General features: G+C 39.2%; 1 protein-coding gene across 1 annotated transcript; it reads right to left on the bottom strand.

Annotated features, from left to right (window-relative positions):
- Positions 1 to 12,277: 12,277 nt before the first annotated feature.
- LOC147887369 (uncharacterized) lies at positions 12,278 to 51,238 on the bottom strand. Its single transcript, XM_087394290.1, has 6 exons — positions 50,907 to 51,238; positions 48,634 to 50,362; positions 16,300 to 18,090; positions 15,808 to 16,198; positions 13,095 to 15,673; positions 12,278 to 12,956 (listed from the first exon to the last, which is right to left on the bottom strand). The coding sequence occupies exons 1-6, from the start codon at positions 51,188 to 51,190 to the stop codon at positions 12,909 to 12,911; spliced, it is 6,822 nt and encodes a 2,273-aa protein (XP_087250416.1). The 5' UTR covers positions 51,191 to 51,238; the 3' UTR covers positions 12,278 to 12,908.
- Positions 51,239 to 72,089: the final 20,851 nt, after the last annotated feature.

The raw sequence follows: 72,089 nt of genomic DNA, 5'->3' as shown, positions 1-72,089 counted from the left end.
ATTTATTTTAAAGACCCTCTTGAAAGTGATCACCTAAACTAGGTGGCCTTGCCCTAGATTTGATGGAGAAAGTTAGCCACAAATTCATTAAATGCTTATTCTTAGAACAAATTTTACTCTTAGTGCAACAAACATAATATCCATGAAAATCATTGCTTTCCATTTACCTTGCTTAGAAGTGACAATAAATGTGTTAAAGTTGGGCTATTTATGTTACAATTAATGTAATTTTTTCTTAAAAACATAGAAATTCCATGGTTTCCCAAGTTTTTGCCCTTACTCTCAATAAGCATCTAATTTTCTAGAAATCAACTTTTAGAAACAGATATCTGATGTATATGGCATGTGTGTGTGTGTGTGTGTGTCTGGGGGGATTTAACTTTGAAAATTTAGTTGAATTAGAAAACCCCCTCTTGTTATTGCAATTCTGTTAAACTTTTTCAAAAAATTGACCTAAAATACCCCTCCTTTCGAATGCACGTGGTGCACTAAAATTTTGTGACGTGAAGCCCCTGAGGTTGAGGGGCTTTTTAATACCCTTTGAACGCATGTGATACATAGGGTTTCTTAGTAGTACAACCCCTCATGTGTGTGTGTGTGTGTGTGTGTGTGCATGCATGAGAGAGAGAGAGAGAGAGAGAGAGAGAGAGAGAGAGAGAGAGAGAGATAGGCATACATGTAGGGGTTAGGGATGAGGCATGCATGTGCCTATAGTACATTTTTATTGATATGAATATGCATGTACATTGTGCAATATAAAACACTTATACGTGCATGTGGATGATATCTTCTTGTAGATAATCACTTGTGAATACTCAGAACCAAAAAACATTTAACTTTAGAATAGGGGTTCAAAAAAGTTTATGTTTAATCTAGACTATTCACCAAAATCTACAAGCATAACAAGTTTTAAAATTAGACAATAAAAAAGGTTGTTTAGAAGGGTAAAGGAATATAAAAGACCACTACATCTTAATTTCCTATGTACTATTTTTGCCTTGCACGAATTGAAATTGGATAGTGGTACGTTAAGTTATTAGATATAACATATTAGTTCACTAATTTCTTGGGGGGTGCTACTAAGAAATTCTATGTATCACATATGTTCAAAAGAGTATTTTAAAATCCACTCATTTAAATTTCCCACCTTATAAAATGACCCCTCTTTACTTATAAACTAACTTGATTTTTTTTAAAAGTTTAAAATCCCATATTTATAAAATCCCCTACCTACGGATTTTTATAACCTATATACACCCCTTTTGTAAATTTTTAGATAATTAAAGTATCGATACCCTATGAATGAAAATTTTCATTTTTTGAAATTAAAAACCCCTTTTGTATGTATATTTTCAGTAACTCCATAAACATATAAAACCCCTTTTGTTGATCACATGTGCTATCTTACATATTTTTTAGTCACCCCCCCAGGCTCACGCTAAATTAATAAGCTGCTCCTTTTGAGCACACATGGTACACTAAGATTATGTGGCTTGTATTTCTTGATCAATCAACAAGTTCATTTAGATAATTGGTTGCCGTGTTTTCTCTACAAGTAGATTTCTATCATTCATATTTTCAGTATCATTTTGATTTTGATGATAAAGTTCATTTCATTTGTATGCTTCAAAGAAATAGTCTCAAACAAAATTACATGAAACCATTGAAAAGTGCATTAGTTTGCAATAATTCTATAATCGACGTAGACAAAGATAAGAAATTAGCATCTTTAACTTTTATATGATGTGTGCTTTTTTTTTTTGAATTTACTACTTGGAGTTCTTAGGGATGGTATGGTATAAGTTGTACATGTATGTTTTAATTGAAGTACTTGATGGTTGCTTTAAATGTTATGGGTCACTTAATATAATTCAAGGTCTCAATAAAGAAACCAATCAAACTCTAGATTTTGAAATTTTGTTAAGTGTTTTAAGGCTTGTACATGATCACAAATTCCCCATGTGTTGAAAAACTATAAGGACATCTATTCCCACTCTAAAGCATAAGGAAATAGATTTAATTTTTTTTCCAAATTGTTGACAAAAGACTAGATACTTATTGGAATAAAATCCATCGACGATTTCCTTTTACAAAGACTAGCTTACATGAAGATTGTTTCCATGATTAGAGGAAATTATAGGCCAACTAATTTCAATTCACATGCACAATATACTATCATCATTGTCTAAAAAGTTGGTGTATCTACTAAAGGTTCGCAAATTTGGGAATTGTAGGACTTCAGTTTCTAGTTAAATACCTTGAGATTTGCTCATTACATGAATGATGACTTCCACAATGTTGGAAATAATTTAAAAAAAAAAGATTAAAGTTAAGGATTTTTTAATGTCCAAGGAAATTTTTGTGTCCTTTACCAAAACTAGTGCACTATTATGTATCTCTCATTTCCTCAAGGAATCACAACCTTATTCCAGGAAGCCGAGTCAGTAGGAATAGAGCTAAAAAGCATAGAAAAGTTATGATAGAAGCCAACGACAGATTCTATAAAAGACATGTATTGGGAAAAAATGATTATGAATGATGCTCCTAAACATATGTAGTCCATCAATATTATATGTGGCATACTCAAGTAGACTCAAGTGTGTGGACTCAAGTGTGACCGAATATCAACATAGCAATCATCGTCTTCGCTTGAAATGATTAGGACCTATAATGATTGTTTTAGATACAAGGTTCAACAAGATGGTTGTAAGTGAAATGCTGCTTAAGTTTTGTAAAGCCTAATATATGTAGTGGGTCATACGACGATACAATCTCAAACCTTTTAAATCTCAAAAAGATGTAGTGGCTCCTTCGTAGATAACTTCACAACATTAGGATTGAAAATCATAGCCAAACAAGGAAACAATATGGGTGAATATTGGCCCAATGACAAATCTAAAGTCTTCCCCAAGTTGCTTGGGCCAATACTTATAGCTTAAATTTTTTATAAATTTACCCAAAATCTAACTTTCTTATACAAGCTCAAAATTATTTATCCAAGTACTCAAATCCATTTGCACATCATGTAAATCCCTATATAAGGTTAGTTTTATCTAAGGAAAAACCTATATATGAACTCAAAGTATACTTAAACCCATTGAAGCCTTGAAAATGGTAACATGGGCTATATTCATAGCTCTCTATTTGTGGAAAGTTCCACCCAATGACATACGTTTCCAAAGGTGTGCTCCTAAAACATTTGTCCAATGGCCCACACTTCCATAGCTATGTTCACTCTTATGTTTTACCCTGATCACAAACTTCCACATACGATATAATGAATATGATAGCCCATGATATGAATCAATTTCAAGTTATTTTTTTGTGATTAATGGTAGTAGTTTGTTGATCAGTGTTAGTTATTGGTATCATAAATCCTAGAGTATTTTCTAATCACTCAATCCTAGAGTATTAGCTAATTACATGTATCCAACTCATCTTTTTCACAAACTAGAGCATTTCCTAATTACATGTATCCTAGAGTATTTCCCGATTATGTGTTTTACCCTCGTTTTACCCTGATCACAAAATGCCTACACATACGATATAATGAATATGATAGCCCATCATATTTATCAAATTCATATATTTTTTGTTGTGATTAAAGATAGTTTGTTGATGAGTATTAGGTAGTGGTATAAAAAATCGTAGAGTCTTTCCTAATTACTCAATCCTAGAGTATTTCCTTATTTCATGTATACAAGTTATCCTATTCCACAAATCACCAGATCTCTAGTTTTGTTGTATATTATTCCAATGTAAATTTTGTTGTACCTTTAATGTAGAGGGACATGCAAATAGATTCACACTACTCACAAGTTTTAATGCTTATCTATAGTTTTATCGTTAAGTTAAGAAGGTTAATCCAACATGTGTGTTTATTTAAACGATAAGAGAATACATAGAATTTCTTGCCTTGAGGTTGATCACTCCTTACCAATGTATGATAGCATGTGACTTAACAAGTAGGACATCATATAATCAACTGATGTAGAATGTATGAATGAGGTCGTGTTTATTGAGTACTCCTTCAAAGTGTGTAATCGGGTGGGGTATATAAAATACAGATTGCTAAACATGCATAAGGCACTCTATATCTACAAGGAGCCTTTTAATTATTAGGGTTTTCTAAAATACCACAAAATGATGTAAAGGGGGGACTTATGAATCTATATGGGTCCCAGAACGTAGATTATAGTCCCAAGAATATGTTAGAGATTGAGTCTCGAACTGAGCTCCCTATATTTCTTGTAAAGGTATGAAGATACCCCTTAATTAGAAAATTTGAAAAATGCACTAACTAATTGGATGTAGACAAGAAGTGAAATAATGTGCAAGGGGTTGAAAGTTTCCTTTCACTAGGAGGAACTCTTTCATAAGAGGATCGCTTCTTGATGTTTTCTCAGTGTCTCAAAATAAATCAATCAACTTAAGAACATCAGCAATGTTCAACATATTGTTTGAAATAGGATCAAGCTGTGGATTGTATATATGTTTCCTACTTTTTCCAAAACACACTAACAATGTTTACATTACATTTTGCTTCTTTTAGACTATAAGTAGGCTTGCCTTCCCTTTACCAATTAGGTTATTGACAAGATGTGTGCTTATATAGCCCTTGGCATAGAGTCTCTCTCTGTCTCTGTCTCTCTCTCTCTCTCTCTCTCTCTCGTATATACATGCACACATGCACACGCACATGCACACGTGCACATGCATGCATGCACACACACACACACACGTGCACATGCATGCATATGCATGTATATGCATTAAAACCCTATCAAATATGAATTTTCTTATCTTTAAAGATCTTAATTAAATAGTTAAAAAATTTATGCATGTAAACTTTATATGAAAGTTGACATTTAAAATTGTGGAATGTATAGTTTGGTGGGGCTACCTGTTTTTTGAACAACCCTCATTGCATACTTTCGTCTGACTCTTGAAGATATATTTCCATTTTTTATGACATAATACATGCTTGAAGAGCTTAGTAGTAAGAATTCATCAATGACAATTTAACTAGGTGGGGTTCCTATTGGCATAGATGCTCTATCTATGTTGTTATTTAAGCATGAGAGTTAATCTTATCCATAAATCACATCTTACATATGCATTTGAATTCATTGTAGGCAATTTTATCACATTTAATACATGAATATAAATCTAGATTTAACTCTCATGCATAGCTCTTACTTTATATGATGGCTTCATTACAATCATAAAATTAATAGAAGTACAAAGGTTTACATATGTCGAATATATCATTTTGAAACCCATGTAAATGTAAACCCCATTAAAATAAACCAAAGGCTTGCATTTTCAACAGTACTCAAAGCAACCCCTTTGAGCATTGGCAAGACATGTGTTCTTCCCATTGTGACCATTTGGGAAAATGAAGGATTTTCCTAAGGACTCAAAAGAGTCCTAGAGTAGTATTTCCTAATCATTAAGGATTTGAGGTGTACCAATCTCCTTTGTGTGGGGCAATGCCACTGTTGAAGTCGACAAAAGCCTTTATGGGTGGGGAGCCCTCCAGCTCATCTAATCCAAGGGATACATTCAAATTTCAGCTAGAGCACTCCCAACCATTACGTCAAGGGGTAGATCTAAGGGGTGCCATCTTGAAGGATAAAGAGATCAAATATCAATCTTAATCAACACGAAGACGCAATGGATGACATCAAAACAAGAGGTGGGTCAATATAAGACCTTGATTAAGACAAATATCCAAGGGTGGAGATGAGGGGAAAAAGCACTCTGATTGGGGCACAGACTGCCTAGGGGATCAAGGGAGGAGGTGAGTGCAAAAGGTACACAAATCCAGGCCATCCAAACAGGCACTTTAAATCCGAGCCATTAATCTTACTACGTCGATCTCCACCATCCAAAATGCACTTGCATCCTAGCCCTCCAAACAAGCACCTCAACCTTAGTCATGGATCTTGGATTGAATCAAAGGTCCACATTGTAAGTCGCCTTCTCCCACTTAATGAGAGCTCCCAAAGTCAAATCTTGGTTGTTGGAGCCCACCAAAGTCCAACCACCAAAGGCATCCTAGGCCTTTAATCCATCCACAATCCACCAGCTCCATCCAAAAGGCCAAGATTGATTAATTTGAAAAATAAATGTATCCATGTCAGTTGAGTAAATGCTAGGGAGCCCTTGGCCCATGGGTTACCATAGTAGGTTCACTTGTACTTAAGTTAATCCAATCCTTACGAGGACCTTTTGAGAAACAAAATTAGTACCTACACATTTATCTCTCACATATCTAGTCTACATAACAATAAGACAACATGGTATCTCCACATATTTGTATCAGAGGCATAGTTCAATGATGGATCACGAGTTAACTAAGAGTTGTGGCTTGTTGCATGTAGCAGCTGGAGACTAGCAAAACCTACTTTCATGCTACACTTACTTTGAGATTTGAGGTTCCTACAATCTACTTATTCAAGGGTCTACGCAACAAAGAAAAAGTAGTTAGAACAAGGTCTAGTGTTGCACATCCAGGCTTGCGATGCACAAGGAAACTACTTATAGGGATACCAAGTTCAAGAGATATACAAGAAAGTAAGATTGTTGTACTTATAGAAGGTCACACATTCTTTCAAAGAGCCAATGCAGGTATGAAGAAAAGTGCGAGTGAACATCTCAGTCTGAGAGGTCCATAAACACTTAGTGCAGGATCTCTCATTCTTGCCCTATATGTGGAATGAACCTAAAAGCATCATGACACCAAGGAAGCATTGATATACTTAATGGTATCCTAGTAGGCTCACACACCTTAAAATGAACACAAAGCCTTGGATAGTATGGCCTCTCTCTCTCTCTCTCTCTCTCTCTCTCTCTCTCTCTCTCCATTTAATGTAATGTTGATGGTTTCTTGAAAACCAAATTGTAGAAATTTGATTGCAAAGTGGGATGCTAAGTCCATTCCTCCTTGCTTGCCTGGCAATCTAGGGCATTAACAAACCATTACACATGCTCATTTTGCTTCATCTACTAGCACACAATATTTTAGCAATACTAGGGGTCACTCTTGATAAATTCCATATAGCATGAGTGAGAAAGCATGTATTATATATACATTTTCTCATAGAATTGATTAAATCCCTCTTGCATGAATACATCCTTTAATGTTAAAATTTACACACAAGCGTGCATAAATCTAAAAAAATAAATTAAACTAGTTTTCTATTTATAAATACCCTCACATATGGAAAAAACATGTAATTCCCCCTATTGTAAAATAACCCTCCGTGCACTACCATGCTATGTTACTTTTTTTTAAAAATTCCCCAAGAAGCAATCACACATGAGTACATGCAACCATCCTTACTAGTCATTCGTGAGAAGTCCACATTAATGCATCTAGAAGATTGGATGCCACCAAAAAAGTGGTTGTCATATGCTTATGGCCTTTCCATAGACGAGGGAACATAGGCTCACTGTGGTAGATCATACAATTGTCACGCACATGCTTCAAAGGCTTAGATAGGACATTTATTTTCTATATATTCTGATAAGGTTTGTTTGATCCATAACATACACAAGGTGGTACATCTAGAAGCACACCAATTTAATTCATATACCACTATTCTATCAAAGCCAAGGACATACCTCTTTTCACGTGTAAACATTCTACCTCTTGGAATCTAGATTAAAGTATAATAGAAGTCATTAGAGCCTTGTTTTGCACTTTCTTTTCTTAATGATCAAAAAAAAAAAAAAAGTCTTTTCGATTCATCGTTTATGCATTGACTTATAACTTGTCTTGTAGCCCATCCTCTCTCTCTCTCTCTCTCTCTGTCTCTCTCTCTCTCTCTCTGGGTGGTTGAATCTGACACATACCTAGGGGCCCTTTTCTCTGGCATGATCTTCATGATGAAACCAACATTACAGCCTCAACTAAGTTGGGGTAGGCCGCATTGGGCCACTTGAACATCAACGATTTCACTCTCATGTCCAAGACCCTCAAACCAAGACTCTTCTCTTTGACTCTTTGTTGGAACTAGCAAGTATGTATGGAAACCCTTATTGAGAGCCATACCTATCAAAGACAGAATTGAATCGAGTTGAGAGGCTTTAAGTTCTCATGCTTTCACGAATGATTCATAGTAAGCCTTCAGTTTCACATCATATTGTCCTACCTAAATTTGAGGCATCACCACTAAGCTCAATGCAACATTTCAAGTCATCCCGTATCTATATTGCATTCGACAATATGGGTCTTGCACTATAGGGTGACATAAGCGTCCTTGGTTGAGTTTATCCTCCTCCATGGCATTGGTGGCAGATCAGGATGCCTAGAGGTGTTCGTAGCATGTACATGCAAATGATTTTAGAGCCTAAGGCTCCACATAGACAGGCTACCTTCCTTCCAGTACATCGTTAAGGCCCCTCTATCCCTCTCATATCACGAGGAGAACCAGGTCATCCGTCGAGACGATCTAAGAATTGGTTACACCTCGTGATCTCCATGTGAAGTGCAGCTTCTACTGAGACCACTGCCTATGGATTTTAGTCGACTGCTTCACCGATTTGCCAAGATACACTTGGATCCACCTTCTCGACTGGTTGAGAAAATCAATAGGGTAGTTTTGCATGTCATCACATCGACTCCATATCGAGAATAGCCATTGGAGGGCACACCGAGAGAGAGGGTCGCATCTGCATCTTATGTGACCACTAGGAGATCGAGTCAAAGAAGCACTTTGCCTCGGGGGTTCACCTCCAAAAATTTTAGTGTACCACGTGCTTCAAAAGGAGAGGTAATTTAATCCCAAAATTTAAGAAAATTAACATAAATTCAAATTTAGAAAAAAAGCTATTAGTTTATAAGTAAATAGGGCTGGTTTTATTGGGGAAAACATTTCGTTGAGGGATTTTTAAAATACTCCTTGAATGCACGTGATACATAAGATTTCAACCCCCGAGCACTTTGCTTGCCTCTTCAGGGATGGTTTCAGACCCTTATTCAATCACTTCACCTACCGAGGCTAGAGATGCTTGGCGGCCTTGATCCATTAGGCTATCTAACATAGGAAGCGATTTCTGGGACACATACGTGAGATCAAGATACATAGCCATACTCCACTCACATTAGGAAAAAAGGCAGCTCATTTTGGGGCCTTTTAGAAGAGAGAGAAAATAGGCTCTCAACCAATCAGGAGTGGGCCAACGTAACGTTGAAAATTCAACAAAAGAAGATGAAAATAAGAAAAAGAAATAGTACTATATGTTCGTAGAAGCATGTCACATTAATGAGGTGATCTGATTTGAATCTTTAAAAAATTTATTTTCTGTGTAGAATTTGGTGATTCTGACATCGCAGACGCGTCCGGAACGGCCCAAAACCCCAAGAACGGCACTAGAAACGCTGGAATCGGACATCCGAGGCCCGGAAACGGCCAAAAAAGGCCGAAAAACGCGATTTGCAGCAAAATGCGATTTGGCACTTTTGAAATTACATCTGGAGTTTCAAAAGTGCCAAATCGCATGTTGCTGCAAATCGCGTTTTTCGACCTTTTTTGGCCGTTTCCGGGCCTCCGGATGTCCGATTCCAGCGTTTCCAGTGCTGTTCTTGGGGTTTTGTGCCGTTCCGGACGCGTCTGCGGTGTCAGAATCACCAAATTCTGCACGAAAAAGTGTTGCTCTTATATGAACATTGAATGTAAAGCATGTGAAAGAATATATTTATTCCTTTTCACACTGACATTTCTCATGCAAGTATCCATATTTTCTTGCTTTTGTAGAGAGAGAAAAGAGAAAATAGTGAATTTCTTACAGGGCCCCAAAATGAGCTCCCTTTTTTCCTAATGTAGAATCGTCACTGAGTTTTTCCAACTAGATTAGCTAGACCATGGAGTTGGTAAGTATGAGGACCTGATCTAAATATACATAATGCTCATCAGTGGATTGAGTCACAGATCACATATCGGACCTCCATGCTCATTAGACCAGAGAATGATCTACAAGAGTGAGAGTGGTCTTGTTCACCACAAGATATAGCTAGGAGACCACAAAGGGCCACATATGTCGACAGCCGCTAGCGCTCCATCATAAGTTTTATGCCACCACAACAGAACCTCACATCGACAACCTTCTCTTACAGTTGATGCCCATACTAGCTCCCATCCTCTCCGTGATCTCAAAGAGTTTTTCCCCCCTATGTGTCAATGCCATATGAACATGATTATGGGCTTTCTTTTTGTATTCGTCATGGATATTGATGCTCACTTAGTGGCTCTATGCCTTAGTTGGTTGTAAGCGAAAGCGAGAATGTCGGCTTGAGTAACGTAAACATTGGTGAGAATCCAATGCCCCAAAGACCTAAGGGTTCTTCCACAAGGTCTCGCTACTCTTCTTCGTAGTCGTTTTTGAAGGCGAAGCCTCGCTATCTCTTGATTCATTTATTTGCCCATTTGGGTAAAGAAAGAAAGGAACCCTGATCACTTGTCCATATTTTGAGTATCATAGACCCTTTGGTCTTCCAAAGACTTTAATAAACTCTCTCTCCCCCCCCCCTCTCTCTCTCTCTCTCTCCGCCCCCCCTCCCATAATAAACTTTCTATCGTATATCATTTATGATTTATATATCATAAATGAGATGCTAAACCCAATATGAAGTATATGTCATGTATGTTTAGACTAGGGGTTTCACCCCCTATATCACATGCATACAATAGAATGGTTTTAAGTAGCACTTATGTATGTATATTCTTATAACTCTAGAAGAAAATACAACCCCTTCTATTGAACAAACGTGCTGTCTTATATTTATTTTAATGAGCACCCTACACCTTTAAAAATGAGAAGTTAGCCAGAAGAGTTAGTTAAACTCCTAACTATTAGTGCACATGCTGCTCTCGTATTAATTAGGAGTTTCTTAGTGAAACATGTGGCTTGATGCACAAAGGGATCTAATATGAGAGGACCTAAAATTCAAAGCCCTACAACTCAAGTAGACCATGTCCGAAAAATGTGATAAACATGTGCGTTCAACAGAAGGGCATTTTAAAATCATGCTTTTAATTTACAAAGGGACACCATAAAAAATATTTCACAAATTTGTATAGATTAAATGGCTTTTAATCATACAATATTTACAAAAGGATATCACAAAAAATAGTTTGAATTAAAGTTACAGATTTGTATAAAAGGAGAAAAATAAACCTTGAATGCATATATCATATAGGGATTACAAATAGTGACTCCCTGAAGCTCTACAATAGGTAACTATGAAATATAGTAGTGACATCTCAAAAGGTCGTTAAGATTACCAATTTTGATATGACTAAGCTTTATACTTTCCACCACTCTTTGGTTGTGCCTCTCTCTCTCTCTCTCTCTCTCTCTCTCCCCTTCCTGTAGCCACCATCTAAAGATATATCATTTACATCAAGAATGAAGAGTTGGTTAAAGTTAGAGAAGGGTCAGTTAAATCTCCTATCCATTGTGGTGGGGTATGTCTGAGCGCATCTGCTCTTACAATGCGCATCCGCTCTTACAATGTATCTTAATACCTGAGAGCTGAAACACAAACACGAGAAGTTCTAGAAAGTTGAAGAAAGTCTTTATGGTTCTAGAGATTCATTTGAAAAGTAAGCAAGAGAACCCCAGAAGTGACATCCTCCCCTTTCAAAAAGTGCATGCTTAGCCATCCCATTTTTTCAACATTCAAAAGATGGGGGCCATGGTTAGCTAGCTTGCCACTGGCAAAATGCCCAAGGCGTAAATTTTAAATAATGCTATGCTTTTGTTGTGATAGAATAGCTGAAACTTTTGAGCTCCATTTCAAGGGTTGTACGAGTTCCATCCTAGAATTGATAGATTGAGAGTTCCATCCTAGAGTTGACAGATCAATCACCATGTTTTGGTGACCAACGAGTTTTGGTTTTTATTACAAGATCTACAAGCGACTCGGATCCATTAGAAAGAGATCATGCAAAAGAATGTTTTAATTAATGCGTAGAGCTATTGGAAATTTAGGAGCTCCATTCATTTTCAGAAAAAAAAACAACCATGGAAGACAACAGTTGGTCAATCAAACCTTAACCACCTCGAATGAACGACGTAAATCCAAAATACGACTGTGTGAGGATTGAACCCAGTGTACAGATTACATCCATCAATGAAAGACTACTTTAACAACTTGAGATGCATCGATGAGATTTCCTGGGCCACAAACATCACATGCAAGATGTAGCAGTTACACCAGCGAATTCTGGCGATTGTATTTCAATACTAACTGAAGAAATTTCGACAAGAGAAGATCAAATGTTTATTGAGATTTCCTGGGCCACAAACATCATATGCAAGATGTAGCAGTCACAGCAGTGAATTCTGGCGATTGTATTTCAATCCTCACAGAAGAAATTCACACGTAGAGAATGATTCTTTCTACCAGCTCACAACAAGAGAAGATCAAATGTTTATTGGGCTGCCTTCCGCAAGCATCAGCATTCGACCAAGCATGCAGGTATGCCAAAGTCTGTAAAGAGAGTAATTTCTTTGTATGGAAGGCAAGTCTAGTTTAGTATAGATGAGAGAACTTCTTCGAGTTTCATGCATGAATTATTGAGGAAGCTCTACAGCAATTACTATTATCGAATGCAGGAAACAAGAAATCTGTTTGTGAGACGTGAGGATGAGGATCTTGGCTTTCCGTTCACATTACGCACATCCTTCACGACACAGCATCACGTAGAAGTGTGTGTCGAATGAGCTTTCAAACAAAAACGACAGGCTTCATATATTATACTATGTCCTTGGAAAGTAAGAGATTCTGAATCATCATCAGTCAAACCCAACAAGATTCTAGCTTCATACCTCGGTTGCTGCCCTCGCTTTCACAAATTTTGAACGTCCCGCAGCAGTCAGGATCTCGTCAATCATCATCAGTTCCCGCTCAATGCTTGGCTTGCCACCGCGCTTGCTTGGCTGCCCTGTACAGATTGCAGATTTAGTGGGTTTGTGTTCGAAATGACTGTTTGCCTGCTGCTACTCGTGTCTTGTAAGAATTGGCTTGGTGCATGTCTCACGCCATCTATTGCAGCGGATGTCGTGGTAGAAAAGCACATTACGTCTTCTCTCTGGGTGGCGACAATTGCTGTGGGTGCCGAATGCACGGCCATGCCCACGATAGGACTCCCTAAATTTGTGACGAAGCATTCTGTAGAAACGGCAGCTCCTGGAGGAGGCACTGTGATTGCACTGCCAATATCATGCTCACACGAACTCTGTGCTACCGTTGCCGTGCCCCGATCTATGGCTCCAAGTATTGAAATCCCACCTGCTTGTCCGTCGTCATCACGGACAGGAATGACGTTTACGTTTGTATTCGAATGTGACGTATTGAGATAATTTCCAAACGTTACAGAAGTTGCAACTGACGAACTAGCGCCTGGAAGTGTCGTTTCCTTTTCCTGTACGTGAGAATTCACCTGACTCTCGGTCATAGTACAAGGAGGAGCTGCTGTCAAATCGTCTAACGACTCAATTAGAGTCGTCTCCATGTATACTTGATCTTGCTTGCTGGAAGTCAACATCGGGTGTCTATTGACATCGTCTGGTCTCCCTGGTTGCCCATCTGTGACTGTGTCACCCCCTTTCTGCAGGTAGACTCTTCCATTCACGATTAAGATTTTCCTCCCTGCCGTCGAAGGCTTTAAACCTTGGCACAGACTTGCTCTATGGATAAATTTCGGATTGTCAGCTTCAACTGATGTGGAAGTCGCTGTAGTCTTTATCACAGTCTCTGAGTTAGTCCCCGGAAGGGAGGTTGTAACCGCAAATTTTCCTGGGAACCAAGGGAAATGCTTTTTGGAGGAATCAAATATGACTGGCAGCTGATCAGACTGTTGAACTCCTTTCATGCCTGAATCGTGTGGGAGAATATCTACTGTTTCTGCAGCCGAGGAGCAAAATTGATGACTAAGCAAGTTGGCGGGGTGCAGACCTTGAAGTGGAGAGTACAAATCTTGCACTGTCACTGTGGACTGCAGGCTTGAACAACCTCCACTATGAAGGTCTTCCTGCAAGGGATCTCGATTGTATGGATGTCCCACCTTTATTGATGAGGACAAGGGCATAGAAACAAACTGGCCAGATTCTTGACAGTCCATTTCTGCTGGATTCATGTTTGTACTACATATTCCAATAGATGTTTTTGGGGAGTTAGCCTTTGGAAGTTTTGACCTGGATGGTTCAACAGAATTTGCTGGAACAGGAGAATGTGAAGAAGAAGAGACAGCTGTAGGACTTTCTGTACCGATTGGACCATATGTGCGAGTCTCAATTCTGGAGGCATTAGCCAAAATCAAATCTTCTGAAAAGTAATATCGACTTCTGCTTTCCTCTTGAAGCTGCTCAACAGCAGCTCTGATAGCCTGTACGGTGGCACTCTGCTTACCTGTTGTGCTCCCCTCTCCCCAACACTGAGGTGCCGGGTCACGCGTGTTGAAATCGTTGCTACTGCACTTTCTATGTAAACTGCTAGCCCTGGACATTTCTTCGTTCCTTGCTTGCAAAGAATTCTTTTTTTTTTTCTGGTGTTCCAGTGTTCTACTTCTTTTCGGCTCCCTAAACTCCTGCTCACCTACCACATCTAGAAAGTTTGGCCCTGTCATGTTCATTGGAAAGTAAACAGAATCTACAATTTTAGGGCCACTTGGGTAAACTGTGGGCAGAACCATATTTGTGTTTTTGACAGGCCCAGTTCGCCCATAAGATCCAGATGTCTTATCATGCAGGTTAATCTTTGAGCCATTGTGCCAGGAAAAAGTATTGCTGGTGGGAGGAAGAAAGGTTTCAGCACCTGTAAACTGTGAAAAAGGCAGGGTAGAAGAAAATTGCTCACCTGCTATAAAAGTAGTGTTGGTGGAGTTACGATGCAGCGACGAATGATGCCCAACCAAAGAAGGCGTCCTGCAGCTTGATGGCAGCAAGCGAGAATTAAAATTCACTTCCTGCATGGAACTTGTAGTTGGTAACGGACTTTCAGAGGGGGCCTTTGGATCATCTTCATCATCAATAATGATTATGTCTGCTGGTTGCTGTTTCCTTTCCTTGGGTCTTGCATCTGACAGCCATGATGGGAGTGTTTTGGCATTCGCTGAACTGGAGTGCTTCGGATTTGAATTAGCTGACAATAGGCCATATGAGTGACTGCCATCAGTCGCATTGTCCTCTTGCACAGCCCATGAATATCCCCTGCACCTTTGACTGTTACAAAGACTGGAATTTGAGACAGGATACCCACACTGAGAACAAATGCTTGTGCCAGTTAAGAAAGATGACTGCCTCTTCAGTTTCTCATGTTGCCAGCTGAGGTATTTGGTGCCAAAAGATGAAGAGGAACTCCTGTTCACCAATGAAGAGCTAGGTCTAGAGACTGATGGGACTGAAAAAGCACCATAGCAATCTTGTGCAAACGTATTCACGGAGGGATTTCCAGCCAGTGGGATAGGGCTTATTTGCCGTGTACTGAAAGCAGCCTTCCTGTTATTACTTGTCATAGGACCATCAGAAGCAAGCATTTGAATTGGAGCCTGTGAAAATGGATTGGAGGACATATCTGCTTGCCTACTCCCAAATACAGGTTGACCTGTTGTGCGACATTCCAGGAAGGGTGTATATGGTGCATATCGGTCTAACCTCTTGTCTGCATCAACCATTCAATATTTAGTAAAGTCTCTAATTATGAAACGTTCTAAATTTCCTGTAATACTGTAATTCTCAATGCCTTCAGAAGTTAAACCAACTACATTGATACTTCTTCCCCAATCAAGAAAATACCTGTTTGCCTTGGCACCTTCCGCGGTCGGCTTGTGTCTGATTGCAATAATGGGTTGCAGTTTTGAGTTGCATGCACCATAGGCTGTGAGAAACTTGAGTAGCTTGTACTAGCCTGGGAATGGATTTGATTGCCAACGCCTTGAGTTTGCATTTGATCAACTCCGGGTGTAAGAACCATAGTTTTGCCCATCAGTCGCAAAACAGGTTTCCCAACACCATTGAATATCGTTGGCTCAGTAGCCAATTCCCTGGTTGTAGTGGATAGCGTTGTTAATAACTTAGACTGATCTACACTGTGCCCTAGCATTCCCAGGGGTGCTAGGGAAACAGCCATTTGATCTTTTATCGCTGCTTGCATCCACCCTGGTAAGCTTGGAGGAAAACCTGCAGGCTGCATTCAACATATATGAATCTTATATAAGTCCTGGTAGGAAGGTAAGCTTGTAAGTATGAATTGCACAGCCTTTTCTAATATATTTTCTAAATACTGACCTGACTTGTTTGGGCTCCAGAGTTTGATCTGAATTCAAGATTTGTCTCTGAAGCGTGTCCTGTAGCTCGTGTATCATGGACTGGCATCTTTCTGGAAGTAGTCTCTTTAGAACCAGACATGGACACTGGGTGACTCTGCTGATCTAGCTGATGTGAAACTGGATCAGAAATTGCGAAGAGACGCTTATCATGTATTCTTGCATCAATGTCATCAAACTTAGCACGTGCTGTCTGTGCCGTGGCTTGTAAATCCTTTGCAAATTGTGAGAGCCTTTCCCTAACATCATACTTCAATGGATTTATGGGTGAATACTGCTTTGGAAGCCCTGCTGCAGTCAGCACATTCTCAGCATTTGCGAGTTCCTGGTTGCTACCGCCAGCTGCTTTGGGAATAGGAAATGAGCTGTTCAACTCCACGATTGGGAATTGTCTGGTTACATCGCATGCATTGGAGCGCTTGTGAATTGGAATAAGAGGCCTTAAGTTCCCCATGCCAGCATTTGGCAAGGTCTTCTGCTGAGGTTTCCTTGGCCACCGATTGACCTCTGTCATCCACAAAGAGAGAGGAAACCCCCCTTGCTGATGCCCAAACACACCATTGTAGTCTGTTACTGATCCGGAAAACTTAAAAGCCTCTTCTTCTTGACCTGCATTGACTCCATATAAGCTGGCCTGATTCTCTTTTATTAAAGGTCTTTCATTCACAACAACATCAGGATTAGGAGTTGTCAGTGATACTTGTTTGGTTTTTTGAAGCTCCGGACTTCTTTTAGCTGATGTTACTGGATTCTCTCCTCTGATAGGTGAAACGACATGATTCAAGGACCTAGACTGAAAGCTACAGTCCAAAGAATGTAAAGGAGAATTTAGTAAAGAAGTCGAACGCCGTTGTGGTGAATTTGCATCAAAACTGACAGGCCCAACTATACTTCTCCCTTTTTTATTAGGATCGTCTTTAGAAGTCAGGGACACTGCAGTTATTGGGATTAAGGACCCTTCTTCCAGTCTGTTTCGATCTATGCTTGGAGATTTTACATTTTCTCCAGAAACAGGCTCCGCTGTGGAAGCACCAGCTTGTTGGTCAGACTTCTCCGATGATCTGCCATCCAAGTCTTTACCAACTTGACAGCTAACAGTGAATTCTAATGAAGTATCCTTTGCATGAGCCTTATCAACAATCTTATCTTTCTGGTTGACTCCATAAGCTGTGCTTGATACATTCTGAACCGTGGTCAGGAAAAATTTATTACTAGGAGAAGTGGCTTGCAGAGATACTTTCTGAGGCAGTTGGTAGATTGCCCTTGGACTTGACATAGGTTCCTTTCCGATGGGAGAAACTTTCTTTGCTGGGATTTGAAATGGAGCATTTGTTTCAGATGGTGTCACAACTGATGGATCAGCAACAGATTTTCCAGCGACATTTGGGTTAAGACAATTCCATTCTTCAGGTTCTCCTTCCAAATAGTTGAAGCTCTCCCAATGTTGATTATTTGGACTGCGTTCTTCTCGAGTATCATGAAGTACTATCAATGGGGTAGAATCCATTACTTCAGAATCCTGTTGTTCATTTTGAGCTATAGGCTCTGTCACTGACATAGGACCATCGCTTTTTCTGTAGGGAATATCTGCATCCCTAGGCACTGTTGGGGTGCTCCAAGTTGGCGTACTACTGGATGATGTCTTTTGCTGAGAGGAAAATGGTGAGCGGTTGAAATCCAGGGAAATCCTCTCAAACCCTAGGGGTTGTATGTGCGACTGACCAGGTCTTTCATTGAAAATAAGTCCACTATCCTGCCAAAACAAGTATTGCATACGAATACTACGTCAAGTATTTGACAGAAAGCATTCACATTTTCTCATTATCTATATTGCACGATGTGAACATGAGCAACTCAACTACGAATACAAATAATACCAGAAATATGCCCATCTACAATAATACAAGAAACATTATGATTTAAAACAAGAAATACAAGCATGTTAGGCCCTACAGGCCAATTAATTTGCTTACAGGTCTCCTTGCAAACGTTTTTGTATTGACAGAAGATGCTAGAGCTTTTAATCAAAAAAGTGTTCTTACAATTGTTAGAAGAATGTATAGCCTCTTCTTGAAGTAAATGATTTCACATAAAGCTGGCATCCCTTGAGTGTGTCTCTTCTCATCAATGTACTGGGCTTTTGCAAACATTACTACCAAAATGGCACGGGCATCAACTATCTAAGCCCTTGCGAAATATTGTTTTTCAGTTTACTAGAGTTAATTTGTCCACTATAATGCGTATTGATTATTTAGTTTCTCTCTGTACACATTCTTTAGAATTTCCGAGAGAGAGACAACCAAGGAGTGCATCAAATCCGCACGAGAAATATACAAGGAAACAACATGTTGAAACTTGGCATTCACCAGTTTGTAAGGTATGGAAACAAAATTACTGATTTGCAGAGGATAATACTTGGAAGAGAGGACGAGGGAGATCCATCATCATATTTTTCTTGTCATAGCAAGCATGTCAATGATGAGAGGCATCTTCTTAGCCACTGTATGCATGCTTGTCCTTTTAGTTCCATCAATGCTCAAGGGAGCTGCAAATGCTCATGTAGAATGAAAGGATTGTCTCTAATTTTCTAGAGAAAAGAATTTTCTGCTAGAAAAGTTTGGAAAAATGATATAGATCAGCTATCCATAGGACCGCTTCACCAATCAGAAAGGACATCTGGCTTTCTGTTTCTCGGGATCACAGCTCACTGCCAAGAGTATCCCGGAATCAAGCGCCAACAACCAGGGTGGAGGACTATATAACTAGCGGATCCCTTGGTTCATGCAAATGTAGAAAGTACATACATGCTATTTCCTAGACCCCTCCGTAACCTACTCCCAAATGGCTGGCATGGTATAGATGATGTCATGCAATATGTTCACAAGTATGCTGGAAGCCGATGACTGGGGCTGAAGCATGCTACCCATATACTCCAAGCGATGTATTGCCATAGCCACAAGCTGAAGATAAAGACAGCTTCGATCTTCCCCTTCTGCCTCTGAAGAGTTGTTATTAGCAAACAAGCAATATAAGTAATGCAATATGCTATGTCGAAGTTGTCTTATAATGGTGAGACATTTCTTCTAGTTATACCCTCTAAAAGACAATGCATGGAGTACAACAAGATTGTCGTCTCCCATTTCTGAGTTCACACACAAATAAATGGGAGCAGCTAATCCAAAAGGGCGACTACTTATAACTCCCTATTCTCTAAAACCCAAACAGATTGACTAGGTGTATAGTTGAGTGGGACAGCAAATGAGCATGGGCCCTAATGCAGCTATGCCCAATGCTTACAATAGTGTGAAGGAAAGAAGAAGACCCAAGAAAACAAGAAAGAAATATTTATTTGCTGAATGAAGGCCTAAAAGATCTCTGGCATCATGAAAGGCCATCCCTTTAGAGAAATATGATGTGCATCATGTTTAGTACAAAATCCATGGCCCCTACTCCTCACAAAATCTTATGTGACTAGAACGTTGTATAGAAATTACAAAGAGACTAGAACGTCACACTAGGGCGCGTGTATTTCTTTGCATTCCCTACAAACTAAGAGTCCTTCCCTTCCCTGTAAAGTGCATACTTCCTTAGCCTCAGTAACTTTCAAAATCACTCCTATCCAAATGCTTGTACCTTTCACCTCTCTCTGATGGAGAAGATCAATTTTTCCTTTCGATAATTTCTATAAATGCATTTTCCATGGGACTACCTTATCACAGGCTCTTGTGGTGGCTAGTATGGCATACCTAACATTCTCAAAAGGCTTAAAGAAATCTTCTTTGACATAGAAATGATCACTTACTACCATTTGACTTGCAATGTTGTTTCTTAGAATACGTCACAAACCCCATCAGTCTTAATAAGGTTAGAACAAAGCCAATTCATCCTTCTTTTAAAAAAAAACTTAGAAAATTTCGCAAACCCCGTCAGTCTTAGCAAGGTTACTAAATAATGCCAGTTCATCCTTAGTTGCAATATCCAATACTTGGGAACATTCACTAACATCCTTGTTTCCATACTGCCAAGCATGTACGCATTCTAGAGAGAAAATATTCACATTTCTTTGGTATGTAGATTTGCATACTATGCAAGAATGGTTCTTGATAGGAGAGATATTTGATTAAGATCTTCGAAATACCGAAGGGTCTATGAGATTGAAAGAATGAAATATAATAAGAAAAACTTGAAGGGTGGGGCCACTAATCAAGCATCCATCCCCAAGACAAATACTAATATTTGAAATCCAAGGGAGAAAAAGATAGATATAAAATGTGACGTCACTATGAAGGCCCTTTGTATGCTTTATGAGCCCACTAAATTCACTGCTCAGCTTAGAATGGATGGAAGGGTCTCAATTGATAGAGGCTTTGGCAAAGGTCAGTATCATTGGGACATAATACCCTTAATCGAGCAAGGGAACAATGAATGCCTAGTGCATCCAACAACACTATCTGAGATTAAGAGTAGTGTTCAAAGGATGCCAAGTGCATGTTTATGTTGCCTCAAACTATGTAGGATCATTTATACGTGATGAGTGAGACAAGCACTATGAGCCTTCCAAGGACCCAATTGACAATCTAAGTGTCTTAGGAGCATATAGATGACCTACCATTGGCATACTCCAACCATTAGGAGAGAATTGGGGTTTGGCCCTCCTTAGTGAAAGATTAATTTTCATAACCCAATCCTATGTGGAGGGGTCATAATGGAGGTTAAGGTGGTTTCGGTAGATTGTACAAGGTTTCAGAAACCATTATGATGGAGAGGCAAAACGTTGCAATAGGTTATATAGAACGTGGCAGAGAGAATTTGTACTATTGGCTAATTGGGCCAGTGGTAAGAGGGAGGGTCCTTGGCAAAAGGTCATGAGTTCAAGTCTTGCTGCGTGCCAAAATGGGCATTCACATTTTAGTGGGTGTGTCCCTTCCCTAAATGACGCCTATAGTTTGCATGGACACGTGATAAGCATGCATGCGACACAGCCTTCCTGTCCTCGGCAGCTTGCCCCAGCGCCGTGCCAACCTTTTTGACTTTTGGGGGTGCCTTGAATGCACCTCCTTCCTCCCTTTTTCAAACTTGGGACACATGGTAGGTTTCTAACTTTATCTCATGATCTTTACAGTGTCCTATTTATGTGGCCTTCTTTGGAAGCTTCTTGTTGCTCTATTGCTTGTGTCATAGGTCGATCCCCATACCTAGTCACCTCGTGGAGAAATTGGGATCTATATTGTGGATCCTTGTCGTCAGTGATTTGCTTGGTGTTCACGAAGCACAATCGAACAAACAAAGGTAGCAGCCTCTAATCTCATAGTATATGGGGCAATGCAGTTCATTACTTGATTTCGATCAGGCCCACCTCATGCATATATCATGCAGGTACATCTTGCACATAATGTTAGCCCTTAGTGGTTTGTAAGGATGGATCATTGAGCATGCCTCTATCTCATTCCTATGAAAAGAGTTAGAGTTGCCTTATGGTAATCCTGGGTATGTATGGAAGGCGGATTTACAAGTAACTCAATGCAAGATGGAATCTCTCCTTAGGTAGATGAAGGAAGTGATCGTTTTAAAAGAAAGCCAGGTAGTGGGGAGGTGATCCATAGACATACTATGCATGTTCCCATGAGAGAGAGAGAGAGGATATGATTTTATTGAAGTCGTCTTGAGACCCTTAAGGATCTATGGGACTAGTGATCACTGTCAACAAATAGTGTGATCTTTTACGTCCGATTAAATAAAATACTATAGACTATTTAGTTAGTACTTGTTGGGCTAGTTTGTGTGCTAGCGTGCTTTGTTTCATTGTTCCAAAACTTCTTTCAGATAGTTTCCTAGCTTTGTAGGTGGCTGCTCCAATAGATCTTTCATGCTGCCTCTGTTGTCATCACATCTTTTTCTAATGTGTGCATAGGCCCAGCATCTTAGGGGTACATGTTGCTCATTTTTTCACCTCTCCTATGGGGAAGATTTTGCACATTCTTTCTTATCTTGGGACCTTGCGTCTTGCCCACCTTCCCTTCTCCACTTCTAGATCATGTAAATTGGTTCTCATTTTGCATATTAGATGCCTTTTCAACATGGATATGTCTTCCCCAAGGTATTTTTGAATCCCATAGCTATCCATTGGATTAATTTTCTGCTTATAGAACTGCATTTTTGCCCTTGGGTCTTGCCATAGTTTGAGCCATAGTTTATGTAGCATCTTCTGTGTCACTAGCTATTTGATCTCACATGCATCCTTTGGTATATCAGCAACTGTTATACCTCATAATCCCATCCATTCATCCCTTCTCGCTGCCATCTAGTGGTTTGCATCTTTCAATGCCTTGTGAGATATCGTGTTGGCATCCACCTTCTCAACGTTGTTGAGATAAACCAAGAATTGGCATAACGCTTCCCACTCAAGAGGTATCATGCATGTCTCAGCTAGTAGGATCGTGTAGGGTATCAGACGTTTAACTCACAATTCCAATATGAGGAATCTTTTATGTAAAGTTTCTATTCTGTTCCAACAGGTCCTCGAGAGCCCAAGAGCCCATGTGGGACACCCACAAAGTATCACTGTTTGTACAAGCATTGTGTATAGAAATTTTCTCATTTCCCAATTCCAAGGGTGGGATTTCCTACACGTATTTTGGAAGCTATATAAATCTTTCAAACTTCCCAAGATTCTTTTTTGTACACATGCACTCCACTTGTAGTTGTTAGTAAATTCCATCCCTAGATATTTATATGAGTTGGCTATTTCCCAAGGCTCCCCTTTTTCTATGTTGGCTTCCATAGTGAGTGTCTATAGAAGCTTCCAATGCATTTATATGCGCTTGTAATTTCTACTTACTCTTTGTGAAGAAGACTACATGGTCTGCATAAATCAGCAGTAGAACACATCTTGCACTTTGAATACCTTCTCTGCTGAGTATTCTCATCCATTCTTCTAGGTCACCAATAAAAATACCAAAAAGAGTTGGTGAGAAGGGACATCCCTAATTGACTCTTACGTCACTGCTTATGACCAATTTCCCTTTTGAGCACAATCCATCACAGGTGGTTGTGCAAGCTCAGCTAATACTCTCTCATATAGACTATATGTAGCCTCTCTAAGTGTGTGAGGGACTTTGAGTTTTTCCAGTCTTTCCCATAATTTCTTGCATAGAATTGTGTTGAAGGCTTTCTTGAAATTGAGAGAGAGAGAGAGAAAGAAAGAAAGAAAGAAAGTTTATTAAAGTCTTCCGGAGACCGTGAAGGTCTATGAGACTAAAGATAACTGATACAATGAGCATAACGGTGGCGGTCTCAAAATGGGCCAGCCAACCGTTTCTACAAAAAAGAGGTTATGAAGGACGGTGTGTCTAGTCCTGATACAAAAAATATGTGTCTACCTCCAGATGATACAAAAAAGAAGGGGGGGGCACCCAAAAGAGAGAAAGAGAGAGAGAGGGAGAGAGTTTATTAGGTTATCAAAGTACAATGAAGAATCAAACACAAGATCATGAAGGACCCGATGAGATAGTGGTAGCATAAAGTCAAAGATAGAGTGTTGTCGACCATCCGTGGATGTCACGTGGTGTGGGTCTCCTAGCAAAGCAAGAGGTTGTAAACACACGTGGTGGCAAGGACCAGAAATGAGTTCTTAAGATAGAACCTACAGAAGAGGCTTGAAAAGTTGAAAAAAGCTATACTACTTGCTGAGCAAATATAGGTTGTAATTATACAGCAGTATCAGAAAACGTATCTAGGGGACGTCCCAATGCTGAAAACATTTCTAGCTCAGGAAGGCCTGCAAAATCGGAGAAGAGAGACAAGGTTGAAAGGAGCTTCCATTTTGGATTCAGAAAAAAAATTATGAAGTGTGAAGGATTAGCATAAAATACCTATTAAAGATAAGGGTATTTCAATTATCCTTTGAAATACACATGCTTCCTTGGTTGAATCTGGAGGGTGGTGTCCTAAATCAAATCAAGAGGGCTGGCCCGACAAAGCTCATCAACATCATATATGTAGCAGCTACAGCTGTGGTCACAGGGTTTTTTCTGGCTGTAAATTGCTTCCAAAATCTGTACCGATCCATGCATAATTGGCATGTAGAGTGCAAAGACACTAAACCTGCTTGGAAAATGGCAACAGCAAGGGAAAAATCTCCCAAAAAAATGAATCCAAAGACAATGGTATGGACAAAGAAGAGGAGAGCCATGAAGAAAAGCAGATGAGCAGCTTTAGATGACCCAAAAAAACTGTTTGGAAAGCTTTATGCAAAGGAATTACAGAAAGGTAAGCAAGTTTGAAGGGCAAGGTAGAGATTTTTTAAAGACGTTTATGAGAAATTTGGAGTAGAAGAGATAAAAACAAAATTTCCTCATTAAAGCAAAAGAGAAATCATAATGAAAGAGGACATCAAGAATTGGCTGGGGAAATTAGTCAATCGGAAAACACGGGTACATAGGATAAATTGGAATTTGGCAGAGATGTCAGAATCGAGAGGGAGAAACGAAATAATACTCTCATAAAGATAACAAAGAAGGCAATACACAACGGTCTCCCATGGAAGTGGCAAACTAACTGAAGAACTATGATGCAAAAAATTACCAAAAACTCGTGTGGTGAGAACATGCCAAATTTTATTGCAGAGTTCCAGGACTGAGAATAGACAGACATATTAAATTAATCATCATCATGCAGGCTTCTGTAGTAGTGGAAGAGGCAAACCATAGAAAGTATGGATTCCAGTCTATTACATTCATCGTAAGTGCCTTTCCATCTACTAATTTACTATGAAGAAACTATCAAAAGAACAAATAACTACATTGTAAATTATGTATTACTGTGAAGAAATATATCCTGATGTCCCCTGAAAATTGTGCCTTTACACATATGGAAACCACAGAACAAAATTGCACACTTAAGCTTCCTCTTTATTCCAGCTTATGCTGTTCCTCTATATCCTCGCCCTCATCCTTCCTTCCAGTACTACCATGCCATTTCCTTACATGACTGCCTTCATTTTTGCCCACATTCACTCCTACTATCACCAGCTTGTGCTTCGTTCCCTTTTCTTTTTTGTTCCTGTTTCTCCTTCACACTACCTCCTTTCCTCTTTTTTTGCTTTTTGTACACATGTCCATGAACATGCACACATGTCTATGTGGCCATGCTCCTAACAGAAGCGTCAAAAGAGTGGCCATCTGGACGTTGCATTAACAACAAGAGAAAGAAGGTAAACTAATATAGGCCCCCTTTGTTAACTCAATCGCAGTAACTTCTGATCAGACATGCCAAATTGTATGGTTGCAGTACATTTTGGTCAATGTTATCTCACAATTTTTCCTAGTTATCCCAAAGAAAGGTTCTACTTATTCTTTTTTTGAGTACTACCAGTACAAAAGAGTACATATTACAATCCTTGTCTGAATCCTTTCCTTGAAAAATATCTTCTAGCATCTTTTCCAATATACTTCTTCGAGTTGTTTAGGCCAATAGATAAAAGATTGCAAACCCCATGCTAGCCTTCTTTCAAGTACATGCATCCTTTGAAGAATCCTAACATTGCACCAAGTAGGCCTCTTGACTATCTTTCAAGCTTCAGTCTTTAGACAGCCGCTGTTTTTCAAAATCACCCTCTCCAAAAAATGCTTAGAAATTTGCAAAAATCACCTGCAAACCTTGTTTTAACTTACTCTAGGACAAGGCTGCTGACAGTCGTACTTAAAAATAAGAAAAATGACAGTGCTACTTGACCTCAGAATCTCTCTCTGTGTTCAAAAAGAATGGGCAAGTTTTGAAGGCCATCATCTGTTTGTAGGTTATCTCACAGATGAGCTATTTACCGAGAGAGAGAGAGAGAGAGGAAAAGAGAGAGAGAGAGAGAGAGATTGTTTGTCGGTCTTGAGACAGAAAGTCCTCAATAAGAAACCTTTTCCCTATCAGGTCCTCCACTCTTTCCACAATAACTACATTTCTATTGTGTACTTGTCTCAGACTTTTGCCTCCCTCCTCTAATGCATTGCCTTTCTACAGGGAAAGAATTGTGTTTTGCAAGCTGTTGGCTATCCTCTACTTTCTTTTTGTTTTTAGATGATTTGCTTTGAGCTTATTCATGCTTCCATCTCCAAGCCAGTTGGAAAAGATATTGGATTCCAGCCAATACAAATCATTCATACGTGTGTATCTTGTCAAATACCAGAAACATCAATGCAGTAGATGTTAAACGATTCCATGAAGTATCATTTGAAAATATGTCCACTCTGCAGGTATATCAATGTGGGCTATGCATGGCTAGCAAGCTGTCCATGATCACACTAATGTCCAAAACCTCAACGTACAGGGGTGTGCGTGTGTGTGTGTGTGTGAGAGCGAGAGAGAGAGAGAGAGAGAGAGAGAGAGAGCAGGATCTATCTTGCTTGATGCAGGCTTTATCTTTATATGGATTAGTGGCTGGTCTTTATGTAAATTTTCAGAAATCTAAGTTACTGCCATTGCATTCAAAAGAGTGGCATACTCTTTTATGGCCAGGGAAAATGGTTCCACCCAATCATTGGTGGTCGCCAAGATGCTGACTGGATATTAACAAAACTGAAAAAAAAGCTTGAATATTGGAAGCGGGCAACATGGCCTTTACATGTCACGTTACGAATTGTTCAATATATTCTGGTGGCTTTTATCAGTTCTGCTTGCCTCTGATAATGTTCAGGAAGGCAGAACTTTCTTCTTTTATGTCCACTGTTCTGGAAACTTTTTGGCGTTCAAAACATGGCAAGAAAAGTTTGAGAATACTCTCGTTACAGCATCTCTATTCTCCAAAAATACATGGGGTGTTGAATATCCTTAACGTTCACATTGTGGATATTCTTGCCCGCAAGGGGAAAATGATGCTACAGTTCTTACAGGGCTCTTAGGCTTAGACTGCTATGATACACCATTATCTTTTGCAGCTCACCACTCCTGCTTTTGGATATTGGCAGCCTACACAATGGGACTTTATTTTGGGTTGTGTTGATGGCAGGATCAAAGGCTTGCCTTTGGTCTGTCATATGTTATTGGATTGGAAGCATGTCCTCTCTCATTTGGAATGGCATGGTCAGGATTCTTTGCAGGGAAACTCTCTCAAAGCAGAGAGCATACATTGGTCCAAGGCTTCTGCCCCTCTGTTGGCAGTGCAGGAACCAAGACACTCATATTTCCTTAGCTTGAAAGGGATCCACTCAGTTGCAAATGTCATTCATAATGATAGAATTCCCCTTTCTTTTCCTTTCGCTGCTGCAAAATTTGGTCTTGGTATGCATTATAGATTCATGTGGCAAACTATTACTCGAATGCTCCAGCCTTTTCAGTTCATTCCGCCATTAGAGCTTGAGGACTGTCTTCAAGACTAGACTGTTTCTCTCCATGGTCATCCTGTCGCCCTTTGAGGCTGTCACATATTACTGTCTCTTCTTTATATAAAGTGCTTTTGCCTCCTCCATGGGCTTCTCAGAAGGCGAATCAGCCTTGGCGAATGAATCGCACTGAAAAGTGGTGGCGGAGGAGATTGAGACAGATTTGGAATTCAAAAATTCCACTCCGACAACAGGTCTTCTTGTGGCGAGCCTTGTTGGGAGTTCTTCCATCTGGGCAACTTTTGGCACACAAGAATATTGCTCCGGCTGTTTGGCTCCACGGGATTCTGTGCCTCATCTTCTTTGGCATTGCTCTCATACTCGTGATTTTGTAAGCTTCCTGGGGCAGCGTTTGCGAACTCGATTTCCAACTGCTACCTTTGGAAAGTTCTTATGGGTCTTCGGGATACACCCACCTAGACAGGATTTTGATTTAATTTTTGTTTGGGTTCGCTACAGGGCACTCTAGACTCTATACAAACTAAGTACATAGATCATGATGTGTATCTATCTTATATTGAGATCTTCTCATGATGTATTTTCCCGCATCCCATCTTGGGATATTGATTTTGTAATATAAAGCAGCAAAATTGTCAACAAAAAAAAAAAGTGAGAGAGAGAGAGAGAAAGATTTAATAACGTCTGTAAAAGGCCAAAAAGCTTTCCAGTGCAATTGCATGTAAATATGTGAACTAGCTAGAATAGAAAATGATGATATAATGAAGAAAGGATATCTTATAAGGTGATGAAATGCAATGATTATGCCATTAATTACGATTTTAATGCGAATGACATCCAAAAGCTAAGATATTTCCAATGAATCGGAAAGCTCTCAATTCACATTTATCACAGCACTCACATTTTGCAGATATCATAACTATGTCTACATCATCCTTTCAAAACCCCATTCCTTTATATGTGATCAATTTATTCAAGGACCAAAAAATTAGGTTGATGGGCTTTAACGAGTCTATTTTTTCCTATATACTTACGATAGATTTCCAAATTCTACCTGGGTGGGTTCATTGAAAATAAGAAAACACAATGTCTATGGGAAGGGATTTATATTCTCCTCTCGTGACTGGGCAATGTCATGCCTATGGGGTTTTAGTAGAGAACCCTTTATGTGTGTGTTGAAGGCATAACATTAAAATCCCTACTTACATTTGGATCCCGGATCCCTTCTTCTTGTGAAATTTGGGTATAGTGACCCCCTTAAAGAGCGCTTTTGGAAAGCACGTTCTAGGGATAGATACTTTTGGATGCACATTGTAAGGCCTATCTTGTGCTTACTGGATTTATGGAATTTAGGTGCCTACCTTCTTTTGTATGGAAGTGTTTAGAAGCATGCGAACAATTTTGTATGCTTATTTGCCATATTTTCTTCGCATGCCTTCGGATGCCTCACTATATGGAAATATCCAATATCACCCTATCTACATATGGTTTTTCAAACTTTTTTGCACAAGTAACTCTTTAATTTATCCATTGCAGCTATCAAGACCCTTCTTACATAAGTTAATAATCATTTTTCCTACTCAAACTCTACTAATCTCACACTGACTTGCAGTGTTCACAATGGCGACCAAAAGTGAACCACCACCAGCCCGGTCTCCTCAAAAAGTATACAAGAGACATTGTATTCTTTCTTAGATGTACCGGCTTTGAATGATATGTAAGGGAGCCTTGAATAGCCAAAGCTAGCATTCTACCAACAATCTACCAAAATATGCATGTGTCTCCTAAAATGTCGATGAGTCTTAGAGCTACATGAACTCTATGAATTTGAAGTATCATACTTACTTTACAATGTGAAATGTGCCTAAGAGAATTTTAATATATACATCTTTTTCTAGCTTGCCTACATGTTAATGTGTCAAAGGGTATGTAAGTATTTCTTATTAGCAATCGATTTATCTAATGATATGACATTGAACCCTTCCACCCTATTGCATATACGTGATCATTTTTTATACTAATGTTTTACAAGAATTGCAAAGAAAAGACAAATTATGATAGAAACTAGGGTACAAGAATCTTTAATAACAAGGAACTAACAAAAGTAAACATATTTTTATAAGAAACAACTCCCAAACCAAGACTTCTAGATTCCACTTGACGATAATTGTTGAAGACCCCTCTTGTTGTGAAGGAAGCACTATAAACTCACAGCCTAGAAAAGTGGCTCTGATACCACATGTTGCAAATCATGGAGGATAGAGAGAAGAATACACGAGATCACACATGGGAAGAACTTGGATGACACTAAATCCAAGGATGCATCTCTTACAGCTCATTCTTGCAATATACTCCATCTGTAATAAGCTCTTTAGCATCACATTATTGCGATGTCACATCAAGATGGCACTAGCCCATAGAAAGGAGCATTTTCGTTGTTCTACCTCAAATACCTCTCATCCACAAAGATTTGGAAACACCGATTCGAGGCCTTTTTGAGACCCTAAATCTCCCAAATTATTCTTTATATACTGACTCTTCATAACATACATCCAATTGTAAATTTGGTCCTAAATAGCATGTAGTTTTACTTTTAACCCACCAACTCAAGAGATACATCATCCTCAACCATTGGAGACCCACCTTGCATACCAACTTGTCCTTTAGATCTTGAAAAGCTTATAATTATGTACCCAAATTAGAATATTTGATGATTGCCTCATAATAATCTTAGGCATGTTTCATTAACCATGTTTCTCTTAAATATCAGTTTACTGACGACACTTGCTTTATGAAAATCAATTATACAACCTTGTTCAATACATCTTGTCTTTGAGGGTGTATGGAGCAGTCCATGGAGCTAAAGTTTCCCAATCTATGATAGTGTATTATAATGCAAATATTTTTCCACTCCCAAGTTTTGGGTTGGCTTTTAAAATCAAATGTTTAAATAGAAACAAAAAATAGAACTCTAACTTTCAAGAATCCTCGTTACAAAGAAGTTTCCTTTCCACCTATAATCTCAAAGCTTCATCCATTTCCATAATTCTTGTTTCAAAATTAGTTAGTGCCTCTTTCTATTGCTTGATCTAGACCAACCTCATTATCAAATATTTCTAGTATCTTTTACATTCACTTCATCTCCAGAATGTTAGAACATACAAGCCTGAATGCTAATATTACTTCTTGCATCATTGACAAATCAAAATATTGTTGACAAGCCTTTCCTATTGCAATTATGCACAAAGATGCTCACCTTCAATATTTCACTACATGATAAGGAAACACTAGTCCAACATAAAGAATCTGACCTTTACATTTTACATGTATGAGAGCCAAAATAGAAGCAATAAGAAAGACGTTTGAAACAAAACAAGAAAATAGCCAAAATTGTAAGGTGAAAAGATTTGATGCACCTTCTCAAAGGGGCGGTGGGATTGGATTTGGGGGGAGGTTTCATCTTTTAAAAAGATATGACTATCACATGCATTCCACAAAACAATGTTTTTAAATCATGTTCTTAACATAAATATATTTACATAGAGTGTTGGGAGAAGTCCAAAAAGCAGAAAAGTGAGAGATCTATGTAGTAAAAGGGTGTCTTTTTAATCATACAATACTCACAAATAAAGAAGTTATGAATAGGCCTTGAACACACAATACATAGGGTTTGCTTGTACAAACTATGTGTGTGTGTGTGTGTGTGTGTGTGTGCGTATTGGTGCCATTATGATTGTGATTATGAACTTTTCATTCTTTTTGTACCCATCATGGGTCTTAGCTGCTTCACAACTCATAACATTGTATCAGGTTTTTCTAGTCTCATAGACCCTTTGGTCTTTTGAAGACTTTTAATATACTCTCTCTCTCTCTCTCTCTCTCTCTCCCCCCCACTCCGGTTCCCGTACACATATGTTTACACATACTTATGCTTACCTATATTGTCTTTATAAGAACTAAGGAAAATCTTAAAGTAGCTCTTGCCCCAATAAAACATGTTTCAACAAGACAATGGGTGCAGCCATAACTTTAAATAGCTTTTAGTTGTAAAAGTTCAACATGCTGAAATCTAGGATCCATAGGCAAGCAAATAAGGTTTTGGATGTTGCCTTGTAAAGATTTCCATCTAGGATTTGTAGTGATTCTTTGCTAAAGGTTCAACTCTTTGAAATATACTTCCATCATAGCCTATTTTAGCTCTAGGTCAACATTTGTACATGAGAATGAAAACTCCTGGAGGAAGTTTCATTTTGAGTTATGTTGATTGAATCAAGAATGGCATATGCTATAGGAATCCTCCTAAGTGGAGCATCATACCATATATAAGGGCCTTCTCCACTACCAAGTTTGCACAAGTGAAAGCGGCATTAATCTTTGTAGCTCTTCAAAGCAATCTTAAAACCATTACTAAATAAGGCTATGCAAGGTGTGATAGGGGAAAAGTAAATGCATCATAGCATTTACATTAGGTTAAAATATTGTAGTTCTTTATATCTATATCCAAAGGCAAGGAAACCATTGAAAAGTATCATACCTAAGTGTATAATCATCTATAAATATCTTAAATGTTCACAGATGGATTTAGATAAATACATTTTGTTTATGGAGACTCAAAATTCTCAAGAATCCATTAGGGGGAATTTAGAACTTTAGAAAGCATGATTATCTTCTAACATCAACTACATGTCAACCTTGACAATCACAACCCTAGTTTAGTTAAAAGGATGGGGGGCATCAGTCTTCTAATAGGCTCTGTAGTTTTCATCAAGTTAACTTTGATGGGAATTACAATTATCATGATCAAGGGGGTGGACAACATTTCATTTCTCATGTTTATCTTTGTGTCTTAGGGAATGTATAAGTTTTGGTGATTTCCTAAGTACATATGTGCACATTATAATTGGGCCTTTGCTCGAAAGGAAAGTCCGAACAAGAAAGCTGCCATTTAAAACTCTTATCTATTGATTGATTTATAAAATTCACTAAAAACCATTTTGTGTTCTTGAAGAACTATTGATTACTTATCTCCATAATGCAACTGAAATGAAAAGATGCCAATACAAAGACTTGGAATTGTATACATGTACATTATGTACATCCAACCAAAGCACACTTTACTCTACCAAACCACCAGGTTGGAAAGCTAGCATGAATCCTTTTTCCCCGAGGAGTTCACTAAGCAATATGTAAGACACGACATGAGTTCAACAAAAGGGGTTCTATTTCCTTTTGGAATCATAGATAATGTACTTTACAACCCCTTATGTTGTATGCATTGATGTAGAGTATTTTACATAGTGAATGCCTTGGGCTTTGTTTAAAGGCAGAGGCTCCACTTGAAGTTTGAATGTAATCATTCGCATGCTCCCAACAATAGCCATGTATGTGTTGCCCATGTTGCAACCCTTAGCTAATCATTGTCAAAGTGTTGCAATTCAAATACATGCCTTATGTCTATATACAAGGGATACAACAATGCAATCATGGAGACCTCTAGGGATAAATGGGATGCCTCTAACATCTACCAACCTTTGTTGGAAATAAAACTAACCTCTTCCTTTTGCATAGCATACATGGAATTAAACTAGAAAAAAAGAATATCTCCCACTCTTGGAGTATTATTAAGATATTAAAAACTTGAGCTAATGAATGTGAGTAGATTCTTTCTTATGAGGATTTTGTTAGCAATCACAACCATCCTTTTTCCTAAGAAGGTATAAATTACCTCACTATGAAAAATCTAGTACAATTGTTTCATGACAACTAACTCACTGGAATGCATGAAGATAAAGTCTTCAAGCACTCCACTTATAACACAAAGGATATGGATTTAAAATTTCAAAGATAGAAAAGTTTGTCATGCTCAAGCTTAAAAAGATTTTATTGATTATCCCAGTACATGTATGAAGGTGAGCATGTGGCTTAGCAACTAGAGATGTATTAATATAGTTTCTTTTCCCCTAGATATGGCATAATGTAATATCCAAATGTATCACTAGGCATGGAGCCTAGAGTGTTGTGTAAGGAAATAGAGATAGGAAGTCTAAAAATAGTGATGTGTTCAATGAATCTCGGTAATTCTAAATATAGCAATGCCTTTTCATGACTTTAGTAGCATATCTATGATATTAGAAACATCGTCATTTTGCAAGCTTTAGCTAGCCGATGGCAGATTGAATATGCAAGAGATGCTCAGCTCCCTCAAGGTCAAGTTTACTTCTGAAACTTAGTGCAAAGGAAAATGCTTTTTTCCATCACAATATCTCGAGAAGCAAGGGGGCCAGAGGGGGGGGGGGGTCAAATTTTCTACTATGAGGTTACTTTAGGAACCATGTGTAAGTAGGAGTGCTTTTTTTTTTTTTCAAAAAATAAGTAGGAGTGCTTTTAACATTTGAGTGTGAATGTCTTCCAATACACTTAACTTCTTGCCCACAGTTGTAATACTATTAATGACACTACGAGTTGTGCATATATCATGTCAGAGACTAGAGGGTTTCATATGCTCTACACATAGTCTATATTAATCAAGTATTTTAATACTTCTAGTCTTCTTATATCCCGATGCTTTTAATAGATCCCTATGCTACATTCATGTACTAATGAATCAACCAACTAAGATTCAATGGGCACATTACTTCAAGGCATGACACCACTATATTTCTTCATTTGGGAAATAGAGTTTTATTATCGTTTGTGCAACATAATAGTAACTTCACATCAAAAGAGCCAACAATCATCATCGTTGTCAAGGTTTGTCTTAATGTAGTCAATTTCAAGAGTATTGATGCAACACTCCATACTAAATATTGCATAATCCCTTTTAAGGTATCATTCTTATTAAGATTGCATATATAAGCTTGCCCAAGAGAGCAGTGCACATTTTGTCGCTACCGAGTATTGACCTTGATCGTCATGGGAATGATCCACAATTGGTATTGTAACTATTTCTTCATTTTGATTACTCTCTGCTCTTGATGTCATCCTTATGATCAATCCCCTATTACACAGTGCACTTCTCCTACTCGTTGTTGTATTCTCCTCCTTGGACGAGCATCAACTCCCACTTATACTTTTCTTACCTTTACTCCTCATCTTTTGATAAAGAAAACCATTTAAAAGCTAAACACAATGATAATCAAATATCATAGCAATATTAGCTTAGATTTTTTTTTAAAATCTTTAATCCAAGGAAAAATGCATTAGATGTGGGGTACCTTCATTGCTTGATTAAGTTTCATGCTTAAAAAACCTTTCCAAATGTAAATACAAACTGATATGAACATTTGACAAGCAATATGAAAGTTAAACTTTACTCTCTTTGTTTCCATTATTGATAACATCGTATGTATAATTTGTATATTACTTGTTATTCTCTATAATATGTCATAATCGTCTTATTATTTTCCCTTATGTCATTATCTCTAGGATATTCTAGCTCTCAAGGGGTCACTCAAAAATACGTTAAGTATAGCACATGGGTTCAACAGAAGGAGTCTTTAAAATCTTTTTTGATATTTTTTAAAACATATACAAGGGTACCATTTAAAGGGGGTATTCATCGATTGAATATAAAAAGGGTGTCCTTTTTTCATGAAAACTTTACAGATATGAAATAAGGCATTGAATCCACGTGATATAGAGGATTTACATAGAGTGGACTCCCAAAGTACTAGCTCGCAATATGGGTTTCATGGAATCACATAGCACTACTGAAGCATCGCTATATACATGAGTAAGAAATAACCTAGCTTTTCATTGGTTTAACCTCCCCTTTATGTAATCTGTTGTATATAAAAAGCTTGTAAAGAGAATGCTAAGATTAGCTATTTGTTTTGGTAAGGGATGTGCAACAGTGTAATTTCCAATTACGTAAAGGGTTGTTAGAGATGGAATTTGCAACCAAGCATTAGAATGGTTCATGGGCTTGGAGTCTCAATGGTTAGGACTTTTTCTCCCTTTGAGAGCGCTTGGGTTCAATCCTCAATAACACCCAACATATCTTCAAAATATGTGAGTACTTGTAGAGCATTACGCCCATACTTTGTTGTCCACCTTGACTTTCGATATATATATCGATATCTTTAAGAGAGAGGGCTCACAAAACGAAATGGGCACAAAGACCCAAACAGAGGCAACCTCCTAGCCCAGAAAGGAGGAACAGACAGTGATCTGAAGCAAACCGGCGAAGTGCTGAAAACCACCACGATAATGGAGCCAACAACAATTATGTGAAGCCCAAGGTCGATCCTCAAATGAGGAAAAAGGCCTCACTCTTTCTCTGTATCACGATAAATACCCCCTTCCATCCATGTGAGCAACAAAGCCAATCGCGAAAATCAACAAGATACTGCACACGAGGCTGAAGATGGATACCTGCAACCAAAGGAGGAAGTTGCTGCAAGCAACGATGCAGACCCAGACAAAGATCATGCAACATCTACGAGCAAGGAGCCATATGCCTCTACCAACAATGCAAGAGATGACAATCCTGACGAAGACTTGGATGGAATTGGCAACGACGTTTTGGCAGATAAACAAGACGGAGAGGACCTAGACCGAGATTTTAACCATAATGTTCATCAGACTAACAATGATCAACCACACGATATTGCAGGGCAAGCTGAAGATTCTGTCAACAATCTAAAATCCGAGATGAAGATGTTGATACACGTGATGAAGGCAACGACGAAGCAAATCAAGCACAATATGCCATCAGCGTTCAAAGAAGTGAAGCAACCAACCTCAGCGGAGATCACACAAATGATGCAATTGATGATGGTTTGGAGTACAACGAGCTGGGCGACATGCATAACAATGCTGAGGCCAGTGAAGAAGGGATTGACAAGACGATCGCTGTGCAGACGATGGGACTACAGAACAAGACAAGAATGCAAATCACGTTAAGACCAAGAAATCGACGATGCAAATGAGGATTCCAACAAAGACCAAGCTAACGATCTTGACGACAACATTGAAGATGACGATTCAGGCGAAGTGGCAGATGACCCACATGCAAACCGACGTGATGAACATATAGGAATGTAAGACCGATAAGGTCTTGATCTCACACACACTTCCGTAGTGATCTCAAGAGATACAACGGTTGATAACCATCACGAACAACTATGTAAAGATTCACTCATGAATTCAATACACACATTTGATTACGTCAATGCGACTCTGTGTAATTTCTATATGGTATCAGAGCTGGCATGGGTCCAACCCAGCCACGCTATCCTGGCCTCCTTTCTCTACTTGGTGAAGGAGAGCAAGAAGAACACACGATCCTGAGCAGACCCTCAATGACAGGGTATACTCCCAGTGCAGATAACTTAGACCCTGCAGATCCATGAAGAGATCGACAAAAGTGGCAACCTGCACCCAAAGCTTGCAGACGTTCGAAAGGGCAAGAACCCTACAAATGAAGCCGATGGCAAAGACCCGGCTGAACGTGACCACATCAACAAAGAAACCGAACTCCTGGCCACAAATGGAGATGCAGACATTGTAGTTCTGCAAGCCCTCCAAGAAGGGCAAGATGACTATGATCACGAAGGCCTCCTCCCGCCGCAAAGAGGAGAAGACGGGCAAAAAGCCCCATTCGAAGGAGCACTCCTGCCAATGCAAGGAGTAGCATCACACAAAGACCTGCAAGCCCCTGGCGCAGGCCCACTCCTACCAAGCGAAGGACATGCAGATAATAATCTGCACGCGGAAACAAATCTGCCCCAATCCCACACGATTGATGAACGATCTGCTATATTGCAACAGGAAAAGATGGCAAAGTTCAACGACCAAACTTCGGTAATTCGTTTCCAATTGCATCGATGAAGTTATTTGCTGATCTTTGTAATGCAAACGTGATCCCCTTCCACTTGCGTATCCTACGATTGGCGCTGCATACGATGCCCAGACCCATTCCGAGGGTCAAGAAGAAGACTTCTCGACTTTTATGCATCGCTATCAACACCCCATTTCATTCAGGGGAACGTTCATTCATCACCCTGGCCAAGGAGAACAACAACAGTTTGATTATGCTAATCAAATGCAAATTAAAAGATACGAATCAACAGGAGATTGCAGAGATGGCGATGATGCAGATCATGTTGAAGACCACGATGAAGATCAGAATGGCCATGCCCGAGACCAAGATTACCAACACAAAGGCAGTGATAAACTGCAAAATGATGCTGACTCAGATTAAGAAGACGACAATCCTGTTGATGATGGACTAAAGGAGAACTAAAAACCTGCAATATACTTTTTCATTCTCTTGAGGGGGAATGAAATGCATCAAGTTCATGAAAAAGTGAATGATACTACAACAGCTTCAGGGAAGACAATGATCGGATTCAAAATGAAGACTAAGCTCATGATGCTGTTAATAATTCAAGAAACATTAGATCCTGGATGATTGCACATTGCATTGCATACTTGTACAAATCTATAGCATATAGATTAGATGCGAAGCACCACAACAATTGGGGGTGCATCTCAATTTATGTCTGAAATAAATCCACTCACCTTCAAGACCTTACCAGTCTTAAGGGGGAGTATAGGAATGTAAGACCGATAAGGTCTTGATCTCACACACACTTCCGTAGTGATCTCAAGAGGCACAACGGTTGATAACTGTCATGAACAACTATGTAAAGATTCACTCATGAATTCAATACACACATTTGATTATGTCAATGCAACTCTGTGTAATTTTTATAGAACAAGCACAAGTAATTGATGCATGGCCGATTCGTCATGACGGAGAATGAAACTAAGACTCCAACGTTGTAGATTCTCAACCAAATCGTGGTGTACAAGTTGAAAATGGTACATTCGTAAGTGACGACGAAAGTGATCAACATGCAGGCTATAGAGACATTAATGCAGAGGGCAATGAATCATGAGTAACAGGCAGCGATGAAAATGCCAAAGAGAGAGCAATTGATGATGATGGAACAGACAAAGCAAACCATGAACCCGATCTGGATGAAGCACAAGAACACGATGACAAATCCAAAGTAGATCAAGCTTTCCCCTTTCTCCATTTTCCTTGCTTGAGGGGGCGGATTTGTGGACACGCTCGAGAAATGAAGACCATGGACGATCCGAGAGTGACAGGAAGGAAACATAAGACAAAGCTAATTCTAATATCACTCATCCAAGCAACTTTGGATCCTAGACAGAATTTGCATTGCATGATTGTATATATTATAGCATATAGATTAATATGCGAAGCACCACAACAATAGGGTGCATTTCTTTTCTTGCAGAATAACACACGCATCCTCACTCTATTACTCAATAAGACTTTTAGTTTTAAGGAGTGTAAGAATGTAAGACTCTTAAAGCTTATTTACATATACGAAGCATGTCATGTGAAGGGGTACAATTCCTCGTAACTGTCATATTGGAATTAAGACCTGATTAAGGTCTTGCATTAGTATTAATCTAAACGGTAATGCGAGGAGGCACAACTCCTTGTAACCGTCACCTACGAACCTATGTAATTAACAAACTCATCGATCAAATAACAAGTTCTATTCTACGCATGAGCACGACTTTGAATTCCACATGGTATCAGGCTTGGCATGGACCCGAACCAGCCATGCGTTTCAGCAACAATTTGGCCTCGTGATTCTCCTCAACGTAGGACATACTGCAAATAAAAAGGTTCTGCAAAGAGGCGACCACCCGCTCACAATAGGAGTCAATAAGGACAAAAATCTGCCCACAATTTGTGGAAACAATAACCCGCAACAGCCCCACGATGGGCAAAATGATGCAGAAGACATCAGGCAGCCCCTGCCGGAAAAAGGAGGCAAAGATGGAGCGGGCAACGATCTCCAGACCATCACCGAAGGGCAAAGACAAGAAGAAGGGCACAAAGACCGTATCGTAGGCTTCCTCCAGTCGAGTCATAGAGAAGATAACAAGGGCTAGGACCCGGAAGACCTGGCTTAGCGCAAAGACCATGCGTCAAACAATGAAGCTGCAAAAGCTGGCGACCTCCCGCCTCAAATAGGAGATGACAAGGGCGAAAACAATTTCCCGAATGTCAAGCATGAAGGCGAAATCCTGCCTACAATCAAAGTCATGGATGGTGACTTCTTTCCTAAATTTCTTTTAGTGTCTGCCTGTGATAACCCGGTGTATTCTCCTACTATTCTAAGGCATGCAGATCCCAGGGTGCATCAAAAGGCCAATCGAAAAAACTCTCTTTTTCTCTGTCTCACGATCAAGACAATCTTTCACCCAGGAGAGACATGACATGAGGCAAATGGCAATCCAAGAATGCAAGACGCTGATCAGGATGCTGAAGGAGACTTTGGCGATCAACATGTAGATAACGATGAACCTACAAAAGGTGATTCTGACGACCCTGAAGGCCACGACAAATCTGTTGCAGGTCATGAAGAAGAATGTGACCAAGAAGATGATCTACAAGAGGCAGATCCTGAATCTGACGAAGACCAAGAAGATGATCTACAAGAGGCAGATCTTGAATCTGACGAAGACCAAGATGATCATGACGCTGACCAAGATTACAACAATGATGAAGATGGTGAAGATTCTAACGGAGATCCAGACCGTGACCACCATGAAGATCCAGATGAGAGAAAAGCTCTAGAAAATGACGTTGATGATGCTGAAGCCGGTAGTGAAGATGGAGCTGATTACGTGCAGAATTCTAAGGATGCATCAGACGAGGACCTTGATGATCAATCATACCAAGATGACGATGATCATGACAAAGGTGATCAAGAAGACCCTAAAGAACTTTTTATTGCAGCTAAAAATGAAGACCATCCCTTCCTCCATTTCTCTCGCTTGAGGGGGAGAACCTGTGATCAACAAGCTCAAGAAATGCATACTAATGAAGTACCGTATGTAACTTGATCAAAGATGAAGACAAAGCTAATTCTGATGTTGATCATTCAATCCGAATTAGATCCTGGATAGATTATTGCATTGCATATTGTAAGTAAAAACTATAGCATATAGGTTAGCAATGCGAAGCATCACAACAAATCGGGGATGCATCTCAATTCAATAAAATCCATACTCTATTACTCTTAAAGACAGTCTTAAGGGGAGTATTGGAATTAAGACCTGATTAAGGTCATGCATTAGTAATAATCTAAACGGTGATGCGAGGAGGCACAACTCCTTGTAACCGTCACCTACGAACCTATGTAATCAACAGACTCATCGATCAAACAACAAGTTCTATTCTACGCATGAGCACGACTCTGAATTCCACACGTCACAATGTATTATAAAGTGTATCGAGACATTGTATTCTACTATGTGCACGACTCTGTGTATTTCTACAGGCTTCTGGATCGATTTTGGCCAATACCACTCTAACTGGTGTTACTGCTGTTACCTGTAAATGTCTCTGAGGAGAGCTCGAGTAGTGATGATGGGAAAAGGAGTTAATGCATAGGGAAATGTGCGTTAGCAATGTATGGAAACGTGTTCTCAATGCTCCCTTCACGTTCATATCAAATTTACGTACATGAAGCAGATTTGCATGCTTTCGATTTTTGCAATGCCTCGCTGCGGAAGCCGAGGAGTCGAAATGCTGTTGTCTATTCAAAGTTAGACCCAAGTAGACAATTATCCAGACTGTAGAAGCTGCAATAGTAAAGTCGTTCGCTTGGTTGATAATAAATTCAAATTTTCTTATACAAGACAGAGAAATCTTCTCGTCTCATAGAGGCGACGGCTTTCACTTTACCACATTCAGTTTCGTTAGTCCTACACTGTTATTGCAATCCATTCGTCCATCTTCCATACTTTGATTACATACTCTACTCACTAAATGAGTAGGGCGTCCATCCACCTTCCAGTAAGGCTCGCGCTTACTTGATATGCGGCAGAAACGGTAAGAAAGTTAGCATTACGGCGTGTAATAAAATTGGTCGGCATTCCGCATGCGGTTATTGCTGGAATGCGACGCGCAGAGTTAACAGAGCTATGTCAGCCATTTTCAGACAACGCTCCATGTGCCCAGAATCTTCCAACTCTTCAAATTTTCGGAGAGAGAGAGGGGGGGGGGGACGGGGGCCGCGAGAAGGGGGGCTGGGAGTGACCGAGGGAGAGAACACGAAAGATGGTGTTGCCTAGGCGGGGAAAAGCAATCAAAGAGAAGGAAACGACGGAAGGACCTAGGGAAGTCGCCCGAATGCACACAAACCCATAGCGTCCAGCCTGGCCATACAACACCGTATTCCCACGTGAAGTTACGAACTAGTTCGAGACCAACTATAGAACTGAGATTAGAGATACAGTTTCTTGAAGTTCCAGGTTACCGCAATGTCCATAGTTCATCTTTCTTTCCACTGCCGTAGCCTGTCATCATTGGCAGCGATCTTGTCCTCAGTTCCTGCATCGCATATGCTGGTACTTCAATTTAATATAATGCTTGCTTCGACTACCACCAAGCCCTCTCGTGATGATGATACATCAGATTCTAGAGGTTCGGGAGCAATTGAAGGATTCCTAGACCCTTATGTGACGTTAGTATACTTTACTATTTCACTTATAGTACTACCTGTTATACATAAATAAAATGTATTTTAAGAAGAAATTTGGATCTTTTAAGAGCTCATTCCATTGTGTTCAAGTTTCTCTGAGGCTCGTTGCTCCCTCCGCTTGCTCTACCCTCATGTTGGGATCCTGTATTTTGCTTTTGTTAGACACATCTACCATTTTCACCTTCTCCAATTTGCTCATTGCTCGTGGAGTTTTTGGGAGGCTTAACAGAGATATTGGAACCATTTCAAGCTCCTTTACAAGCGATAGAGAAGGGTGTGAGATAGCATGGGAATGCCCTCCTAAATAGTATATCTTCACCTTGTGATGTCCATTCTTTGAGCTTAGAATTATATTAATGGTTATCTTCTTCTCAAGGGCTTCCAAATAGGTCCCCATCTTATCTAGTTTCTATCAGGTCTCAACCTTAAAAAATACGCAACAAAAGTTTGATTACTGTAACATTCCCACAATCCAATTAAACCCAATCCAATTAAACCCTTACTTTTTATATTTCGAATTGTTTCCCTTCACAGGGGTTAAATTTCCAAGCATGTTTAACATGCCGTTAAGAGATTTAGCATAACTAGACCCCCTTGAATCAGAATCAAAATGCACAATTCCATTAAAATCCTTAACTAGTGCTTCTTAATAGTGGGAATGGGTCCCAATCCTCCTAAACTCCCTTAGCCAAACGCAAAAGCTGCCTCATGGCTGATAATTATATCCTAAGAAGAGAACACAGTTTGTTAAATTTGACTTTGAAAAAGTGTGTATTGTAGTCTTATTATCTTTTACGAATAATCTTACTCCTATTAAGGGTGTAAAATGGCGACATGTGAAATGTCGAATCGATATAGAGCAAATAGTATACTCGTGGAATGAAACTCAGCACTCTTTTTCTCGAGAAGTGTCATAACTCATCCTCATGCTCAACAAGTTTCATGCCATAAGCATGCCTAGTCTTCCAACATCAAGCTTTTGTGTGTGATTCTATAGGTTTTTGAAACGAAGCATACATTTTTCCACAGCTAGTAAACCTTTGTTGGATACAAGAACAACTTGCATGCTGGAAAAAAGTCTCAATGAGAAAATCTAAAGGGTTTTGGTATTAATAGATAGTCTGACAAACTAAGTACATGTTAGCACAATTTAACCACTAGCCTTAGCTTGTTTGTAAGAAAACCAAAGGATCTACCACGTTAGTCTTTATCTATGTAGAAAAATGCTTCTTTTATACATTTCATATTTATTATGTAACCATAACATATAGAGCTAGATATTGCAATGATATGTTGTAGACTCCTTGTAGCAATAGTACTTGCACATGTTTATGTCAGATACATATGTAGCCCATGTGAAATTGGGCACAAATTAAAGTAGTGGATTAAATTACAGATGTCATGCTAGATCTTTTTCAAAAAAAATTTCCTTTCCGTTGAATCTTTCTTTCAAAATCTCACATCTAAAGTAGAAAATATTTTAAAACTTGACAGTTTATGATCATTTTGCACATCTAGTGATCGATCTTTGCCTCTGTATTCATCTCGTTTAATTCATACTTAGTCGACGAAGAAATCTTTAAATGTATTTATGATCAACGGGCTCAGACATCACCACATGGTACACCTACATAAGAGGGCTTGCAAATATGGTAGAGCATTTTCGAGCTGAAAACTAGGAAGGGACGAGGGAACATTGCTGAGTGGGATGCTATATCAAATAATTCGGCTGCACAGGTGGAACTATGAGGTTTGATTTCGTGGACGAGAGGTTTTTCGGCTCTGATTTGAGCCAAAATCATCGATGTTAAGAGAAGCTCTTCTAGAGCCCAGTTTGCACGTGAATCTCTTGGACAATTTGACATTGAATATATATACAAAGAGTTATAATATATATATATATATATATACATACATACACGAGAGTCAACATCTTCTTATTTTGCAAGCACACAATTCAATATTTTTTATTAAGTCCAAAAGGGAAAGAAAAAGTACACAAAAGAGGTCTTGAGAGAGCGTCAAAATGTTGGTGGGACATTGATGTATATAGGCACATATGGGCATGGGTGGATGATAAATTTATGACTTAGGGGTAACCCTAATTTGTCGAAAAAGGAGGGGGGGAGGGGGGGTGTTTAATAGTCTAGTTGGGGATTTGCGAATCATGGAGGGGTGCCAAAGGGGGGGTGGGGATGTGACAGTTGCAAGGTTATTAAAGGCTGACGGGGGGGGTGGTTAAGAAACTGACACTCGACAGCGTATTAGGGCAAAGCTGATAGGCCAACTTTTGGTGGGACCAGACTCGTCAGCCCTATAAAACACGCCGGCCCAGCCATGTCTGAAAAGTCGATGGTCCCCCGAATTAATCGTATTTCAATACCAACGACGGGCCCCGCGTGGGGGTGGCGGCTCGGGCCCATCCTTGCCACATCTAAAGTAGAAAATATTTGAAAACTTGACAGTTTATGATCATTTTACACATCTAGTGATCGATCTTTGCCTCTGTATTCATTTCGTTTTATTCATACTTTAAGGAATCTAAGAGCAGAAGTAGTCGACGAAGAAATCTTTAAATGTTTTTATGATCAAAGGGCTCAGACATCACCACACGGTACACCTACATAAGAGGGCTTGCAAATATGGTAGAGCATTTTCAAGCTGAAAACTAGGAAGGGACGAGGGAACATTGATGAGTGGGATGCTATATCAAATAATTCGACCGCACAGGTGGAACTATGAGGTTTGATTTCGCGGACAGGAGGTTTTCGGCTCTGATTTGAGCCAAAATCATCGATGTTAAGAGAAGCTCTTCTAGAGCCCAGTTTGCACGTGAATCTCTTGGACAATTTGACATTGAATATATATACAAAGAGTTATAATATATATATATATATATATATATATATTCATACATACACGAGAGTCAATATCTTCTTATTTTGCAAGCACACAATTCAATATTTTTGATTAAGTCCAAAAGGAAAGAAAAAGTACACGAAAGAGGTCTTGAGAGAGCGTCAAAATGTTGGTGGGACATTGATGTATATAGGCACATATGGGCATGGGTGGATGATAAATTTATGACTTGGGGGTAACCCTAATTTGTCGAAAAAGGAGGGGGGGAGGGGGGGTGTTTAATAGTCTAGTTGGGGATTTGCGAATCATGGAGGGGTGCCAAAGGGGGGGGTGGGGACGTGACAGTTGCAAGATTATTAAAGGCTGACGGGGGGGGGGTTAAGAAACTGACACTCGACAACGTATTAGGGCAAAGCTGATAGGCCAACTTTTGGTGGGACCAGACTCGTCAGCCCTATAAAACACGCCGGCCGAGCCCTGTCCGAAAAGTCGATGGTCCCCCCAATTAATCGTATTTCAATACCAACGGCGGGCCCCGCGTGGGGGTGGCGGCTCGGGCCCGTCCTTGCCACGTGGGCCTGGGAAAGCGGAGCATTAACCGATGCCCTCGGGCTGGCGGAAAGTGACCCGCTTATGGTCCCCCCCCCCCGAGTGACCGGGCGCACCGACGGGTGTCGGTGACATGGATGGGGAACAGGCCAGGGCCACCCGCATCGGGACCGACGGAGCCGGTTTGGCGGGGGCCGCCAGCTGACAAATGTAGCAGAGGCGTTTAGCGGCGCGCAACACCATAGTCAAGTCATTTCGCCAAGTTAACCGATGCCCACTCACGACAGCTGCGGCGTACCTGCCAAAATTAGCCGTATCCTTGTACGTAGCTCCATTACTCTTTTTACCTCTCTCCGTGCAGTTGACGCGTCTGCCTTTCTCATCTGTCCATCCTTTTCAACTCATCTCCTTCAAGCTTCCATGGCTATGGCGCTCTCTCTCTCTCCCAGAGCTGAGAGCTTTCCCCTCCGGAGCTTCTTCCAATGCATTTTCTTCCGTTCTGTCCCCCCTCGGCCTCCGCACCCTCCCCGTTCCATCATTGATTCCATTGCCAATCACAATTTGCCCGGCCTTCCTTGGTCCATTATCCTCCATTTCACCATCCATTTTCTATCGTTAATTAGCCTCCCTCCAGTGCTCCACATACGTCTCCTCGGGCTTCATCTCTAGCTGTGTGATCTTTCGACGTTCCGTCAATGACTCGCCCGTACAGCGTTTCACGTGACGTTCCTACGGGCAAACGAAATTACCCAGTGGAAAGCGCGCGCTGCGAAGCTCCACGTTTCCACGTATGCAGGCAACTAAACAGGTTGTCAGACCTCTGCGCGAATCGAGTTATGGGAACTCATTCGCGCTGTACGACGAGAACGATATACTATTGAAATGAGGTTGTGGGTTCAGGTCTGATGGATCTGCCGTATTGTGAAAGCATCACTATCAAGAGCTCGGTCTATATGGTCTTCAGTATTCATGCACCCAAAGTGCAGCAACGGAGAAGCGTGTGAAAGAAGATTTAAGCTTGCAGAAACATTGATATCCACCCTCAAAGTGGAGCCAAGGCAGCCATGCTGATCAAGCGATCTAGGGAGATTGGCGCAGTTTCATCGAATACACTTGTGTTCAGAAAACCACTATAGTTTAACAGTGCTTCTATCAGCGTGCATAGTTGGCATTAGCGTGCATGCTTGGTTGGACGTGAGAATTAACTTTCAGATGACCGCTACAGCTTTCAGTGCTTCCATCAGCGTGAATGCTTCGTTGGACATGAGAATTAACTTGCAGTGCTTCCATCACTGTGAGTGCTTCGTGACATGAGAATTAGCTTTACTGCAGCTGTCAGCCTCAGCAGTCCGATGATTGCGACACCCAATATGTTCTCGGTTCGTCGTTTCCAAAATAAACAGTATCTCCGATACTTTTGAGTGGCAATTAATAATTAACAATCGCTCCATAAATATCATATATAACAGATGATTTATACTTAATAACGAGTACATGAACAAGCTATTAGCAGCTACTCATTCATCATAATGAGCGTAAGGTACATAGATGAAGTACAAGCCATGATCAGGCCTAAATCCTGCATTGGAGCCTGTGAACGTCTGCTCAAAACCCAACAGGCTACGTCTATGGAGGACATCAGGGACGTCCTGGACCCTATATAAGCACCTGAAATCGAGGACTTCTAATTTTAAAGGTTCAATCGAGCCTAATTTTTAAGGTTCAATCGAGCCCCTATCATAAGCACCTGAAATCTTTTGTAAGCTACAACAGGAGGATTTCCAATTATAGCATTACCTTCTACAGTGTTACTAGGCCTGTGTAATACGATATTAGAACCGATAGCTAGAGCAAGGTCTTTTAGATTTCGTGGTGACGGTATTGTATTTGCCCTCCAGAGCAAAGCCCCAAATGCAAGTACGCTGATTTCAAAGCCCTTACCCACCATCTATCATACCATGGCCATTTCAAGTCTCATATGCTATTAGACTAATTTAGTACGTACAAAAAATATGGCCTCCCAACCAGACAAGCAAATCTTCCTCAACCAAAAACTCAGTGTCCGTCGGTAACCAGTTTCTGCCCTTGGTTATTTGGGAAGCCACGTGCTAATATTCCATTGTATAAATGTGGTTATATTGTTTTTGTCTTTAGAGGATTTGCAATCCTGATCAAGAACATCAGCTAGAATATACAAAGATTGTACTTGGAATACGTTCATGTAGTACTTTCATTGTATCATTATCTAAGATAATCTACAGCATCTGAGCCAGCTGGTCTGCATAATGACTACCCACATATAGGTTCTCTACAATGTCCTACGTTAAACATGAATGTATTCCGTCCAAGGAATGATACAAATGAAGGTCTCCCCTTCCCAAGCAATGTCATAGCAATAATAGATCTAGGTGAGCAAATCAGCCACATGAGCAGTACAGATCTGACGTCAGTCACATATATACTCACGGCAACTTACTGCACAAGCTATGAGAAGCAGCATACATGTTAGATATCCTACTACCTTGTATCTTTCACCTAACTTTGCATGACATCTCTCTATCCAGAGCTAATACCTATTAAAAACGAAGTTTCTTGCTTAAGGTTGTGTAAATCTCCAAGCGTCTTTAAACTCATTGCTGTAAAGATACACTTGTTTCAGCACTTACCTTCCTGTGATGCTCTACTGTCAGGTTTCCAAGTCCATAGCTGATGGACTAGGTGAAAGCTGAAGTACTTGTTTTGTTCAAAAAACAGTTTATGGGCCTATGAGAATCATGCACCAGCTTCATGTTAGGTTCAGAAGTTCTTCTTAACATGATGCCACTTGGAGGTAAAGCAACAGACTGCTTTTGTTTTTGTACTCTACATAGGTTTTCACAGTAAGTAAGACGAGAAGTCTTAATACACTGCTAAAACATCCACAAACATGGGACAGTAGAAGGAAACTCATTTACTAAAACCCTTGAATCAACATCTTCCAAAAATAAGCAACTCAGAATACGAGCACATCAGAGAGCTTACCTCTTGGCTCATTGGTCTATCCGTCAATCCAGCTTGTATCGGCAACATTGCAGCATTCAATTTGCCTTCCCGAACAAACCTGAGAGCTTCTGCACAATCTCTTCTTCTTTTGTGAATTCTTCTCCTGTGTTGCATCTCCTCACTGAACTGCCCACTTTTAGATGTTAAACTTGCAGAGTTCCGTCTCTTTTTGTGAAGTGTATTATTGTGATGTGCTGTGCCTGTTCCTTTTGCATGAATGTCATATTCTGGATCATGAAGCTCATCCAGGACACATGGTGGTGCAATAAGGCAAAGTTCAGCAATAGATCGTTTTTTTCTTACTTTAGCCCTTTGCCACTTAGGTTTCATTTTCTCTTTGTCAGAGGCTGCAAGGCAGTGGTCTATGTGAGCATTCAAGGCAGTATTGGAGGAAGACTGAAATAAGAGGCAAACTGGGCATTTCTGTTGGGCCATGGTATCCACAACTGGAATCGAATCATCATTCTCATCAAGTGCTCTCCATGTGTCGCATCTGTCATGTCCTGAGGCTTTATCTTGACATTGAGTTTCCAAACTTGTTACATCAAAAGTCTGTGCCTGTTCACATGCTCCACCTATCTCTTTGGACAATGGAGAAATAATGTTACCATGCCTCTCCAATCTTTCCTTCCTTTCAGCCTCCATTTCAGATACCACAGGTTCCATGTGTACATCAGTTGCTTGTTGATTGGAATTCTCTCCTTTCTCGTTGGACATATTGCAAATCCTTTTATCTGCCGTATCAACCTGGCATAACCCTGTGCCTTCTTTGAGCTTTAGCTCCACAGGTATGCCGTGGTGCATGTGTTGTAGGATATTATGCTGCTGATAACCCCTAGAATCTTTTTCTGGACTGTTGTCTTTCCCCTCTACTTCCGGCAAAGCAAGCACCTGTTCTTCCACATCAGTTCTCCATATTTTGTGCCCACCAAGAACTTCCTCATGCTCTTGTTGCTGTGGAGAGTACACGAATTCTTTTACATGGCCTGCATCTTCTTTCCGAGGGGTCTTAGCAAAATACCTATTCTCCAAAGCATCCTTTAAGGTGGCAAGCCGTCTTCCTGTGGCATTATCTCCTTCATGAGACTCACTACACTGACCAATTTTCTCCACGCTATGCAGTACTACTGCAAGAGCTTCATTAACCTTTCCTGTTGACTGCATGCTGTCCTGGGTCTCTGTATGTCTCCAGCATTGGCAACCTTTGATCAGGCTTTTCCTTATATCTTCTATAGAACGGTGTACCTGCTTCTTGACCGTAGATCCTATATCAAGATCTGATTTCCCTGGCCAGCCTGTGCGTCCAGCTTTTCTGGTCGGTTTTTCCAGATAAGCTGATCTGGTTGGACATTCCATTGACTCATTGCTTTCAATGGGCGTGCCTTGTTTATCAAGGCAGCACTGAGTTTGCAGACTATTGCCTGCCGATGGTTTCAATTTTTCACCATCTAGATGAGTTTCAGATTTGCTCAAATCTATTTGTACCTGCAGGTGCTGTCCCTCTAAGCATATTCCTTGGATAGCCTCCTGTGCTATTCCTGCTAGATCTGGATGCCTGTAGCTTTGAGTACCTGAAGTTACAAATCCAGGTGGAAACAGCGGAGGGAGGAGCGGATCTTTTCCCTCTACGATACACTCGTTGAGTGATCTCAACGAAAATGGCCAGCATTTCCGTATATCGATTTCCCGCATTGCAGCAACGTAGCCTCTGGAACATGAGAAAACAGCAACTTTGTTACGAGATTCTAAATGTAGAATTATCGGGAAAAAAACATTCGTTCCAGAAATAACGGCCGATGCCATAAACCCTTGGTTACGGTGCTGTATCGTAAACATTGCAAATTCAATAACTTGTCTCAGCCTAAAAGACGAGATCCCATTCTACCAAATGTCCCCCAGGTCTTAAACAGGTTGTTGTGAACCAGTTCTAATCCGATCAATCAACATACGCAGCGCAGTCGCAGACTGCACAAGGTTCTATAAACGCACCATGAGAACTCTATAAACGTAGAAACCTTTCTTTACATCTTTCATTGTGCATTTGCGAACGGTACGGTAAATCCTGTAAGCTGGAGTCGTAGTTCGTAGTTATTGAGCCCATTAATTCCCTGGTATACGAAAGCGTTACTCTGATTCAAAGAAATAGCTGGTCGCAAGGAATCTGATGGTTTCACGTAGCAGGCTGTGGATGTACCCGCTTTCATCAAGTAATTTACCAGCATAATCAGGTAAAGTTCGTAAAAGGCACCTACCGTAGACTGAATCCAGGAGACTCTTCCAGATCAAGTGTTGCAGTCGCTGCCGGATTACCAAATGCATGGTTAGTACTCGTAAAATCCGATGCACCGCAATAGACATCCTTGGAGGAACATGTCGCAGCAGCTTTATGAGTTTCTCGTCCGAGTTCCTTGATTTCCGAAGTCTGCGGCTGAATTTTGGTCCCGAATGTTTCCTGCATCTCCTCCAGGCTATGCTGCTGTGCTTTGAGGCTTTGGTCGAACAAAACATGGTCGCTGGAGATAAGGTCGGATGCCATCCCAAACCAGAGAGCTTGCAGCTGGCTCCGGACGGCCGATACCCCGATGAAAAGTCCAGCGCAGTCCTGGGTGGGTTCGTCGTCTGGCACCCAACTGGGGGCTTACGGCAGAACCAAAGCGGCTTCAGCGCGACCCAACAAGCCGGTGGGTTCCCTAAGAGGCGCTGCTGCTGCTGCACTGGAGCCTGTAAGAGCGGAACCAGGAAGCAAACAAGGCGTACTACGACGGGGTCAAGCATCAAGGGGGCGACTTCGAGTCAGCAAGGAGGAGCCTCGTACTGGGTCAGGGACGGCCGCGGCGCAGAAATGGGCGATCTCGTGAATCCAGAAGCGGGGTGGAGCTTGAGGGTACGTGGGAGGGGGGGAAATGACGCGAGGGGTGCGGGGAAACCGATGAAGAAGGAGGAGGAGGAGGAAGAGAGGAGAAGGTGGAGGTAGCCATAGCCACAGCTGCCGGAGATCGAAGAAGGATCAAGGATCATCAAGCAGAGGTATGTGAGACTGTGAGTTGTAGAGTGGGGGAGCAGACGCTAGATTGTGAGCATGGGATGACGGCAATGAAGGATTTTGTGAAGGGAAAAGGGAGCACCTGAGGCAAGATCTTTGACGGCGTATGAACTGGGCGACGGAAATGATGATGATGGTGGCGATGATAGATTATCGATTAGATCATCCCCCGTCGGCCGGGAAAAAATCATTAATCCGTTTTGCCCTAGTCAAAGATTAGGGTTTCTGTTGTATATAATCCCTCGCCGGTAAACCGGCATCCCCGAATCCCACGCTGCCCGTCCCCCCGTGGCGCGTCTCCCGTCCGCCAATCGTCGTCCACCACGTGGGTTCTGCTAGTAGGATTCCTCCACATGGCACACGCGCCGCCCGTGCATGATGCCTGCCCTAATGCCCGTTTTCCGTACGCCGCGAAACCGGGCCGCCGGCGGGCAGCGGCTCGATAAAACCAACAAAAAAGGGATGAAAATCGAAAAGAAAAACAAAAGGCCAGGGCGTAAACACCCAAAATGCAAAATCCCAAAAACCAAAGCAAAAAAGTTTGATTTTAATTTAAAAAAACAAAGCAGTTAGTGCGCTTTTGCCCATATTATTATTTTTCTATGCCCCCGCCCCGTACGCCCATTTTAGGGTTCGCGAAAAAGATTCCCGCCCGCCCGGGGTTTTCTTAATGTCTAGTTATCCAAATCCAACTTTATTTCCAAAAAAAAAAAAAAAACAAGGCTATTTTTCTTCCACCAGAATAGACCGTGTGACCGGGACCGCTGAGCAACAACTAGTCCGTTCGTTTGCCTCCCTGTATTTAAAGTATTTGTGGATATTATTTTCCGTGGCCTTAAATATAATAAACAACGCGTGTTAAAGAAAAGAAAATCGTGGTCCTTAGTCCTGTACCAGATCCCGGGCGGATTCTAGTGCTCTTGTGCCACTTCTCTGTCCGCGTGCGGGCAGGAGGTCGCCCGCTCGAATCCTACTATTCCCAATTGTATGTATATCCCCTTGGTCATCGTTTCATGATCTCTATCCCTTTCCCTTCCCTCCACACGCTCACCCTCTCCCCCTTTTCGCTTATACTATCTCTCTACTTTTTCGAACTTCCGCCCTTCCTACCCTTTGCTTTGTTGTAAGCACTTGGCCTTCCTTCATTATAAGCTCCCTTTCCTTCCCTCTGCTTCATTGTAAGAACTAGCCTTCCTTCATTATACGCTCTATTGTTGTTTCCTTCCTTGCCCTTGGAACTTCTCTCGACTTCTCCATAGAATGATGTGACATGCCTTTCTCTCATGAAGTTGAAAATCCCTAAAATAAGCTCTTGCAGTACATGGCATATTTAAAGGCAAGTGTGTGTGCTTCCCTAGCAAGGTTCCTTCCATAACTTTCATGAAATGCGCCTTTTTAAATCGATCTGTAAACATTATGCATCACATACCCTCTCTAACCTTCTCCCCTAGTCAAACGTTTATTACTCACATACTATTTTTCAATCGCACATTCTATAAACTTTAAGTAGGCTTTAGTGACGACCATGATAATTGGAACACTACTCATGGGATAATAAGATTAAGAGAGCATCTTCATACTAAAGTAATCATGTTGGAATTTTATGAATTCATTACTTAGTGGATGGTCGAAATTTTCAACCTTTAGACGTCTACATACATTAGTGCTATAATATATTTTTTGGCCCTATACCTTAACTCTTTAAGTATGAAACAAAACTCTTTAAGCAATGTAAAAGTGTACCATTGTATACAACCATAATTATTGCATAGGAGTCATATAATTTATATCTTGCTAAAGCGTGTTACTATAACAAACACTTGAACTCACTTCTATAACAACTATACATGCTCAACCTAAATCATGGAATGATGATCAAACTTTGTATGATATGAAAGTCAAACCTCTGAGGTGATGTTTTGAGAGTGTTTTGAATCCCCATTGATTCGACAAATTCAATAAATAATTGTTGTAGGTGGCATAGTGATTGATATGATGCAACCTTATCATGTATTCTCCAAACATTTTCTTAGCAAGTTGTTTTCTATCACCATCTATGCAATCTTGAGAAAAAGGATTCCTAAAGTGATCTACATGAATGGCATCACATTTTGTTCGAACAATTACATAAAAGTAACCCTTTTCTCTTTCTAAACTTAAAAAACAAACCTTTTGGTTTTGGAATTTGTTCTCTATTCAATGCATTACTAAACTTAGGACATATCCTTCGATAGAGAAAGCACATACTATTTATGGACTTTACTACACTAGGCCATAAAGCTATTTAGGTCAATTTATTAAGCAAGGTGGATTGGATCATGGACCCATAGCTTATGTGTAATGCATGTACCATATGCTTTCCACAAAACAAGATTAATTTGAAGATTCACAAAAAGGTCTTGTCTCTACCACAAAAGTAGCAAAATAAGAGTTTAAGTTTTCCTTCGATCATTTACATATTCCATATAAAAGTTCAAGCTAAAAGTGCTTATGGAGACATTGATCGTATCTAGACAATTATTTAAAATTTTATCATGTATCTAAATGAGTGTGTTGGTGCAAGCCATGATAATTGCAACTAGGGTATCATAGAGGTTAAAATTCATTTTAAGTGGACCATGATAGAAGTCCTTTCAAAGTCCACCCTAGTCTCTTGTTTATTTATGTGTATTCCATGAAAAGAGATATTCAATCCTCATATGTCATATCGTTGTTGTGACCTAGTCAATTTGAAATGCTTTTGTGTTATTCAAATCCTATCATGTTAGTGATCATGATATGTGTCATTAAATTGATTGGATGGCAATGAATTTAACATATCTTATTTGCATCCATAGATGAACATTCCTTTTTTACTTTGTAAGGACATACACATTGACTAGCGTCTTTACCAAAATGACCTATGCGATAGTGGTCATTCTTTCGTTTCACTTAGCACAACAAACTCATTACTGTGAATTCTATTATCATTATGATCAAATTGATTAGAAAATCATAAGGGTCAGTGTAAATTATGAACTTTGAAATTAATTTAAGTAGCCGAAGTCCTCTTTTTTTATAGGAAGACTTAAAGTCAACCAAACGGCATAAGACATTGCATGGAAATTTTATTACTAGTTATCATTGGCATATTATTTAATCACACAAACTATATTGGTACATTAAACAAGAAAGTTGGATTGTGTATTTCATATATTGGTTTTCAAGGTCTCTTGCGATAAAACAAGTTATATTCTAAATTTGTGGATTGTTTTAAACAATCACTTGCTAAAATTTAAAAACATATGCACATTGTTATACTTTTCACACTAAAACATAAACTCTAGCCTCAGGGGGGTCACTTTGTATAAATCCTCTATATCACGTGCATTCAAGGCCTATATTTTAAATCCCTTATCTCTAAATTTTTTCATTAATAAAATGTACCCCTTTTCTATACTTTTCTAAAAATATTTTAAATAGTCCCTTATGTATATTTATTTCTATAAATTTTAGAAATAAAAAATATCCTTCTATTGAACTCACGTGATAGGGTTACATATGATGAGTGACCCCCCCGAGACTCTAGCTTGATGATACAAGCTACTAGCAGCATAATCAAATAAATATCTAAGCATACACACGTGCACACGTGTGCACACACACATATCACACACACACACACACATGTTTAATACTTAACTACAGTGGGCTATTGTTCGAATAAAAAAGTTTCACAATGAAAAAGGAACTTTCAGTAAGAGACAATATATTGATCTCCAAACCATAGAAATTACATCACATGAGCAGGTACAACTGCATGTCAAAAGGCCAAAAGTACAAGTGCATGTAAATAAGCACCCATAAGGGTCACTAACAAATATGTAAGATAGAACATGATTCATTTAAAGGGATATTCCATTAGGTTTTCCACACATTTCATACATTTTATATAATTATATGTACGGAAGGGATTTTAGATTGAAACTTTTAAAAAAAACCTAAAGGCAAACCAAGTATCGGGGTAAAGTGTGTATGGATCAGCTTAGAGTTGCATATAATATTGATCCACTACTATTGTAGGAAAAAACATTGATTTCTTTTCACGTCGAATATTTTGCTCGTGGTTGTTAAAGTTTGGTATTTACCTTTACTCGAGGATTCTTAAAGTCAAATTACATTTGAAAGCTTCATTTCATTATTAAAATTACTCTTTAAATAACTAAATACTTTAAATTCCACATTTTTAAAGCTAAAATCTACAAACATTTTAAACCATTAAAAGAAAGTGTTGTAACTTGCGGGTCATTTTTGGAAAATACTTAAGGAGCATTCAAGAACTTAAGTAATTTTGGGCAATCCCTTTAAGAATTTCAGATAGACCTTTATGGGGATTTGTGGGGGTTTTATAGAGAACCCTAGAAGGCATAATGGGCAGGCCCTTACAAGTCCTCACTCCTTAGGAAATGGAATCCTATGGAAGATTAGAAGAGAGGGAGAGAAGAAGGAGATTCCTCAAAACAAGAGAGACACAAGAAAATAGGGACTTACCTCTTTAAATCTATGTGGAGGAGACTTGTCATTCTATTTAAAAACTTGACTAGACGCAGTGTGGAGAGGGTATTGGAGGGGGTGCTGGGATGGATGAAGAGAAGATTTTAGGAAAATGAAGAGGCTTGGAGAGGATGTTTTTCAAAAAGCTTTGGAGAAAAAAGTGCCATAGCATCATAAGGGTTTAGAGGAAAGAATGTGTCATGGCATTGCAGGCATATTCCTTCATAGGTAAATACTTTCACAAAATCCATCACTATTTTCATCACAAGTCCTACAATGACATTAGAAAAATAAAAACAAAACTATTTCAATAAATATTTGATGGGTTTTTTAATGCTAAGACAATTGCTTTTTGACAGCACATTTTATGGTTCTTTTCATGCTTTGCACATCAAGTTTTTATGGCTCTTTCTACAACACCTATAATGCTAGGCTTTAAAAAATATTTCAAGAAAGGGATATGTGGGACTAGGGGTAAAATGATTGCAATTATGGTGGTGGATGAAGGCTATTACAGCTCTACTCCTTGTAATATTTTATCCCAAGTAGACTCCATTAGCCTAGTCTAAACACTTACTCTATAGAAACATTGATGGCTTATAATTAGGTTGTACACCCTACATCTCAACCATAATATAGAGATTGAATGAGGTTAAGGGACTTTCCTTAATGAACTTTCAATGGAGACAAGTCATACTATCTACCTTAAGTCCGTAATGGCATAGGTGCCTACCATGCCATGGCCCATCTTGATAGGGTGGCAAGTAAGAGGTATCGATGAACATGAACTTCATATAATGTGACCCTCTTCACATTTTTAGAGTATTGTGTCTCTAATAAATCACCATAATTAGTACAATAAAGGTACAATCATGGTGAAGATATATATGCATAAGTAAAATGTAAGCACATAGATATTAGGAGACACATGCATATTAAGAAGCAATGTAAGACTTGGGGAATGTATGCATGTTCCACATTATAATCAAAGAAGTGAATATCACTCCATAGGATCTGAGCTCCTGTATCAATGACTCCATGTAAACATCCATATCCCACTACAAGGCATAGGCCCTTTTCCGACGGTTACGCACCGACATCTAGCACGCGAGGGGTGCTAATCATCGGTATGCAAAGCGGGCTTAAAAAGTGTCACTATATAGTGACACTTTTATAAAAGTCGCTATATAGGGACGTTTATAAAAGAGTCGCTATATAGTGACACTTGCCAGACAAAAATTCTTTTCATACATGTTTGATCCTTTGAAAGAATAAAAGTACAAGAGCATGTACATCAAGTTTGAAGCTCATATATTCATGTCCACGTTTGAGACTTGGCTCTAAGCCAAGTCTAGTGTGCCAAACAAGTCTATCTCCAAGTCTATACTGAGTTGATCTCCTATATCATCATCGTACTCTAGCATCGTACGTTCACCATAGACTTGATCATCTTCTTCAATAAAGTCTGGTGATTCTTGATGATCGTCATCTTCTTCCTCAATATCGTGATCTCCATCTTTCTCCCATATGATGTCATTATGCACATCTTCCTCTTGGCTCATATTGTGATCTTCATCTTCTTCTCTAAATCCATCTGGATCAATTGGATCCGGCATTGGTAGTGGCATCTCCATATCCACATCTCTATCTTCAAAAATTTACTTACTTGGTGGTGCAACTTGGATCACGTATCACCATCTCGGATCAGAACGATCCGGATGAAAAACCACCTATATTGAAGATGGGTGCCAAATACGATCAATTATATGAAACTATGCTTAAGTACATGTACCAATTGATATTTTAAAATGAGAGATTCAATTAATTAAATCATTAGTATGCACCTGCTCATAATGCTCGGGAAGAACAAAGACCGTCATAAATAGTTATAAACCATTTTACATCAAGAATGAAAATACTAAATCGTCTGAAATAAATTTCATAGATTTTGTGTATGGTCCCACAATAATCCAACTGCGAGGAGAGAAGATTGGTATTCAAAGCACTTGCTCGGCTATCTTGTGTGAAGTTAGCCATGACTCCATAATCATACGTGACTATCTTTCGATGTATTCTACACAAAAATGTCATTGGTATGTCTAGGAGCTCTAGAAATATCAAAGACCCGCACTCCTATCCATAAGATCTGTAACTCCTCTATCAAAGGTACCAGGTACATAGCCTCATACTCGGACATCAGTTGCATTGCCCCTAAAAATAGAATCCATCATGTCCACGATACCCTCATTATCATCTAGCACATCCGAGAGACTATACGTGTGAAGGTATACGCACACCACCCTCCTCACCCTGTCTCAAGGTTTCGTGTGAATATAAGATCTTGTCTCAAGATTTTGTGTCGTGTACGCATGCAATATTAATCACGAACTCAAATAGCATTGACTTTCTGAGGATCCATTACCATGTATACCACCAACGGTGGATACTGGTTTGGGCTCCTCCCCATACATCCTCAAGTGGTGCATGACAATACGGCACTGATGTCGTACTTCTCACTTGAAATGAGTGTAATGACAATACAATCTCTCCGTAAGCCACTCTGCACCCCCGAGCATTGGCGCATCATCTGACAAGCTTTCACTCGTCCCTTCCATCTGCACACCTCCAAAGTCACAACACAAAATGCAAGGAAATCCATTAAGATCCAAAAAATAGCCACCCATGAGCTCCTTCCCTCTCTTCTTAGATCAAGTGCCCTGAACTGTCGCTATATAGTGACGCTTTGCAATGTTTTGTCGCTATATAGCGACACTTTTAGGGTATAAGTATATAATAGCGATACTTTTAAGATATAAGTGTCGCTATATAGCGACACTTAGGGTTAAAGGTTGCTATATAGCGACACTTAGGGTTAAAGGTCGTTATATAGCGACTCTTTTAGAGTATGAGTGTCGCTATATAGTGACACTTTTAGGGTAAAGTGTCATAATATAGCGACACTGGGAGACTAAAACCCGAAACGCCGCACGACGTCGTCTTTCATAACTCTATTGTGATAAAAGCAAAAATCTCTCCTCCCATGCTTTCCTCCTCTATTCGGCGACCTTGCTTTCCTCCTCTATTTCCCACACTCCTCACCCCTCCCATTGACACTTGTGCTCCCTCTCCACCCTTCTTCCTCTCTACTTGTGTGAAAGGAAGTTTTTCAAGAAGGTGTGTCTCTTTAAGCAATGTAGGTTCATTTTTTGTGAGATTTCATTTTGTGAGAGTTGAAGCATGTTTCTCCTTGCATTGCTAAGCCTATGTGCTAATTTTCATGCTTGATTCTCAGAGATTAAGGACAAAAAATGAGATTTGCTCCTCTTTTTGGTATTTCTCTTCCTCCTTTTTCCCTTCCTTTTGTGCTTTCTCCTTGTTTGTAGGCTTATGCTTGTCCCCTCAATACAATCCCTTTGGAAAGTTGCTTCTCCAAACTCCTCTTTCCTCTACCTAGTTATCTTAAAAATGGTATGTTTCCTCTCTTTAATAGGGCCAGTCCACGAAACACCAAGCAGGACTTTCCCAAGTAACAAAGTGCTTCTTCTTTTTTCCTTTTTTTGTTTCCGTTATTTGCATTGGTCTGCAACTAGCGCTTTAAGTGCTAGCTACAGTGATGGGCGTAGGAACCCTTTCTTCCCCTCTCTTCTCTTATTCCCTCTTCTTTCCCTCTTTTCCTCTTTTCCTCCCTCTTTCCTCCCTCTTTTCCTCCCTCTCTTATTTCCTCTTCTTCCTCTCTTTTCTTATTTTCCCCTCTCTTTTTTCATTCTCTTTTCCCCTCTTCCTTCCTCTTTCTTCTCTTCTTTTCTCCTCTCTTATTTCCTCTCTTTCATCCTCTTTTCTATTCTTTTCATAAGCATATGCATTTGCCTATGCTTATGCTTATGCCTGAGCATATGCTCATATGCTCATGCTTTTCCCCTCTCGTTTTTCTTCTCTTTTTCCCTCTTCTTTCTCTTCTTTTTCCCTCTCTTATTTCCTCTCTTTCATCATCTTTTCTCCTCTTTTCATAAGCATATGCATTTGCCTATGCTTATGCATGAGCATATGCTCATATGCTCATGCAAATGCATAAGCATATTCTTTCTCTTTTTTTCTCTCTTTCCTTCTTTTCCCCTCTCTTTTTTCCTTCTCTTTTCCTCTCTTTCTTTCTCTTCTTTCTCTGCTTTTCCCCTCTCTTATTTTCTCTCTTTCATCCTCTTTTCTCTTCTTTTCATAAGCATATTCATTTGTCTATGTATCTCTCTTATAAGCTTATGCTTATGCATGAGCATATCATAAGCATAAGCATATGCTTTCTCTCTTTTTCTCTTTTTTTCCCCACTTTTCTTCTTTTCTCCTCTATTTTCTTATTTTCCCCTCTTCTTTTTCCTTCTCTTATGCTTATGCTCTTTTCCCCTCTTCTTTTCCCCTCTCTTTTCTCATTCTTTTTCCCCCTCTTCCTTCCTCTTCCTTCTCTTCTTTTCCATTCTCTTATTTCCTCTCATTCATTCTCTTTTCTCTTCTTTTCATAAGCATATGCATTTGCCTATGTTTATGCTCATATGCTCATATCTCTTCTTTTCCCTTCTCTTGTTTCCTCTCTTTCATCCTCTTTTCTCTTCTTTTCATAAGCATCTGCATTTGCCTATGTTTATGCTCATATGCTTATGCTTATGCATGAGCATATGCTCATATGCTTTTCCCCTCTCTTTTTTTCTTCTCTTTTCTCATCTTCCTTTCTCTTCTTTCTCTTCTTTTCCCCTCTCTTATTTCCTCTCTTTCATCCTCTCTTCTATTCTTTTCATAAGCATATGCATTTGCCTATGCTTATGCTTATTCATGAGCATATGCTCATATGCTTTTGTCGTTTCTTTTTTCCTTCTCTTTTTCCCTCTTCCTTTCTCTTCTTTCTCCTCTTTTTCCCTCTCTTATTTCCTCTCTTTCATTTTCTTTTCTCTTCTTTTCATAAGCATATGCTTTTTCTCTTTTTCTCTTTTTTTCCCTCTTTTCTTCTTTTCTCCTCTCTTTCAAAAGGGTAATTTAACAAACAATATTGTATATCTTTGACATGTATATGCTTCTGTCGCTCGGCTCGTTTGAGTGATTTTGTATCACCCTTTTCACAAAGAAAATTTTGTAACAAACAACATTCTTTTGAATTACTTAAAAAAAAACAGTAGTGGGGCAAAAACAGGGCTTGCTGTGGCCCTGTTTAGCCCCACTAATGTTTTTTTAAAGCTTTTGTTAATCGTCGCTATATAGCGACGTTTATCAATGTTGCTATATAGTGACGTTTACTAGTATCGCTATATAGCGACATTTATTAGTATCGCTATATAGCGATGCTTATATAGCGACCGTTCTTTTTTGACGCTAATCGCTAATAGCAACGTTTTTGCACCCGTGAAAAAAAACTTTTTAGTATAAAAAAGGTCAGTATTTCCGTCAAAAAATGGCCTGTGCCTTGTAGTATCCTTGTCCCCATATTGGCCTTGTAGTGTCCTTATCCCCATATTGGCCTTGTATTTCCCTAGAATGGGCCTTGGTAAGAAGCTAAAGCATAAGGTGTCCCTTTCTTATAATCAACTACAAGGGGGATGTTATAATTCATTGACCACATTTACCAATCCAAAAGGATTCAAACCATTGATTGTAAAACCCAATTGCAAGTTATTCTTCACTACAACACACGGGGAGCTTACCGATGCTTTCTATCAATGTCTTGTGGGTGCGGGCACAAAAATCATTAGTACGACGAGGGGACATGTCGGTATCAAGGATGGTGACAAAGTCGGTGCACATTTCGGTATGTTAGTTAGTATATGCATTGGTGCACTCTTGAAACCCCCTAAACCCTAAACCCCCCCAAGCCCCCTAAACCCTAAAATCCCATGACCCACAAACCCCGAACCCCCCTTAAATCCCATGTTGCATTGGTATTGGCGTCGCTATTTACCGATGCCCATACCAATGCTCGTACCAACTACTCAGGGCCTTATCTCTATCAATGCAAATACCTATAGTTTTGTAGGAAAAAACTCATGCCTCCCCGTTCCGCGATGCCATTTGTGTTTTCCATACATTGCTCCTGCTTCCTAGATTTTAGCTCGTGATTCCCCTCCATCATTGCCTCGTCCCGCCTCTCCCCCCTCCCACCTCTTCGTCCTCTCCTACATTCTCCCTCTCCACTTGCAAGACTTGCAAGAGCTCCCTCTCCATCTCAAGGTAAGACTCTCTCTCATCTCTCCTATTTCAAATTCTTTTTATTTCATTGTTGTTTCTTTGTCTTTCCACTATGTTTCCCTCTCCCTCTCATCTAGTTTCTCTCCCTTTCTCTTATGTTTTTCTCTCCCCCTCTCCTCTCTTTCCCTCAAAACTCTTTCTTTAATGAAAGGAAAGAACAATGTGAAGCTTCAAAGAGATGAGTAGGAAAGCTTTACCTCTTGTTTTCGTGCTTTCCTTTTGTTTATAGGATTCTCCTTGTCTCCTCTCCATTCATTTGGTATGTTGCTTCTCCAAATTCCTCCTTTCACTAACTAATTTTCTTAAAAATGGTATGTTTCCTCTATTTTGTAGGCCAAAAAAACCCAAAACCTGGTGCGGGAGAGTCCATGGTCGTGCATGATTCACGTGCTCTCCAGGTAAGAATGTGCTTTCTCTCCCTCTTGTTTTCCTTTTCATGCATACATTGGCTTGCAGCTAGTGCTTACTAGATGCAGTGATGGGCATAGAAACCCTTGTCCCTTATATCCTCTCCTCCCCTCTTTCACTTTCTTCTTCTCTTTTGTCCTCCCTTTTCCCTCTCTTCTTCTCTTCTTCTCTCTTTTCTCTCTTTCCTCTCTTATACTCTCTTTATTCTCTATTTTCCCTCTCTCCTCCCTTTTCCACCCTCTCTTTTCTCCTCCCCTCCTCTCTTTTCACTTTTTTCTTCTCTTCCTCTCTTTTTCCTCTTCTTCTCTTATTCTCTTCTTTCTCTTTTTCTCTCTTTTCCCTCTCTTTCTCCTCCCCTTCCCTCTTCTTTTCTCCTCAACTCTCTTTTCTCTTCTTCTCTCGTTCCTTCTTTTCTCTCTTATTCCCCTAAATCTCCTCTCTTTTCCACTTTTCCCTCTTATTTCACTTCACCTCTACTCTTTTTCCTTCTTCTCTTTTCCCTCTTCTCCTCTCTCTCCCTCTTAATTCTTCTCTCTTTCCCACTTCGCCTCTCTTAAGCTTTCCCTCTCGGGCTCTCTACTTCACCTCTCTTTTTCCTCTTTCTCCCTTTTTTATTTATTTTTTCTCTTATACTCTCTTTATCCTCTCTCTTATACTCTCTTTCACTCACTTTTTTTTCCATTCCTACTGTCTCTTTTCTCCTCCCCTCCTTTTTTCGTCTCTTAATTTTTCCCTCTAGGGTTGTCTTCTTCTCTTTCCCTCTCTTTTCCTCTCTCCTTACTCTGTTTTCCCGTCTCTTTTTTCTACTTTTCTTTCTTTTCTTCTTCTGTCTTTCTTCTCTTTACTTCTCTTTTCACCCTCTTTTTTCTGCTTCTCTTTAATTCTTCTCTTTTTCCCTCTCTTATACTCTATTTCTCCTCTCTAATATTTAGCGTTTACTCTCTTATTCTACCCCTTTCTCTTCTTCCACTTCGTATCCACTCTTTCCCTCTTTTTTTGCTCTCTAATACCCTCTTTTTCTCTCTTAATCTCTTTCTCTCTTTCCCTCTCTTATATTCGATTTCACCTCCCTTATACTCTCTCATACCTGGCCCCTTTTCCCTCTTTCTCCTCTTTCTCTCTTATGCTCTCTTTATACTCTTATACTCTCTTATCCTCTCTTATACTTTCTCTCTCTTTTCTTCCCCTTTTTCTTTTTTCCCTCTCTTTCTCCCACTTTTCCCTCATTTCCTCTCTTTCCCCCTCTCCTTTTCTCTTTTTCCCCTCTCTTTTTCTTTCTCCTGGCCTTACTCTCTTTTCACGTCCCTTTTCTTCTATTTTCCATCCTTTTCTCCTCTCTTAATCTTTTCCTCTCTTTTCTTCTCTTCTCATTCTTCTCTTTTCTTCTCTCTTTCCCGCTCTTATACTCTATTTTTCCTTTCTCATGCTCTCTTATACCACCCCTATACTCTTTCTCTCTTATACTCTCTTATACCACCCCCAATATACTCCCTTATACTCTCTTTATTTGCTCGAGAGTGGTGGCATGGACACCAGCTAGGTATGGGTCTCAGTATGGGTGGTAAGTACATATTTCTCTTCTACTGCATATCTAACATGTTGTGTCATTCATATCTACCTCCCTCAATTTGGATCCACATGAATCTGTGATTAATAGGCCTCCAACCGACAGTGAGTACAGAAGGGCATTCAATATTGGAGCCAAGCCTTGGTTTAGGGAGTTCCAAGAAGCATGATTTGCAATCGATTAGCAAAAGGTGGCAGAGTGTCATGTGAGTATACTCTAATCCTCATCGTTGTCATTTGAGTATCATCGTCTTACAATTGACACACTTATCATATTTTCTAACTTGTTTCGTTCTTAAGGAGACAGCTTCAACCCATCCAAAGATCCAGACTTGTAGACTAGATTTCAAACAGAAGAGGAGAGGCTTGCAGGCTTGGAGGAGGGCAAGGGAGTAGGCCTTAGTTGAGGAGGGCAAGGAGAGTTCGGAGTAGTAGTAAAATATGTCATTTTGTATTTTGGCACTTTTGCCATTTTGTTAATTCGGTAGATTTGCTAAAATAAAAACTTCTTAAAGCTCTAAAGTAGTTTTGCATGCATGATTGCAAACACTTGCCTACTCTAGAGAGAAGGGGAGCAAGGGGGGGTCACTCATAAATATGTAAGGGTAGCACATCAGTTCATCAATAGAAGAAGTGTTTTAAACCACCTTTTTACACATTTTTCACATACAAAAGTGTATCATATAAAGGGAGTATTCATAGATTGAATAGGAAAAAGGTGTGTTTTATTCCTACTAAAATGATTGACAAAGGGTTTTACAAATAGGATTTGAATGCACTTCATATATAGGGCTTACACATACTGACCCCGCCCCCTCCCTCGAGTGCTTGCTCTCATGGAATCAAAAAAATATATTTTAATTTAGGTTAGATTTCCAAATTTAGATTCTCAGCAGTATAGACATATTATATTTATTTAACCATTATGTGGCTAGATATTTCATATTTAGATGGTGTTCGAAGGTAGTGTATGCAATTTCCCAAAAAAGCTAGCAAGCACAAAGATGACACATCCATAAATTCATATCTTTATTGTTTTACTGATGTTGATTAGGTTAGTTGGGCGACCAAAGGTGTGCTATTTATTCTTTAATATACTGAAGTAAAGGATCTACTAATGCTAACTGAGTAGCTTGATTTATAAGGATTTTCTTTAAACTTGAGATTCATCAAGTGTTCCTACTATACTCTACTTTGGAAATATTTTGCAATATTGATTAGCAAAGTGGAAATAAGCCTAATTAAAACATATTGATGTGCATTTCTTCATCAGAGAAAAATGTTTAGTAGTGAGATAGGTCTTATTCATGTTTTGATACAAGTACTAGTTATTGATATCTTCACTAAGGCAATTTAGTCTCTCCCTCAATAAATTCATCTATATTTTGTATTAGTTTGGTATCAGTTAGGTACAACCTAAGAAGGGGAAGAGTATGCATTTTGTACATGCACATCTTTGACTATGTAGTGAAAAATTTACATGATGTAGAACTTCATGTAAAGTTTCCGATACATAGTCAGAGATGTACATGTACACAATGCATACTTCTTTTTAGATATTCCTTTATCATCTTTGTTGCCATTATATGCAACAATTTTTAATTTTAAAAATACTCTTTTTTTTTTACTTATTTATCCAATGAGATTTTGAAAAATCCTACTGTTGTTTTTGGAAATACCCTCTACTTATCCAATGAAATTTTCATTTAAAAAATCCTATTAGTTTTTTTGGAAATACACTCTACTTATCCAATTAAATTTAAGATGAGGTGTTGAAAATATTGTAAATTGCACTACAATAGTGTGTGGTCTAAGAGCTGAATGCCCTCTTTCCATAAAACATAATCATGAATGTCCCTTCATTTTCCACCATGAAAACAAGAAGAGCCAAGCCTAAAATAAGGTAGAATATGGCAACCAAAGTAGCCACAGAGACTCAAATCCTAGTAGCTACACCAAAAATGTCTCAGGGGTCACTCATGTTAATGTAGCGTGTGGGTTCAAATAGAAGGAGTTTTTAAAACCCTTTTTACACATTTTTCACATCTAAGAGGGTATCATATAAAGGGGTATTCACAGATTGAATAGAAAAGGGGTGTGTTTTATTCATGATAAATTTATAGAGAAACATTTTTACAAAAGTCCTTGAACACTTGTGACACATAGGGTCTATGCATAGTGATCACGCCTTCCTGTGCACCCCCCCTACCTTACTCGAGAGAATGTGAAACGGGTGTGACCCTGACCATGTCATCATAAACATTAATTCCACCCACTATGGTGGCATATATCAAAGGAGGTGATGTATGCCTTGTACATCACATGTCTATGTTTTAAATCCCTTAGAATTTTGATTATCCATTGGGTAGCTAGTAACATATGATAGCAACATATAGCCTCACATATATTCTTGTGTCAAGATTAGTGCTTCCTTAGAACTTCTTGATATAGTTATAAAAGAAGGGATATAAGTGAAATCACTTGTAGAATGAAAGGATAAAACCTTAGTGTGCCAACAAAAAGAACCTTAAGTAGAAAACACATATACAATTGGATACAATGCCTATTGCACGTACCCCTCTTAGCACATTGTTCAATGTAAATTGTATCCATCAACAATTACAAATTCCACCCATTTATGGAAGCCTTCATAGACAAACCTAAACATATATAGCTTCTATCACTCTCAAAAAACACCTACATGATACAATGGTGCATGCACAATAATTACATCCAATGTATAATGAACTATACTAAGGATATAGTGCACCAAAGCAGAAATTTAAATAGCAATGCAAACCTTTAGACCTATATATGTCAAAATGGTTTTTCTAATCTATTGGTCTCGTTGTTCATCTAAATGGTCAGCACATTGGGCACAAACTCCTCCTTTATGCACACTTGAGCATAGTATCACATTAATGGTTCTCAAGAGGACCTACAAAAGATTTAGTTTGTTCATAAAATAAGTTATTGAAGACTTAAAAGGTATTTGTGGTCGTATTAGAACTTATTGGTGTAAGCTTTCCACTTGAAGTCAAAATTTGTCCTCAATATTAACAACAAAATAAATCTAATTGTAAACCTATTAGAGCTTCCTATTATAATCTTCCACTTTGAGGGTAGACTACTTCATAATATCAAATAGCTAAAATAAGCAGTAGGGATGATCCAAACAATTACAAAGGCCTTTAGTGTTAAATTGATTGATAAAAGAACCTTTATTAAAGGGTTGTAAGCTATCATAGCTAAAAAACGAGTAAGAAACATGACAAATCCTGTAAACCAAAATTTATGTAAATGCTGATACCTTAAAATCAAGAACTTGGCTTCATTCCTTGGGTAGCTAATAACACATGATAGTAAAATATAACATCTCAAATATTCATAAATCATATTTATTGCTTCTCTAGACCTATGCAATCTAAAATAAAATAATTTAGAAGGAATACGATTGAAACCTCATGTAAAATAAAAGGAGCAACCTTAATGTATAACATGACAACCAACAAAAGAAAATGAATATAGATAACACTAAGATGACACTTGTCCCTCTTAGTGTGTTCTTTAAGGCAACCACATCCATCAATAATTACAAAGTTCACCCATACATGGAATCATTTGTAGACACACCCATATATCATGAAAGCATTCGTAGACACACCTAGACATTTTATTTTCTTCCACTTTTAGAATGTACCTATGCACAATGGTTTGGGCACAATTATTTCATCAAATGAAATCTCGGGGGGTTCACATCATAAAATTTTAGTGTACCACGTGCATTCAAAAGGTGGGGTATTTTAATTCAACTTTTTTTAAAAATTTAACATGATTACAATAATAGGAGGGGGGTTTTGAAACAATTTTAGGAAAAAATCAAAAATTTTAGTGGAGGTTCTTTTTTAATACCCTAATTTGAATGCACGTGATACACAGGGTTTCTTGGTACTACACCCCCCAAGAATGTAATATATAAAGAACATTCCAATGGTACACATGCAAATAAAAATATAGATTGCCATCCTACAAAGACAAATTGACCCAAATAATTGAAATGATATAATGAATCAAAGTAATGTTATAGTGCACAAGAGCAAGTATATAAGTAATAATGCTCTATAGAGCCTTTTCCTCTTGTATGCCACAAAGACATAACAATGCCAAATTGATATATCTAGCCAACATACTAAGACACCTCAACTAGGTCTTACATTCCAAATAAGTCTATCTCTAGTTCCATTCCTAACTCTCCTATATGGTCAAGATATATAGAATCAAGATCTTGATCCTCTTGTGGTGATCATGATGCATTCGAAGTGATAGAGGATCTGCTATCCATGGATTCCTCAAAAGATGATGAACTACCTTTTGAGACTTCTTCTTCATAAATGGATCAACAAGAAATAGTGGCACTATGTATCCACATTTCTATCTTTGAAACATGGGTTATGTTGGGTATCAAGTTACCACCATTTTAGATTCAAATGATACCGATAAACGATCACATAGGTAGAATATGAAAATGACATGAGTTATAATGATGTAACAAATCTTTCAAAGCTAGTTCACCATCATCTTAATTCATTTTTACCTACCTACTCCCATTGTTCAAGAAATAAAAAAGTACCACTTTCATTTATCAAAAGTTTTGTAGAGTCTATGGGAAAAAAGTTACATTGCCACCTTTCCTCACTGTAGCATTGGGAACATTATAGTTAACTTTAAACTATTCTACATTAAAAATGAAAATACTAAACTCTCTAAGTCCAACTCTTAGGATACCTTGTATGGCCCCACAATGATCTAATTATGAGATAAGGATATTGATACCTTAAGTACTTGCTCGTGAAGTTAGCTATGATGCCACAATCGAATATGATCTTGATCTTTGAATTGATGTCTTTCACATGAAAATGTTGCCCATATGACTAGGATTCACTTTACTTCTTGTATTACAATCAAAAGCATTAAAAAGAGAGGCAAACTAGAATCCACTGCATCTCAAGAAACTCCATGATATATACCAAGGACTCTTGCACCAAGTAGCCCTTTGCCATGCTACCCTCAAGCCTTGCTTTTTGCCTCACAAACCCCTTCAAGATTAACCTTTTAGGGGGGAAATCCAACAATTATGGACAAATTCCTACAATGGGTAGCTTGTCCACTATGTACAAAATCAAGTGCAATTTAATTTTCATAATACTTGAAGAAAAAGTGCTTCTCTAGAAAGTAGACATCTTTGATAGAGTCCACTCTAACTTGTTTGATTATCAATAGAGATATCTCCTTTAAAGAGGTCACTGATACTCTCAACTTCTTTTTTAATGTCATGTGACAAGCATCATTTCATCATAATCAAAAGGATGAGTATATATTATATTGAAAAGTGTGTTATAACAATGAAAAAATATTTGTAGAGATCACTATTAAATTTAATAAAAGCATGCCTATAAAAATTTACGAAAATCATGAAGCTTGATGTCACTAAGCTTATTGTTCCATGTGAAAGAAACCTTTAGGTAAATGCATGTCTTTTTGCTGTTTGAAATGATGCAATGTCATTCTTGATTGCTGGTGTTCCAAAAAGCCCTTATCATGGCCTCAGACTCAAACTTTTCATGTACATGCTTGGTTGTGTCTCTAAATATTGCATCCATCATGTCCTCCTTCCCCTCATCTTTGACATAAAAGAGACTGTCCTCATGTTTGCCCTCAAAGATGTCATCTCCCTCACTTAGCTACAAGCATCATCTCCCTCCATGCACAGCATCTTGGACAAAGATAGGTACAAGTCTCATAGGTTGAAATTAGAAAATGTACACTTATAGGTGCAAATTAGCAACCCACTCATGTTGTCTAAGAACCATTTGTAATTCCAAAATAAGTCCTCCTTGACTGGGGAACTGATAGACTGACAATCCAGAATCGTGACACAGCAGTCAGGGTGAATGTGGGAACAGGAGCTATAAAACCAATTGTGCCTAGAGCATTGGATGGCGCATCTTCCATGACAATCTCAAGCAAATAAGCTCCCTTGCAACAGCATGCCATAACAGGTGACTCACAAAGCAATGTCAATAACTGGATACAAACATTGGCAACCATCGATAACTACCATTCATTAGACCCCATCTTCTCGCAGATTAATGCTAAGGTGCTACAAGTAGATCCTCGACTCACATGAAGAACCAATCGATCTAGAGATGCCATTCTATATGGCTGACCTCGAGTGGAATAATGAACCTAAAGAAGGTACCCATCCCTAAAACATTTTTCATAATCTTGGATGTATTGCATGACAAAATAATGCTCACATTAAATTTGCATCTTGGATCTCTTGCATGAACATGCAATCCCTCGACAAAGCTACTTTGAGCTCCCGTGCATTAGCTCTTTCTTTGATGATGATTCACTTTGTTGGTCCACCAAACACACAATCCCCCGCAATGGCAAACTTGAATTTGTTTTCCTAATTTTTCTGAAGGTTTCTATAAGTTTGTTTTCTTCTTAAAAGAGAGTGTAGGTTGTGTAGAGGAGGTAATATCACATATTTTCATGCCCCCTATCTTCTTTTCTCTTTTATAGAAAAAAACTCAAACAATCCATCTCCTTTTCCTTTCTATGATTGTCTCCTCTTCATGGATGTTTTTATCGAAGCTATGCTTATATATTAATATAAAATCTTGGCGAAAGTTTTCAAGCTCATTTTTTAACTTTCACAATATTGGTAGAATGTATTACTTTTTTTTAAATTTTCTTTTGAATTTTGAAGGAAAACGTGTAGATATTGGCGAAACTTTAAATTTTTTTGCATAAAAGTTTCAAATCCTGGCGAATGTTTCACACTTTTATTTTTATTAGGGGATACAACTTTCGATGGCAATATAAAAGTTTAGCTTCTTAACGAAACTAACTTGAAAAAATCATCCATGCTCCTCTTCTCTTCTCGTGAAAGAATGAAAGAAGAAGATTGAGAATATGATTGCAAGAGAGAAATATATATATGGAGGGAGCTTGATTACCTCAAATATCCTCCTATTTTGAAGCTCCCCTTCAATTTTATTTCATGAAGAAAGCAAGAATTAGGATAGATAGACTTTGGAATAAATAAAAGAGATGGAGAAAGCGGAAGATTGGTCACCTTTTTCCTTCAATTAGTGGTTGCTTGATTTTCCATGCACCTTCCTTATTGTTTGTATTCTATAAATCTAGGGACATTTTGTGCTACTTTTGTAGTTAGCTCAACATGTTTATCTATCATTGTTTAGGCCAACTCTTGATATTTTATCTTTTGTCCTATGACCTATCTCCTTTAACTCATGAAAGACATGCTCATGTAAGGTCTTGTTTATCTTTTTCCACATATGTAGCTATGTTCCCTATCTAATTTGGGTCAAAGTGCTCCTCTCGGTCTATAGTCCCATGTATCATAGATGATTACTCATCACCTTATAGAGTTCTATACAAGTATGATTTCATTGCATCAGAAGTTTATGATATTGACACAAATAGGAACTAGGAAGTCAATATGATATGACTCTAGTTGCCATTTTTAGACATCTCCATCTAACACCTCATCTAGGGCCCTTCACATCTCCATTGCAAGGAAAGGGAAAAGATGATGAGGTCCTTAAGAGAGGGGAATGGGTAATTGATGTTG

This window comes from Dipteris shenzhenensis, chromosome 23, assembly GCF_047967505.1.
Source record: "Dipteris shenzhenensis isolate YYH24624 ecotype China chromosome 23, Dip_SZ_1.0, whole genome shotgun sequence".
Lineage (NCBI taxonomy): Eukaryota > Viridiplantae > Streptophyta > Polypodiopsida > Gleicheniales > Dipteridaceae > Dipteris > Dipteris shenzhenensis.
The sequence above is the reverse complement of the archived record's forward strand: the minus strand, read 5'-3'. Positions and strand labels throughout refer to the sequence as shown.

Bases quoted from the DNA above. Each gene is read 5' to 3' on its own strand.
- LOC147887369 (XM_087394290.1), bottom strand. From the start codon at position 51,190: ATGGCATCCGACCTTATCTCCAGCGACCATGTTTTGTTCGACCAAAGC. The intron at 50,363-50,906 runs GTAGGTGCCTTT...CTCATGTTCCAG, and splicing joins TCTCCTGGATTCAGTCTACG to AGGCTACGTTGCTGCAATGC. The intron at 16,199-16,299 runs GTCAGTATTTAG...TGTTGAATGCAG, and splicing joins CTGGAGCCCAAACAAGTCAG to CCTGCAGGTTTTCCTCCAAG.